The sequence below is a fragment of the Tiliqua scincoides genome, chromosome 1, assembly GCF_035046505.1.
Source record: "Tiliqua scincoides isolate rTilSci1 chromosome 1, rTilSci1.hap2, whole genome shotgun sequence".
NCBI lineage: Eukaryota > Metazoa > Chordata > Lepidosauria > Squamata > Scincidae > Tiliqua > Tiliqua scincoides.
This window is the reverse complement of record NC_089821.1, coordinates 154,599,128-154,671,216: the sequence shown is the minus strand read 5'-3', so window position 1 is coordinate 154,671,216 and position 72,089 is coordinate 154,599,128. Positions and strand designations below refer to the sequence as shown.

Sequence of the window (72,089 nt, the reverse complement as noted above, 5' to 3'; positions counted from 1 at the left end):
TGTAATTTAAGGAGCCGTGTCCCAACTTGTTCTCATTCTCTGGAAGTAAATCAGGAAATTATTCCTTGCACAAAAGCACTGCAGAATCCAAATGCCTTATAATTGTTATGGTCGGTTAAGGTTTTTTTGGGTCTAAAATAAGGTTTAGCATACCCACCTCCCCTTTCATGCCCTCTACAGGGATGCTGCTGAATTTCAGGGTTGATATTTGACAGAACAGGGCTTGAAATTCTAGGTCTGGGATTCATGCCTTCCCCAATGTACGCACGTATGTGAGGAGCTAAGAGCTGCCTCACTTGAGGCAGCCCAATCCTAACTTACTTTCCAGCACCAAAGCAGCCGTGCCAATGGGGCATGAGTCCTGCAGTGGTTGGGCATGGAGGCCTCCCAAGGTAAGGAAACATTTGTTCCCTTGCCTCAGGGCTGCATCAGTCCTGGGAAGCTGGCTGGGATTGGGCTGTAAGTGTTCTAACCTCTGGAGGTTTTAGACAGTAACTTAATATGGTATGGCTGTACAATGCAGCCTTGATGTATTTCATCTGTCCATGTCTCATTAAAGGTAATAGGAAATACCTCAATAGTATTGAGGTAATGGCCCTTACCCATTAAACCTTGATTGTTATCCCTGCCAGCAGTACAAGGGCTTACCCAGATGGCGGTTTTTTCAGATCCTGAGTCTTTGGGGCATAGAAGGTATTCTAGGAGAAGACTGGCACAACGCCCCATATTCAGCATAGGAAGCCAATCAATTAACTGCAGGGCTTCTTCTGGTGTCCAAGCAGGTAGACTGGCAGGTGATGCCCCCAATCATCAGCAATTAGGCTGAAATAGCACTTCTCATCACCTGACTTATAACCTTATATACTGCCTGATGAGTATCCCCCTCCCCTTTTTTCAGCCCATGAACTTGAGTGATCTTTTGCCTATCAGTTGGGAAGCAAAACAAGCCCCATTGTGGTCACTTGCTGCCTACTCCCTAGGTACCCTGAAGCAAGAAAGGGGAGATTTTAAAAATTCAATTAAAAAAATAAATAATAATAATTTTTAAAATTAATTAAAAAAAAAAAAAAGTCTAACAAGGACCTGTGAGCTTCCAGAAAGCTGAAGGCAGTTGAGACCTGGAATGCTATCAGTTGAGCGGGCAATTAAGTGGAGGGAAGGAAGAAGGACAGGGATTGGCCTGATTGAATCCTTATCAGCTTGATGGAAAAAACACTCAACCCGTGTGGAGGAGAGCTCCCCACAGTCAGTATCAACCCACTGCTTATTTACAGCTTCCTCAACAAGGCACTGTATAGTCCTTTCCTGTCCCAGCAGTTGTTCCTTTTGCGCTTAGTTGAGGTGGTTCATAGCCTATAGCAGTGGTTCTCGAACTTTTCCGGCTCACGCCTTCCCTGATCCTTGTGGCCATTGGCCACAGCTCCCCATTGCAACACCTCACCTCAGTTACCCCCAAAATGGGGATGAAGGTGTTATAATTATACACTAGAAACAAAAAAAATAGCTGCCAGCACTCTGAGGTTGCAATCCTAACCACACTTACTTGAGAGTAACTCCCATTGAACAAAATAAGGTTTACTTCTGAGTAGACCTGGTTAGGATTGTGCCCTGCGTTTTTTAGCAGCACACCTGGAGGGTTTGGGAAAGGGAGGGGGGAAGTGATGAATTTGCTGGGGGAGGGGAAGACTTTGTTTTGTGTGTATCTGCTAATTGCAAACTGATGCAAACCAAGACCTAGAGTCTGTTTGGCTGCAATCTAAGCTCACTTTCCTGGGAGTAAGTCCCATTGAACACAATAGGACTTAGTTCTGAGTAGACCTAGCTAGGATTGTGCCTTTTGTCTTACAATAGCAGCCAACAGAGTACCACCCCCCCCCCCAAAAAAAAAAAAGGAGGCAGGAGGAAAAAGGGGAATGGCTAACAAGGAATGGGGATTTTTATTTTTAATCAATTTTTTGGAGTCAAAGCCATCAAGAGTGGCTTTTTCTCTTTTTTGGAAGGGGAGGAAAAGCAGAAAGGTCAGGATCCTGGGTTAAGCTGACACAGACCCCAAGCCTATGTAGGTCTACTCAGAAGTAAGTCCCATTTGAGTCAATGGGGCATATTCCCAGGAAAGTGTGGAAAGGATTGCAACCACACAGAGCAAGATTACAACTCACCCCAAAGTAGATGGGGGCTGCTCACACACATTCACCCAACATGCAGATGCCACCCCCGTTCCCCCCAGGCAAGATGGAGGAATGCAGGCTGGGGCATTTGGACACCCCCCACTAAGAGCAGGTTGGCTCCCTCCTTAGCTGAGCTTACTCTTCTCTCCCAGTTTGAAGCCTGTCAGGAGCGCACCCTGTGCTGATGAGATGCAGCACCTCCGCACTCTTCTCTCCTCTCCTCCAGCCTTGACCAATCCCAGGATGCCCAGGGCGAGGGGCACACTGGGAAATGTAGTCCCTGGGGCGAGGTTGCACATGGAGAGAGCTCCATGATGAAATGCAGCACCTCTGCCGATGCCCAGCCAGCCTTCTCTCCCACCTCCCCCCACCATGTTTCACACGCCCTCCCAGCCTCACGCTACCCCACCCACCTCTTGCACAGTTGAAGAAAAGCAGCAAGTCAGCAGGCAGCAGGTGCAGCTGAGCAGAGCAGAGCTCTGCAGAATCAGCTGCAGCCACCTCTCTCCCCAGATGCCACACGACGCCCCTATTGGCTTGCCACGCCTCCCTAGGGAGGCGGGACGCACAGATTGAATACCTCAGGCCTACAGGAACAATACACCAACTAACGAGTCTCCAGGCACTCTTATTTCACTCACTTCTGTACTCCCACCAGCCCTACCAGCCTTGACCCTAAGCCTAAAGAACAGTACAAAGCAATAAATAATAACAGGCTGAAAATATTATGCCACCAAAACACTTTCTGTTTCATGTAACCACAAGGTGAAACTATGTGACCTGAATGTCTGAATGCTGTCAGAATTCAGGCAAGTCCCATCTGGGGTACCAAGAACTGATGGAAAAATCATTCCCAACCTGGGTTGAGATGACCTCCCCACAGTCAGCATCAAAGAGATTGATGACTCTGCCCGGTGGCAACCCAACAATACCCAGAAAACAAGCCAGGTAGGTTCAGTGGAAGAATTTAGAGAAGAACAATAAAATGTCAATACAATATACTGAGGTAAGTATTAGGATAACAGAAGAGCATATATTACTAAGGATCAATCTCATAAGTCAGGTCACAGCTTGCAGTCACAGAAGGTGAGCTCCTACTCCAGTGGAGTTAAGTGCTATCACTGAAGTGTCCTGCTCTAACTGCTCTAATTGAACTCCCTAACCCCATCCCTTTATGGAATCTTACTGTCTTTCTGGTATGCACAGAAAAATAACATAACTTAACAAACACTCAATCCTAACCCCTTATGTCAGTGCTTTCCAGCACTGACATAAGGACAGTGCAGCTCTGAGGAAAGGGAACAAACATTCCCTTACTTTCAGGAGGCCTCCATGAGTGCCGCCCAACTGCAGGATGCAGCACACGTCCCATTGGCACAGCTATGCCAGAGCTGGAAAGTACTGACATAAAGGGTTAGAATTGTGCCCAAAAACTCTTCCAACAAACTTATAGGCAGGCCTGAGGAATGGGGGGGACAGGGGGACAAAATTCCTTGGACCTGGGCTTCTAGGGAGCCAGTACAAAACAAATTTATTCAGGGTTGCATTTTCACTAGAGCTTTAATCCCCTTTCAATTCACTTCAATTACCTCAATGCATTATGGTGAATTTAAATATGTGATGGCCCTCTATCACTTTGTTTCATAGCACTGGCCCCCATGACATCCCCATCCCCTCTCTGATGGCACATTGGATGCCACCACCTCCGCTCCATCCCCTTCATTTTCTGTCCACTTCCCAGGCTTTATATATTGGAAAGAGGGGAGTAAAAGAAGGACATTGAAAGAGAAGGAGAAGGTGTGCGTGGCAGCTGGAGAGAGATGTGTGGGTGGTGGTGGTGAAGAGAGAACACAGTGGCAAAGAGACATGCTGCTTCAAGCACTTGGTAGTCTCAGGCTGGCACTGAAAACTACTAACGACTGATGATAGCAAAGTGCGTAGCAATTGTCATCGGCTTCTTGTCCAAGCACCTGCTGCTTTGCGTTCATGCCAAGCAATTCCTGTATGAGCTCATGTGGGCGAGCTTTGAATGCTTCTTTCCCCAGAAGCAAAGTGGATCTTCTGCTCACAGCTGTTACAGCAGGTCCCTGTCACTCTGCAATGGAAAGATCAGTCACAACCGTCACTGTGTTGCCATTCGGTTATCGGATGCTTTGTTAAGCACATTTTAGCTACTGTAAGTGTAGGTCTCCCCACTAAATGTACAGATGAGCCAAATATTCTTATTGGAGAAAATTGGCATTTGGGATCAATCTTAAACAGAAGCCTAAGTACCAAATAAACAGAACGCCCTTCTCTCCTTCATGTGCATGTACCTGCCAGAGAGCTGGTTGGTAAATGGGAGGCACACATAGGCTCCCCTATCATGTAGTGGATTGGAGTTCCAAGGGGACCCCAATATTGATACCACCACATATGGCTAGCTGTGTCCATCTTATGTTCCCAGAAAAGCACTTTATAGTGCTATTGGAACACTTAGAGCTGGCAGAACAAGCCATCTGTCAGCTCTAAGTGTTGCAAAAGCACTATAAAGTGCTTTTCTGGGAACACACTCAGCAGCATGCTGCAGGGACGCCACCGGGAAGGCTGGCATCTTCCTGCCTGTGTTGTCCACTCTCCCACTGCCCCCCAGAGCAGTTAAGTCAGAGGAAGGGGTGGGGGAGGGCAGGATGGGGTGGGAAGGGGGTTTAAGGGAGTGGGGAAGCTGCAAGAGGGGGTGGATCCATTGGTGATGGCGTGCACCGGATCCTACCCTCTTTTCCAGCGGCCTCCCCACCCCCTTTGACTTGCACTAGCAAAATCACTAACACGGTTCAAGGAACCCTATTGTGGCATGGGAAACTTTCAGAGGTGTAAATCCCCTTTCACCTGTGAAGCTTCCCGATCCACCCACCCTCTGCTGGATACATCACACCCATTTTTGGCATGGCTGCACCAGCAGGGGGGTAGGGAGAAGCTAGGACTGGGCTCTCAGTTGAGAGCTGACTGTTAGCAGCAGACTGCTGGGGGCAGGCGAAATGCTTTACCAGCCAGCAGACACTGGAATGGTGTGACGTGAGCTTGAGAGAATGGAGCTGCATTTGGTGTTACATATCAAGGGCAGATACCATCCTCTCCTCTGTGAGATCTTCCACCAGCTCCTAATTGTCTTGGCATCTCTAACACTTCAACACAAAGACTGCTAGTATAATCCATCAAAGCCCCATCCAGTTCTCAATCCTGTCTCCAAACATGGCTAGCAGCAGAGGCTTCTGATAAAAGTGTATGAGAGGACAGAAGAACATTGTACCACCTCCTGCTCTCTGATGTCCCGAGTGATCTAAGAGCTTTCAGAAGCTTAATAGGATGTTTTAACTCCCTAAGCCTTCTGCTGAATAATACTGAAGGTGTCAGACTCTTTTTTCTTGTTTACCATTATGCAGCTGGATTTTTGTATAAAATTATATTAGACAATTAGATCTACTATTCAGTAATGCGTGCCACTTGGAAAAAATAAAAGCATTTGGAGGGCAGAAGGGATGTCAGGCGTTGGTCAGTGGCTAAGGCCCCACACCCTTCAGAGGACCCACCTGCTGGCAAGGTTGGTTATTGAACCCACAGTACTAAGCACAGGCACCCAAACTTCCAGCTGCCAGGGCACATCACACAATCTTGCTTTTACAAGGGGGGTCAGATCAATGATAGAAACACATGCATTTTGTACACAACTCGAAGAATGTTCACAGTAGGAGAAAAGTGCTGGCAATATTTAAAGCTGTAGGGCTGTTTTTTCCCCTCTTTTTCCGCCTGCCTTTCAGCAAAAGTGATCCAGCCCAGTAATTGTTTCATCCCGCAAGAGGAGAAAGATTGTGTGGTGGCAGACTGAATCAAAGGAGAAGAGGAGGGGGATGCAGTTATAATGTCATGGGGACCAGGAGGACAGACAAAACGTGTTGTTGAGCTGAATGTGGCCCAGAGGCCGTAATTGGCCTGGGCTGCTGTAGACCATCACTGCCCCTCCCCTCCATACACTTCCTGGAGAACCAGGAAGAGTAAGAAGGAAACAGCAGCAGCGGCTTAGTCGATCTTCACACTGCCTCATGGTAGTTTTGCTGTTTAGAATACATGTAAAGTGCATAGAATTTTTTTAAAAAGAAAAGAGAAAGTATCCTTTAAAAAAGCAGAGCCAATGCCATCAGAACTAGGTTGATTCCATTAAACATATTCTGTTTGGGTCACTGGCAGAGAGGGACTACACGGAGCAGGAATGGATGCCCCCCCACACACCTCCACTAAGCTGTCATGTCCCATTACGTTAGAGAGATAACATTATGTTCATACTCATATTCTTTGTACTGGCCTAGTAGTAATGCATACTGGATTGTATTCTGCATTTTCTTCTGTTCACAGAAGCAGTTCTATTTACACTAGGGGAGAGGGGCAATTTTCACTTATCTTCTCTTCCTTCTGCAGCCTCCTGCAGATATTTGGGGAGCACAGAGTACTGCAGAGGGGAGTCTACTTAAAATCACTCTTCCGTCTTTGTACAAATGAGGCTACTTCCATGAAGGGAAGAAGGATACAAGTCTAAGGGCGCAATCCTAACCAACTTTCCAGCACTGAAATAGCTCTACCAGTGTGGCGTGCACTGCATCCTACAGTGAGGAGGCAGTCATGGGAGCTTCTTCAGGGTAAGGACATGTTTGTTACCTTATCTTGGGCTGCATTGTGGCTAGGCCAGTGCGGGAAAGTTGGTTAGGATTGCGCCCTAAGTGGCTCAACTCAGTGACATCCACCCCTTTTGAAGGAAGGTACCTCTCCCCTACCACACCCACTTCTCGACTCTATGAGCACATCAGAGGGTGCTTCTGCCAACCTCCTGAGCTTGTAAACAAATCAGGAAAACAGGGGAGTGTTAGACAGTGGAGTATGAGAGATAATCTATGTACAGACATTGCAACATCTTCTTGTGCATAGAAAACATGGAAATTATCTAAGACCTAAGTCAACAGAGAAGCTCCAGGGTGGGATTTGTGTTAAGGCTAGGTTTGAAAAGTGTGTTAGAAAATGCCTGTGAACATGTGGGCAGGTAGTATTTTCTAAAAACCAAACCATTCCAAGAATAATAATTTGTTGGGCCAGGGTGATCTAGAGGAGTCTGCTTCACATGGTCAGCCCCACTCTGTTTATGAAGTGTCTGCTTACAAACTTAAATAATAGTTGTGGGTATATATTGCAATACTCAGAGTTAGACAATGTTCATTATCAAGACTTTCGAGTGCAAAACACCGTGTTTGGGTCGCTGTATTCACGGATCTCACAGTCATGGTTCTGCAGCTCTAGGGCATGGCTTCCAGCTTTTCTAAAATTTTTCTCTATCCCTAACTGGTAACACATTTTTTAAAAACACAGCAGCCTCATCCTCATTTGCCTGCTATCATTCTACTGCCCAACCCCATCCCAACATTAGTAGTAAGACATCCTGGCAGCACTCTGCAGTGTGCTGTTGACAAGTCATGTTCTGTGCATTTCAAGAAAGCTTGTGTCACCAATGGCAGCTTCCTAACTAGGGCCACTGTGCAAACTAGGGCCTTGATCTGGACTAGGCCCATGACAAGGACAAAAGGTTTAAATCTCCCATTCCCAGTCCCAAACCAGATCAGGGCCCTTGGTAACTGCTATTTACAATTTTTTTTAAACTAAACAGGTTAGTTGGACTCTTAGCTAAAATAATTTGCTTACCTTGTGTATAACGGAGTTATGCATGAAATTGAATTGCAGGGTTTGCTTTAGCTGCATAGGAACTGAGAACAGAATTTGTTCCAACTACTTATCTATTGTTATAAAGTCAATAATAAAGCTGATGATACAGCCTTTGAATAACCAAATAGGCTGAAAAAGCTAGACTCTGCCCTTTAAGCAGGGGCACCTGTATGCCTAGCTCAGGATAGGATGTGAGGAAGTGGTGGCTTCCGCCATGCCACCACTCACTGACCCTGTCCATCAGCTAGTCTAACAGCCCAATCCTGAGCTGTGCAGTGCCAAAATGGCTGCCACTGCATCCTATATGCGCCTGGCAACCGCTGGCGTCTCCTCAGGGGAAGAGGACATTTGTCCCCTTCCCTTGGGTAAGAGTCCAGGGCCCACAATGGGGCTATATTGCCAGTGCAGAGTTGAGAGGCCCAGTGTTGGGCCAGAAGGCCCAACACGGGGATCTGGATACGACGGAGCAGAGCTCCACTGGTCCTGCCCCCTCCCGCCCCACTTCCTCCCCATCAAGACTTCTCCCTGCCCAGGCATGCTTCCTCCCACCCTGACAAACCTCTCTGCCACCCGGAGCTCTTCCCTTGCTCCAGGCGTTGCGTGGCAGGCTTCTGGCTGCTGCTGGGTTCAGCGTGGACTGGCACTGAGCTGGTGCCAGCACTGATGCAGCGCTGTGTCATGGATGTGCCTTGTGACACATTTGTTACACTCAGCGTTGATGTAAGGCCAGTGCTAGGAGCTCAGGATTGGGTTCTAAGCGGGCAGAGCTTGGCTGGCTGGATCAGGAGATTTCTCCCTTTGGTTCACTCTGGGATCATTAAGGAAGAGTCTAAGCTGGACAGCAACTCACAGCCCAGTTGCATGGGCCTTCTGCATCTTGTGATCAGCTGATGCAAAAGGCCCAGCGACCACAGAAATGTCGCACACTACAGAGCCACTTGCCAAAATAGACACTGGCTCTGCATATGTGCTGGTAAGTTGGTGGGGGGAGGAGGATCAAGGCATTGGGGGAGGAAAGAGGGGACATGGCAGGGGAGAAAAGGGGTGGATCCTGTGGCAGTCACACATGCCAGATCCAGTCCCTGGAATTCTGCCCTGAAATTCCCCGAGTCTCCTTGGATTTAAGCCAGCTCCATTTATAGCTGATGTGGATCTAAGGAGAGCCACAAGTGGCCGGAAGGCTTACGTGGAGGAAAGTAAATGCTTCCGTTGGCTTGGCTGTATGCTATGGGGCAAAGGATATTGGAGTCAGAAGTCAGTGACTGATCTGACTTATTAGCAAGGACATCTAATTTAACCTAATTTTATGGCCTGGTTGATAAAACATTATCTAGTTACCAGCCAGCCAGCTTTGTAGGAATACTGTTTTCTATACATGTCCTTTACCAGCTTTTAGTTGAATTGGAGCATGATCTACATTAGGTGGAGTCTTCCATCACATTTCCCCTTATTATGATCTCTAATCTCTCAAACTGGGTGAATCAGCTCACACATTTCACAATCCTGAATGAATTTAGAGGGGGGGAAAGAAAGAAGCTTCTTCTGCAGCTTCTTCTGCAGGGCAGTGCTGGGTCAAAAAGAAACAAGCAGCAATCAAGAAAACAGAACAGGGAGGAAAACAATGACGCAAAAGAGGCAGAGAAGAAATAGAACATTTTTAATTCATTCAACCTGACTGGCACCAGCCACTGCAGGGTCAATAACTCTTTAGGTCAATGATTCAATTACTAAAAAGGAGTCTGAAGGACCATGTTTATCTCATCACACTTTTACTTAATAAGAGAGGAGGACATAACCTCTTGACATTTCTGGGTAGCTGCATTCAATTCAGATGTCAAGTATGCACTGGTTTTCTATATTCCTGCAAGTTCTGAAGGTGTACTTATTTGTATGTGTGACTGCCAGGTCCAGACATTGAAGCCAAATGAGATATGACTTTAAACATGCCATTTGACACCGTTTGGTTTGGGGGGGGGGGGGGTTCGGTAAACAGCAGTCATGGAGTGCCCTGATCTAGATCACAACTATGGCATGTGGAAGGGCCCTGCCATGCTCCCAGTCTGAATTGGGGATCCCAATGGATGCTATTTGCCCCAGGAGGGAAGGTGTCATTGGTCTTCTGTATCCTTAGAGTTGCACAGCAAAATGCACTGGATCTAATTTTTCCCACACTATGCTATAGCATAATTTACACCCCGCCTTTGCTCCATGACAGAATTCACAGCACCAGGATAATTTGGTTAGTATCCCTAATATTGTCTGAATAGGGCAAGGCCTTGATGTCTGGGCCTGTGTATGTAAGCCCATGTAAGTGCATGTAACTCTCTGTATCCCATGTGACTCGTGAACCCAATGAAATTTGTAAAAGTGCTGAGTCATGATGACTATGCACCTGCAATATAAGTGAATGCAAGAGTGTAACTAGTGCACCATGGGAGCTGATGCAATCAGTCATGAGAGGATGAGGTAATGGGATGAGGTCATCCTAAATGTGATTGGTGCACTGTAGTATATAAGGGAGGAATGCACAGCCTACCTTCATGGGTCGAGTGGGAGTCTGTGTCGGAGCGTTGGTGATCTGTTGCTGTAAATATGTACGCTGTTTTGCTGCTGGAGAGACTGCTTATCTGTACATAGTTTGTAAATACAGCTTGGTGGTAGACATCTGTCTTGTCTGTGTCCTTCTTCCTGGGACTTCTTTGGTGCCCTTGGAGCTAGCACTCTGCTAGCAACTGTCACAACACTATCTACATTCCTGAACACAGCAACATCCTGAAGTCTCCCAATGGCTCTCCCATCCAGGCACTGACCAGAACCAGCCCTGCTTAGTTTCAGCAAGGGTTAAGCACCTGCTGCTTTCAAACCAAATTCCAATGACATCAGCAGAGATATATCTGCCACTAAGGAGGTGACCAAAAGCCCACAGCGAACCCAACACTGCGCTGGTTTTGAGATCTGGAAATTGTTTTGTTATTGCAATGATGGTATTCAGCACATGATGTGCAATTCAACAATAAATTAAAATGTTATTGCAAATAAATTGCCACTTTAATTTTGCAGACATTTGAAGAGTGGTTCTTTCAGAGAAAAGTCAGTAATCAACTGTAATATTCCAATTATCTTCAGATGATAAAATGTGTTAGAATGTAGGCCCATATTTACTTTGAACTATAATCAGTGCCTTGACTGAATAAGGATCTATATTTGTGGTTTATGAAAGGATACTACAGCTACACTGAGACTGATGTGGCTATTAATTATGACATAAAACTTTTTTGTTAGGCTTAGTTGAGGAGGGCAAGTGAAAACTTGTCTGCTCATTTACAATTCAACAAATTGTAGTTTATAAGATTGTCTGAGACTATTAGGTCTTTGTTGTTCAGATATAGTTGAACATCACTCTCCCAAACTTGTTTTGATTAAGTTCAGAACATGATTTATGTCCTAGTTGTATATATGATTGCTGATAAGTAGGTTTCATTAAGACCACTGAGCTGTTGTGAGCCCAGCCCATGAACCACTGCCCATGAACCTCGGAGACTTAAAGATTCACAGTGCAGCAATTGGGAAATGATTATTTTTATTCCTCAGTTCATTTGTAAGATTCAAGATTTATTTCCCAGGTTTATCAGCTAAAGGTTGTGGCAGAAAAAAAAGTACAGCTCATATAATACAAAATAACCCAATTGCAATATGATAAACCAAGAATAATACAAACCAAGTATAACACATAACCCAGCTGTTTTCAAATTCTCTTGGAGAGTTTGAGCCGCTCTAAGTTCTTGCAGGGACGGGGGGCAGTGGGGGCAGGGGGAAGCTCAGGGGGGCTGCAGGGGCTTGGCTGCATGTACCTGAGCCTCCTGTAGCCTCCTAGGGGTGCAGGGAGCCCTGCGTGACCTTCTGCAGGGCTCCCAGTAGCTTCAGAAGTGAAAGTGGAGCGATCACGCTCCACTTCAGCTTTAGCGGAGGAGGGGCGCAATCGCTCCACTTTCAAAACTGTTTTCACTTTCAAACAGATCCTGGGGATTGCGCCGCTGCCTCCTCCCTGCCTCCAGGTTGCCCCCGCCTCTTAAGGTGAAAGCCGCCAGGGCCCACAGGCTGGGGCATCGCAACGCCCTAGTTTGAAAAGCCCTGACATAACCAATTACCGTAGTCAAACTGCATGAAAGGGTGAATGGAAGCCAGTGCAGTCCTAGGCATGCTGACTGTGAAATAAGTCCCACTGAGTTTGGTGGAACATAGTTCCTCCTACTCAGTATGATTTCAGCCATACTAGTGGCAGGGTTAGAACATAACCCAGGTTAAATTTGCAGGCCTGAATAAGGTAGGGCCTAATGTATGCTGAGTCACCAGGACTCAGGTGTAAAGTGAGCTAGCTGATGAGTCATGCATCATGAGACAGGGTGTGGCAGGAGGAGACACCGCCCATCCTGATTCATGCACAGAGCTTTATAAGAGACTGTGAGAGCCCTCATGTGTGGGTTGTTGGTGGTTGTGCGTGTTGTGAATTTGCTGTCTACTCTTTGCTATGCTGCTGCTGTTACTGTAAATTTGTAAATACAGACTGAAGCAGTGATGGATTTCCTCGTGTCCGCATACTCTCTACGTTGTGGGCTATGTCCTTGAAGCTGCATTCTGCTGGACAACCAGATAAGGAGCTACTCCCGCCTCGACAACTAGCATGCCCCATATCCACAGGGGATCTGTTCCAGGAATCCCCTGTTGATACAGAAACCACAGATATGTGGATGCCTGTTTCATAGCACCCCCCCACACACTCATTAATATTCTTTAAAGTCTTACCGGTATTTCTTGCTTTAAATAGAGTGCTATAAGCATTCAAGCTTATAGCATGAGTAACTGGGCAGTCTGAATAACTGATGAAAATAGACCTAAAGCTAAACAGGAAGTTGAAGTTAACCCCAGATCTGCAGATAATTGAAACTGCGGATACCAGATCTGTGAATACAGGGCCCATCTGTACTTTTATTTCATTAGCATTAAACTCAGCTTTTTTTTTGACAGTTTAGCTCTACATTTTGTTGCAGCAGAAGAAAACACTGATATGTTTAAGGCACTCACATTTTCAGTACCTTGCTTTTGGCCATAACCATATTCACTTTTCAATAGAATAACTGATCACAAAACAAACTGAATGTAATGATGGGAAGGCAAATGGAACTTCAATGCAACCATCAAAAGAGCAGAAGTTCAGTAAATTCTACCATGCAAATGGATACCATGGAGATAAAGGCCATATGGTTGTCCTCATCATCATGAAGGCAGTCAGATCACAAGTTATAAAAATAGATTACTTATTTATTCTAGACAACACTGATATCCAGTGTATGATTAAAAAAAAAAAGTTAAATGGTATATATTGTATTGGCAACCTTCAGTCTCGAAAGACTATGGTATCGCGCTCTGAAAGGTGGTTCAAATGGTAACTCAAATATTATTTTAAAGAATCCAATCCTTTATGCTTTTAACTGATTACTATGCGACACAGTAACTGGAGAAAATCCCTGACAGCTGAACGTTTGAACACTCTAGGTAACCAAGTTATTTTAAACTATGAAAATCTGGAACAATGAGATGTCATGTGGAAAAATGCAATGATAAGTAGGTTTGTGGGTAGATGAGCGTGTATTCAAAAGAAGAGAAACAAAGCTCTCAATTTTGGAATAGGAGTTCTTATTAATAGAAGAAGCCAAGAGTATATGAAACCTGAACCTGAATTGTCAGGAAGGCTGATTTGAATCTCAGAGAAATGTAGGGTAGGATTCTATGGTTAGATGAATAGGAAAATCCAACCCTTTTGCTTTGGGATCTAGTGAGAAAAGGAACTCGATGGGAATTCCTAGTTAATATAGGTACAATCAAAAACAATTCTGAAAAAAGGAAAGCATCTCAAAAAGCCAGTATGGCTGTTCGAAAACCTTAGCTGAAGATTGAAAAAAGACATGTATAGGAAACAGGAGATAGTAGAGATCACCAAGTACAGATGAGTAGCCCAGACCTGTAGGGAGAGTGTCAGGAATGTTAAATCTTGGTATATGAGCTGAAGACAACGAGGGACTCGAAGAGCAACAAAAATGTTGTTTTTTTTAAAAGGATGTTCAAAGGAAGAGCATGGCTTGCTGCTTAATAAGGATGGTAAATTGTTGTCTGGTGACAGAGAGAAAGTGGAGCTGCTCAACTCCTACTTTGTTTTGTTAAATTGCTTCACAAGTGTGTTTACTCAAAAAACTTGCCAAAGAGTAGGTCACCACTGTGACATAGCTACACCATTTGCAGATTGCTTTGCAGTCTTACTGCCTTCATGTGCTTCTTGGAATCATTTTCCCATATGTAAATACATATTAAATACATATGTATTTACAAAAGGCCTTTTCGGCCTTTTCAGCCACACTAGACGCTGTTCCAGAACCACCTTTCAGAGCGCGATACCATAGTCTTTCGAGACTGAAGGTTGCCAACAATGTATTTACAAGACTTACTCTTCTTACTACACCTTTGCAATTTAGTAACAATGTCATGTGCTATACTGCATGAAATGGAGACGTCCCCCCAGATTCGCAGGGAATATGTTCCTGGTCCCTTTTGTGGATAACGAAACTGTGGATAAAAGCAAACCCTACACTTCCTGCGGCACTGAGTGTTGTTTCTTATGTCTCTTCCTCTGCAGCCCTCTTTGTTTGCAGCCCTTCTTGTTACAGAATGCTGGAGGAGGAACGTGGAAAGCAAGCAGTCAGAATGCTAGAAGAGGAGCGGACAGCTTCCTGTTATTATTCTGGCTTTCTCCTTCCTCTAGCGTCCTGAGTTGACTGCTTCCTGCGTTCCTCCTCTAGTGTTTTGTAACAGAAAGGTCTGCAAACAAAGAGCGCTGCAAAGGAAATAATGAGTGCATGGGGCAGAGAACAGTGGATAAATAAAACTGTGGATATGGGATCTGCGGATACAGGAGGATGTCTGTATGTCTTTTCTATATTAATGACTTTCCATGTTTGTATGGAGGAAAAAAAGGACACAATAGTTTGGACTAACCAAATTCAACTTACACTGCTCATTTGTTTTTATCATATCATATATAATGCTATGGAATTTGATCCACATAAAGCAGTGGTTCCCAAACTGTGGGTTGGGACCCACCAGTGAGTTGCAACCCAATTTTTGATGGGTTGCAAAATTTACAAGGAAAAGGCATTGAGCGCTATTGAATGTGAAACTGAGCAATACATGAGTGTTTACTCATGAGTAGGTGACTGTGCCTCAGCTCTTAACAAAGGCCAGGTGAAGGGGAATGTTAGGTCTCCATAAATGACCTGATCAGATGAATGTGGAGGTCAACAAATGCTCCAGAAAATGCCCCCCACCATAGTTGAAAGGATAAAAATGAAAGCTTGAATGGTTAGTAAAATGAAACTTTTTTGGTCTCATAAAGCTAGGTGGGTCCCAACAGAGTTCCATTTTGAAAAGCGAGGCCCAGTGCTAAAAAGATTGGGAACCCCTGTTCTAAATCACCTTCTTTTAAAGTGAGTGTCATTTTAAAAGTGAGCCCTGGTGCTAAAAAGTTTGAGAACCACTGACAAAGGTTTGTTATGCATTGCATAGAATAAATATTTAATTTTAGTAGTGTTTAATAATGGCACTTTATTCAAAACAGACTCTGAACCATCATACATTATAAAACACAACTGTTTTAAAGTGCTTTAAATGCTTGTTTCATTCATTTAAGTCTACATTCCAAAAGCAATATTCCTTGGCTTAGCAAATATATGATATGGCTTAAGTTTTCCTTAAGAGAGATTTATGTTGTTGGCCTCAGTTGATAAAAGAGATAAACACAGGATATCGTCATATAAAAAAAGGAGATAAATTGTTAAACACCTGTATATTGCCCAGTTAACTGTGTTTAACTCAATGCTCAAACATAATAGTCTTTCTCTTCCAAACCCCCTCATCAATGGCCTAAGCGCCTATGTCAAGGAGTTGCCATGTTCATACCACACCTTTTAACAGTCTCGTAACATTTTCATGAACACCAACTAAGATAGCTAGGTGGCTTTCAGCAAATGTTGTCCAAGGTATAGTGTGTAGCGCAATCTTGAGCTGCACTTGGGCCTTACCTCTGGCTGAGCCGTTTTGGGCATCTATCCTGAGCTGGATACAGCGCAAGCCTCTTGGCTTGCCTGTTCCAGCGCAGGAAAGGACTGTGCCCTTAATCTCCCAAGATAGTGACATGAGATATGAGGATATTTGCATCTTTATAGAAGCATATACCTTAACACTAAAGATGGAGACATCTCTGTATTAACTGATCAAAAATCAGATGCACACACACACAGGCCAGAATCAAAACACTGTGCAGGGAACTTCTATATATCCTTCTCCCTCTTTACTACACTAAAAATTCCTTTGCAAATTCAGTACAGTGGGCCCTTGGTATCAGCAGATATCCATTCCAGTACTCCCCACAGATGCTGAATTCCATGGATATTGAAATCCACAGGGAGGAGGGGATATACTTTCTGGCAAATCGCAAGTTACTTTTAGAAGCCTCCAGGAGGCCTTCTGAGGTGCAGGGAGGCCATGGGTACAGCCTCCCTGCACCTCAGAAGGCCTCCCAGAGGCTTCGGAAAACACTTCCATTTTTTTTTTTTTTTTTTTTGTAAACTAGAAGTGCCTTTCAGAAGCCTCTGGAAGGTCTGCTTTCAGAACAGGCTGGAACGCACTGCTGGTTGTGTCTGGCCCTCACGTATACTGAAATCTGCTGATGCCGAGCCCATGGATGCAAAGCCGACGGATAAGGAGGGCCCACGGTAGATCTCTGAATGTGGTCTCCAATGCACCACAAGAAACTACAATCAGAAAAAAAGGGCAATGCTCTTCTGCTCATAAAAGAAGGCTCAGACACTGCCACAACTATATTTGGGTTTCAGTCATACTTTAGTTTCTCTGCACCACAATATGTGCAGCAAAAAAGGCTGTAGGATATGCCCAGGAACCATATGACCATAACGGTCATGTGATGGGATGTTTTCCAGCAAGTTCTTTCAAGAACAGGTAAGAGAAAAAAGTAAAATAGTTCCCAGCTAAAAAAAAACCAAACGTTTTATGACAGTTCCACCACAATCCTAGACATGTCTACTCAGAAGTAAGTCCACTGTGTTTAAGAGGGTTTACTCCTAGGAAAGTGTGTATAGGACTGCAGCCCAACTGACCTGTACTGTTTGGGCCTGTTCCCTTTCTTCCTTCTGGTTCTTCTCAGCCAATCAGTTTGCCCAAAGCTCTGCTATGCAGGCATGTCGCAATTGCTCCTAACAAGTACCATCCAACAAAGAACTGTGCAGCACAGTCCTGCTTAATTTTAGCCTTGCTCTTTAAATCTCTTTAAAAAATAAGGCATCATTGATTAAGTGGTAATGGCTCTGTGATAAAAAACACCAGACGGTCATTAATTACCGCTTACAGACTTCCAAGCGGAATGTCTGCTGTGTTTGTCTTAATGAACTAGCAGCAGGCAAATGGCAAGCCAGAACCCTGGATCAAGGCCTGTTCTTCATATACCCAGCGGCTGCTTCTTCCTGAGAAAGGTCCTGAACAATACAGGCTTCAGAAGAGACTTGACTCTTCACTGTTGATGGATTCATTTTCCTGAATGTACTTCAGAATATCCACTTCACCCATGGATTGAACCTTCACCTCTGTCGCCTTTGTTCTTTGGACTGACGATACCGGGAGCTTCGTATCAGTAACTGGCTTCTTTGGTACAGCTGGTTTGGGTGGGAGTTTGGGTTTGGGTTTCGAGCTTGGTTTCCACATTTTGTCAAAATCGTCCACTCTGAGAAAGAAAATAAAATGTGAGGTTAATCAGCCAGTTAAATTTGACAATCAGGGCTTATGGCAGACCTGTGTCTTTCATCACCTGCCTGCCCAACTCATGTGTGAAACAGGATGAATTACCCTTTTGCCTTTTCCCCCTGCTTGATTTTCCCAAGCCAAAATCCAAGATTGGAAGTGATCCTAACTAGAAGAAAAGCAGTTGAGTATGGGGGGGGGGGGAATGGGAGAGGGTTCAGCATCCCTGCCTTCATGCCCTTCCTTCTGCACTTCAAACGATACCTCACTCTTTTTGTGGAATATTCCTTGCTGCTGCAGGGACAGGTCTACAGTTTTGTTGCTCTGAGTTTATTTTTGTGCCAGGGTTGGCACAGTAGCAACTTTTGCAAGGCATTTTCCATCCTGATACAACATAAGAATTTCAAATTTGTAAACAAACCTTTTATGACTTTAATCAACTGAAAAAAATTTTTATTCTAATCCAAAGCCATGATCTTTCATACATATAGTTAAATTTGTGTGATCCTCCAGATCAGCAATTTTCAACCAATTCGTGAGCCGCAAATGCTCCACAGGTGTGCACAGCAGTTTGGGGGGAGGGTCATTTATTAATAGGACCATTGGGGATGAAAGCCCCTTGTCAATAGCATGGTGTGCCTTTTGAATTGTCGAAGACTGATGGTGTGCCTTGACAATTTTAGCATTTTGTCATGTGCCGTGAAATGAAAAAGGCTGAAAATCACTGCTCCAGATTATAGTGTATACATACTGAGACAGCCCAATCCTATGCATGTCTACTCAGAAGTAGGACTTACTGAGTTCAACAGGGCTTACTCCCAGATAAGTGTGTATAGGATTGCAAGCTGCGAGGCATAAATTTAGCTAGGGCTAGGCTCTAAACTCTGTCATCAACGACATTTCAGAATGCAAGTCATGCTGTGGATATGTATATAATACAACTTTAGATGAGGGCAGACGGCCACTCGACCTCAATCTGAAAATCAATCCAGCTGGGGGCAATCCTATTTCAGAGGGCCTCTAAATAAAACACAAGTGACAACACAGCATAACCTGGCTGCCTTCCCACAGGCTGTTTTACAAGGTTGCTTTCTCAGTTGCTAGACAAGGGATCTAGATTTGAATGTCTGCCTGCTAGTTCTTCCCAGCATGATCCCACTAGTGAGATAATTATAAAATAGAGCAACTTATTAAAATAGATGAGACAGTAAAATAGATAAGACCGTGCCACATGTTTTTAAGAACATGCACTTCCCTTTTCATAGCAGAACTACTTAACTGGCAAATTTTCTGGTTTTAATTGCTCCTTTTATAAGTAACATAATTCTCAGAAATGTTTAAGTGCCAGACTAATTCGAGCACAAGTTACCAGTGATGCTAAGAGTGCCAAGTTCTTCTAAAAATCTCACTCATTATGCTTTATAGACATAAGATACGCACGCACACTACAGTTAACGCAGGAAGAGGGGAAAAATGTCAAACTTAGTCTCAGCAGTTGCAGTGTGCTTTTCCTCACCAAACATGGTAAAGGATCATTGGAAGGGGACAGAGGGAAATTCATACACCCTGGTTCTCTTCACAATCCAGCTAAGTGTTTCACCCACCAAAGTGCCCCCCAAAGGGCCTTCAGTGCCAAGGTCACATATAAACACCTAGCCATGTTGAAGTAAAGACTAGCTTTGCCTAGGGCTTTTTGGAAACATTTGGGTGACTTGGGTGAAAAAAAGAGAAAGGGAAGAGACAGAAATTTGCAAGAGCATTTGTCTTGCCTTCCCCTTAAATGCAATGCTGTCACTAAAGAAGGTTTTGTGAAAACCACAAGTCATGACTACTGGTTACGTTCATCTTAAAGCTGGTATTTCTATTATTACTGTATTTGTTCTTTCTTGCTCACATTTTCCAAGCTACATCAATGTCTATCATTTTAGAAGGTAGCATTTGGTAGTTTATGCTTATTCATGGGAGGACCTAAGCCAGCCCAGTTAAGCAAGGGAGCTGCTTGCATGCCACACAGATGTCTGCAAAGACGAATTTCATGGACTGAGCAAATGACGTTGGTTCTTCCCATGTCACACAATATGCAAAGTGAGCGTCAGTATAGCTCCCTGGTAAACTCAGGAAGACTGAAAAAAGTGGCTTTGGACAAGTAATAAAATGCTGGTATAAAACCAAGGTGTCATGTAACGTAGAAACCATTTACTTAGTTTATGAGCCAAGCACCAGAGCATAATTCTGTATATACACAACAGCCACAACGAGTCAGAAGACCTGCAAACATCTGCCTTGTTAAATCTTCTTTCACCCTTAGCATTCAAGTGTTTATTGAATTCTAAAATAGCAGGTGCTCCAAGAGATATACTCTGGTCATGACTGTTAACATAAATAGGTACTGACAGCAATTTCAGTTTGCTCTACAGAAAGGAAAAATGCTATAAAATTTTGAATCTAGGTCCCAGCATTCGTGCACGATATTCTTTCCACACATTGCTTCTCCTGCGAGCACTGGCTGCCATTCTGCTCCATTAAAATCACTGAGAGTTCAGCTATTGACTTCAATAGAAGCAAAACAGCAGCCTTTTCTTTCAGTATTCCCCAAATAGTCACTGGCAAACCAAAGATTATATTGTGGACTGGACAAACAAAGATGTTTTGTGCAATGGGACAATTGCGCAGTTGTGCAATCACAATCAGTAAATAAATTATTACGGAAATCAAACAATTCTGGCTATCTAAGATATGTCCGATATAACAAAACTCTTACCACATACATTTTGAAGGAAAAGTGGCACTAAAATTACTGCCTTTGAGAAAGTGTGTTTGACTTTTTAATTTAAAATAAAGTTAAAAAAAGATAAGTAATGAAGGACATGAAAGAGTTTTATTAAATTACTTATCAAGTAGAGAGAATAGCCAGGGAGAAGAACTGTTCTCTTTCTCACAATACTCAAGGGTTGCCCTATGAAACTGACTAGCAGTACATTGAGGATAGACAAAAGAAAGTTTGCCTTCATATAATACATAGTTGATGGAATTTGCTGCTACAAGATGTGGTAATGATGACTAAGCTAAGTGGCTTCAAAACTGGATGAGACACATTCACAGAGGATAGGTCTAGCAATGGCTATTAGTTATGACCAGTGGTTCCCAAACTGTAACATGGCACCCTTGGTGGCCATGCTGGCTTTCCCAGGCACCACCGCCTTGAATTGTGCAAAATCTGAGATTCAAGATGATTATCCCCTGGAGAGCTGGATGATGGTGCCACCACAACAATGACTACATGGCCCAGTGACCATGGTAAGTTTGTGAACTGCTGAGTTATGATAATTATATGGAACCTCCATCTCCGGGGCTACGTTACCTCTGAAGATCACAGCAACAATGAAGAGAGGGCTAGTTACCTTTGTGCCCTGCACAGGGACTTCCCAAAATAATCTGGCTGGATATGGTGGGAAAATAGGATGCTGGCAAATATGGGTGTCAGCCTGATCCAACAAGGCTCTTTTCATATTCATATGTGGAAATCAAATAGGCTATCAGTAGCCTCTCAGAAGATTCATTTTCTAGGCAGTGGTTCTCAAACTTTTAGGGAGATTTACTCCCTAAGTCAGTCTTTACGGGGGAGGGGCGAGAGCAGCTACACGATCCCCAGGATTGTGTTGCTAAGTGAGGCAAGAGGGGGTACTTTCACTTACTTTAATGAAGGTAGGGCTGCTGGAGGCTCCAGAAGACGTGGGGAACCCTGTGCAGCCCTCTGCAGGGCTCCCCAAGGCTTGGAATGCTGAGAAATAAGTACTTGCAAAGCACTTCCTGGTTGCAGACACAATGAAAGTATTCCCCCTTGCCCCCCTTAGCGATGCGATCCTGGGGATCAAGTCATTGCCCTCGCCCTTTACCCCGTCCCTTAAAGGGACAGGGGACCCTTTACAGGAAGTGGTGGTTCGCAACCCACCAGTTTGACCATCACTGTTCTACAGCCATCCTTCCATCATTGTCTATCAAGCCTTATACCAGCTGTTGTGGTTCTGGGTAGGCCGCAGAAAGTCAGGTTTATCAAGTACAAACTATCACTTATGGGAGAGATTAAGCTCTCTCAGTTCCAGCTTCTTAAAGATACTTGTTACAGTTGATGATCAGAGGTAAGTTCACAAAACTGACTGATTTTCACCCCTCCCCCACCATACACACAACTTTGTGCAGTACAGTCAATGAGAACCAGAGAAGAAAAAATGGAAACAGCCACAACTATTTCCATGACTGAAAACGATGATTTCTAGCTCCTGCAGATCACATGAAAATGGTGTCTCTCACAGTTTACAATCATGCTTTTTCACTTTAGCTGCTTGTTACATACACCTAGAAGAATCATTAATGCCACTGAAGACGATTTGAAACAATTCAGGCCAGTATGGAACCCAGGACTTGCAGTCTGATTTTTAGCAAACAAACGGTACCATTGAAATGCTTAAGTACCATCACATTCTATGAACAGCCAGGTAAACAAATGAAGCTTAACGGGGATCTGAAAATGGGTAAGTGTGTCACCCTCTGGAAACTATAAAAGTAGATAACACTTTGTTCATATGGTTACGGACCACAGAAATCCACATTCCATTTTTCATTTAAACAGTTTCAGTTCAGTTTAAAAAGGAAGCACAGTGTTTACAATTTTTGTCATTATACTGTAATGATTAAACCGCACCGTGTTTTTAAATGGAAAATATTCATGGCTTCTAAAATAGATACTCTAACCAGCAATGAGAGATAGTTGCCATGACAGATCTGAAGTACAAAAAAGTATGGGGCTGCTCAGCAGCACTCAGCCCCAAAGAAAAACATGATTTTATCTATTCTACATAACAAGACACTCCTATTTACTGGAACTCAATGATTATAAGGAAGAAAAAAGTTAGGAATTAAAGCAGAAATTTCCAAAGAAAGGGTCTTTAAAAGAAGAGTAGTAAACAACTACATTTGTGATAACAAAACAATAAAGGGTCACCATGGAGATCGGGAAGCATTATGTGTATTGACCAAACTCTTTTGATTTGAAGATACCTGTGACTCATGAGGAATAGCTCTTAACTAGTTATTTATCCTAATTATACTGGGAATAAAATTGGGAGCTGGCCTTAGTCTCACCAACATTCCACTTCTTCCTTTTCTGCAGAGAAAAATTTGGAGAGCCCTCATGCATTGTTCTGTTGTGCTTTATCACAACTTTACTGTCTCTTATGCTTGATAATATGTGGCTGTTTGTTCTTCCCCTCAGTTTTGGAATTTTGGGACTTCTTTCTGATTCTCCTCTTTCTTTTCTTCCCTATATCTTCTATATTCAGATTCTTGCCAAATCTTATTTTCAATTGATAGAAATCTTCCAGGCACACAAATTTCCATTATATTCAAATTTCTCTGTGGCAGAGGTTCTCAAACCAGGGCATCATGGCATCCCGGCCTGAGACCCCCCACCACTGGCCCTTGCATCTGGTAAGGGGCAGGGGAAGGGGGAAGGCATCACAAAGGGGGAAATTCATTGTGAAAACTAGAAGTGCTCTTTTTTTCCTTTTTTAAGACTTTTGCAAGCACTGGTAGCCCGGTGGAGGGTTTTCTGGACCTCCCAGACATCCCAGGACCGCAGTGCTGGCGGCAAGTAAGTAAAAATCCCCCCTCCCATCCTGGGGATCACACTGCTGCCTTCCTCCCGCCCCCTGCAACAACTTATCTTGGGTCCTAAACTCCTGAAGAGTTCGAGAACCAGGACTCTACATGGTCTCAAACCTTTCCAGCTCCGACCTTCCTTTTTATGTTCCTTTTTATGTTCTTTGCTGAACTCTTCTCTCCATGGAAACCAATATTTTTATTTGGCCTAAGATTTTCCATCTTCCACCTGAATTTTGATTTTCAACTTCTTTTTTTGAAAGAAACATCAAACCATCTCATAGAAACACTTACATACACCCAAACTCAGCATTCTCAGCCTGTGCGTCTGGGACTCACCAGTGGGTCATGACCCATTTTTTGGTGGTTCGTGAAACAGACAGAACAGATTAAACTTTGTGCAACAAGAGTTAAACAAGCTGCTCCTTGGGGGGGGGGGAGTACTGCTGCCCAATCACCATTACAGCAACAGCCTTGGCATTTACAAATCAGGCAGCAGCCTCTAGGGCCTCTAAAAGTTTGAGAACCACCACCTTAACTTATCCTCAATGACTCTTCCTTCCCTTTTATTTTACTTTCCTGTCATTTATAATGTCCTGTATAGTAAGTGTGTGGGCAGAGATTTTGCATTTTGTACATATCTATATAGTGTTTAAAAATATTAAGCAATGAAAACATTCAGGCACAACACTGGGAGCCAAGTAACAAGCATACAGAACCCTTTTTCTCTGATCCTGTCCTTTCTAGCTTAATTTGCAATATTTGGGCTGCATTCTCCAAAGACCACAGGAACATTTATTATGATGCCCAGATACAGCACAGCCAGCCCCCATATTCTCAGATTCCTCTCTAAAGGGACACAGAATGAATGCATTCCTCCAGATGGCTATTCATGCAGTATAGTGCAGAGTCCCAGAACTGTTAACATTACAAAGAAAAGATTTCAGTAGATGTGGGTTTGTTTGTTTTTAACTCTTTTAACACAGCTCCATAGTAAGTGCACCTGCTCAAATCCCCACATCTATGCAATGCTTAAAAGTACAGGAGCTTTGCTTTCTATCACATGTGGCTATCCTTGCTTTCATCCTCTGGTGGATGTCTGAAAATTCAGAGGGACAAAAAAGCTACTGAAAGAACTAGAAACCAAGAGGTTTGTCGGGTTCTAAGTGCAATGCAGTGGGGAAGAGGCCAGAGGTCGGTGGCCAAGCAACTACTCTTGCATGGAGAAGGTCCCAATTCAATTCCTGGCATCTCCAGGTAGAGCTGGACACGCCCCCTGTCTGAAATCCCAGAGAGCTTCTGCCAGTCATCAGAGCCAATACTGAATTGCGCAGTGGTCAGGGTCAGTATAAAGCAGCTGCACGTTTAAGCCACATGGCCAGCTGAGATGAATCAGTGCTCTGACCTGGGTCTGCGCCCAAAGCAATACTGGTCAGCCTGACCAAATCAGTCAATCAATGCCTTCATCCCCAATGTGTGATGAGTGTTTTGCTTAATTTCAAGCAGGGATTGATTTCTGTTTTGTCACACAAATTATGTTGAAACGGTCGTTTCTGCTCCTAGCCTAGCTGTTTTGGAGCATCAGGACACCATGGCAACAAGCAAGGAAGACATTTCACATAGATTTTATGGAGGAGGTCATAATGGAAATAGCTCCTGCCGAGCCTCTGCCTTGGACTCTCATCCTGCTACACAATACAGAAGAAAACAAAACAAGTTGCAGTTCTGGCTCACTTTGGAAAAAACCAAAACCAGTAAGAGAATGTAGAACCGATTTGATTGCCATCACAAAATAAATATCCCCCTCAGGTTTGGAGGGGATACTCAGTTCTTTCTTACAAACTCTAATGGGAAGGGTCATGGTTCAATGGGGGAGCACCAATGCAGCATGCAGAAAGTCCCAGATTCAATCCCTGACATCTCCAGGAAGGGCTGGAAAAAACTCCTATCTTATCGATAACACTGACCCAGATGTACTAATTATCTGATTCAGTGTTAGGCAGTTTCCTGTTACACAGGCCAACACACATTTTGCTTCCTTAAACATTACACCAATTCCTGGGTATATCTGGAGTGCCAATTCCAAAAATGGCATCCATTTTGCCCTATCACGTCTAGCTTTGGAGACACGGCATAACCTCTTTAGTGAATCGTTCGAGCAGCTTCCTCATGAGGAAGTCTACACCATGGCTTCTTCATGAGGAAGCTGCTTGAACTGTTCACTAATGAGGCTATACTATATCTCCAAAACTGGACGTGATAGGGCAAAATGGATGCCATTTTTGGAATCGGCACCCCAAATTCATAGCAAACCGCCATAAAGTTTGGGAAAAACGTTTCTGACCCTCAATTTTGTAGGCCTGTGTTATCTTAAAATAGCACTTCCCAAACTGTGGGTCATGACCCACTGGTGGCCAGATGACCAAATGTGCAATGAGGTCACAATCTCATGCTCAGTCTCAGAGCCTTTCTGGGAGCCACTGGAGGCTGCTATTAGGTCATGCTGGGCCCACAACCCACTCCATTGGCCTCTGCAGCCCCCATAATGCCTCCCAGAAGCAACCAGAAGTCACTTCTGCAAACTGGAAGTCACTTCTGGTAGCTTCCAGGAGACATTCTGGGGCCTACTGAAGTCAATGGAGTGGGACACAGGCCCAACTGTTGGATCTCAGCTTATACCTTGCTTCTGCAAACAGAGGAAGGGCAAGACTGGAACACCCCTCACTCAAGGAGGAACAGTCCTCATTTCTGTCTTACTTCTTGACATCATGGGGAGGGTATCCCCAGAGATCAGGAATGTTCCCCTTCCTCTTTCAGAGAACGTTAATGCAGCCAGTATTCTTTACTCAGCAGCTGACACCCCAAAATCCATCATTCTTATTGACACCCCAGAATCCTCTACTTATTCTTTCAACCTAACACAAGGCACAGCAAACCTGACAGATGCATTTTTAATTGATCAAACATCTAGGATCATTCCTTCAGCCTTTGAGCACGCTGTAATTTATGTATTCTTCAGACTTTAGACCAGGAGTGTCAAATTCATTTCATACAGAGGGCCACATAGCATTCATGATGCCTGCTGAGGGCCAGAAGTGATGTCATTAGGCAAGAAGTGATGTCATTAAACAGGTCATAACCAAAAATAAACACATTTTTCTTACTTAGAAACTCATTAGCTGCAAATAACAAAAGAGAAAATATACAAATCTTGATCATATTTCAAGATATGGGAGAGCCCAATTTTCATGTGGGCTGCCTTTTCAGCAGTAACGCCTCAGCACTACTCAGCAGCTGAAAGCCTGAGGGCCGTAAGCTTCTGTGGGCTGCATCTGGCCCACGGGCCTTATGTTTGACACCCCTGCTTTAGACCCTGACACAGCACTCCTCAGGAATAATTATACTGAGCTCCTTCTAATCTAACACAGTATTTGTCAAAGTAGATGCAACTTAGATGGATAGCCATAAAAGGCTGATCACATTAATATTACAGCAAACTTTGGTATCATGCAGAAGAAATAAATCAGAATTGGAGCAGCTGAAGCCAAGCAATTTTAGTAGCACAAATGTAACCTGGCTTTACTTCCATTATACAGCTGGATTTTCCCATTGAAAGTGGCAATAGATTCCCCCTCAAACACACTCTAATTTCAATGTATCTTGTCTATTATACTGCAGAGCTCCATCTTTCTCATAAACATCTACATTGTATTTACAGTCTGATCCTCTACATGTTTACCCAGAAACAAGTTTAAACGACTTCAATGGTCTTATTTCCAATAAGTAGGTATGTGTAGACCTGCAGACTGTGCAACAACAAACAGGCTACAGTCAAATGCTGGTACCCCTTCATCAGAAACCGCTGGAAAAACAATTCATAATGTAAACATAAAAGAAGAGGCAGATGCCAGTAAAAGAGGAGATCACAAGGAAACCAAGGGAGATGATACTGATACTAATCAGGAGTCCTTTCCCACTTCTCCTTCACCAGATGCTGATGTGGTCACTGGGTCAATTCAGCACTAACGTCTAGACTGCATTCTCATTCTCCTTCCAGTCTGCAATTAGCCATTCATCACATCCCAGGTTCCATGAAAACATGAGGGACAGGTCTTTGAGGTCTCTTTTACTCGACTGAGCAGGAAGAATTACATAACTTGAAATGCATTCTTATGACAGACGTGCATGCCCTCTCCAGTCGTTTGTGAATTCAAAGGCTTCATTAAATTGTGTTTTGTCCATGTGAACAAAATGTCCACATCTGATTACTGGGATAAAGCAGACAAAAGGGGGGGAAAAACACAGCAACATGTAACTGTGTGTGTGTTCCACCATTTGTACAGCTTCACTTCTCCAATAAATTTGAGTTATGCCATAAAGACATCACAGCTTAGAAGACCACATGTGCTGCCAAAAGTATGAAAAGAGACATTTAAGTTTACCTTTCAGTTAATTAAGGTAGACTACCCTGATATGGCTCGTGAATACTAATAGATGTTGTATAAACAATGAAAGCTTCAGAATCGCATGCTCCAAGGGACCTCACACAGAGGAGAGTTTTTCTTCTTCATTAGGAGCTGTTTATTAGGAGTTTATTAAAACTTTAGAAAGTGACTAAAAGCATGACTTCTGGCCTGAGTATCTTACACGTAAGTGCATTCCTCTTGCCAGCAAAACGTGTGTGTGTGTGGGGGTGTGTGTGTGTGTAGAATCTCATACATTTCCAATTAAAATACACAACACTATCAGGCTATCTGAAATCCTGATGTGGGTTACATCTCTGAAATGAAAGGAACTGCTGAGCACAGGCTGCTGCTCTTGTTGGAAAATAAAAGTAACCATTTGCTACAAACAGTAACAGTAAAGTAAGAGATCAATGCTCAGGCTTCCTGTACCAAAAGCATAGGTATTTATCAAGAGCTAGGTCAGATACAATTACAGCATTAAGGATAAGTATCCCAGTCACATCTCAGAACATTTTGGCCTGCTAACTGATCTACTATAAAAGTTGTTGCATGTATGTTGCTTGATAAGGGCCATGAAACTCTGAAACTACTACGAAAACAGAATACACTTGAGATAAATACCTCAATAGTTCCTCAATGTCCTCTTCAAGACCAGTGCTTAACACATGTTCTTTGCTTGCACAAGCTGTTGGCAATAGCAGTGAGTCACCCAGAGTTACAGTTCCACCAAGATCCGGGTCTTCAAATAATTTCACATCTAATGTTTGAGCAAACAATTTAATTAGATTCAAGTAGCATATAGGAGAAACAGCCTTAATGATAAAAGGGGGGGGGGGAGAAAAATTGTGACTCAGTGGGTATAGAAATGATGGCCATGGAGCTGTTGGCATATTGAACCCATTACACAAGCCAGGTCCATGCGGACCCCAACCACATGGAAGAGCAAGAAATCATTGTCAAGTGGGAAAATCTGAATCCACGCTACACTGCAATTGATCAAGCAGAAATCTTTCCTTGGAAAAAAATTAGATTATGGCACTTTGCATCACCTGTTTATACTCAGATCTAGAAGCAAGTTTACATTTTACAAATCTTACACTGCAATTCAGTGTGCGCCTACGTGGGAGCAAATCCTATTGAGAACAGTAGTCATTTCGAGAAAGATATTTTGAAATAGGAATGTTTTATAACTTACACTCATTAACAAAGAGTCTAGAATACAGGAGTTTGAGAACTAAGAGCCGAATCCTATGCTCGGAGGCACGGCTTTGTGCCGCCAAGCACTGTTGCAAACGTGCCATAAGACACGTTTGCAAGCCTCACTGCTGGGCTCCCGCCCGTGCTAGCCCAGCACCGGCTGGTGCTGGGCTAGCGCGGGGCAGTCGCCCAGCCTCCGCAACTCGGCAGTCTCCCGGACCGCTGAGCCATGGCACAGAAAGTGGGGGCAGGGACAGGGGCAGGGAGGAGATGTTCCAGGGAGGGGGGAGTCTGGGAGGGGGTGGAGAGAGAGCGGGGGGAGGCGTGACATGGGGAGGGGGGCGAGCTGGAGGCGTGCCTGGGGAAGGGGAGGCGGGTCCACAGAGCTCCGCTCTGCAGGATTCGAGGTGCTCGTGGAGGGCAGCAACCTTTTGGTCAGCAGTAAAGTGAGTAGCCCCATTACGGGGCTGCTTACCTTACCGGGGGGGGGGGGGAAGGGGATGAAAATCCCCTTCTCCCGAGGCACCTCCCACAGTAGCCCAGGGTGCACAGGATCCGGTGGCAGCCGTTCTCGGAGCCTGGGTGCCCCGGGCAGCTTAGGATTTGGCTGTAACACCGCACTGATCAGGGACAATTCATGGTTTATTCTGTTCAACAATTCTAAAGGTATTTCCAAGCCTAACAATTTACAGCTGTTTTCCATGTGGGGGGGGGGGGAATGTAATGCTAAAATCCTATACAGTTACCTGGGAGTAAATTCCATTGAACTAAATGGAATTTATGTCTGAGTAGACATGTGTAGGATTGTACTGTTAGCTGGCTTGGGACCATGCTGATGGGAGAGGAAAGGCCAGATATAATGATTCTGAACAATAAAAATTATGTTATCTCTCATGTTAGAGTTTACCAACATAGAAGCCGTTTCTTTATAGACATCTGCAGTCAATCCACTTGCAAATAATTCTGTATGACCAACATACAGTGAGGTTGTTTTCTGAAATGTATGTAGCAGAGAAGACACAATGGACCAAATCAACAATCTTGTCCTCACACAATCATGGAGTGTTTTAGGCTATCTTACTCCTTTCTTAATATTTGGTTTACTGAATGTGTACTGAGTTTTGCTTACACAGTCTGCAATCCTATACACACTTACCTAGGAGTAAGTCCCATCGATCTCAATATGACTTACCTAAGTAGGTATGAATAGGATTGCACTGACAGTCAGCTATCAAATAGTAGTAACAGAGATAAGCAAAGGGGTCTTCAGTATCTGGGGGCTCTTTTCCTTGCTTTTATCTGAACTAAACCCTTTGAATTATTACATAGATAAGCAAGTTAAGGAGTTGCCATTTCAGAATGAATGAAGAAAAATCAAACTTAGTATTTCATTATTACATCTGAAAATTTTACATTTCTGTAACATTTGTACACATATTGGGGAATACATATCAAGACTATATTGGAATGCAAATACATTTACTTTCTTTGGCTGTCAATTTCCTCTTGCTGTCAGTGAATGAAAAATCTTTAGCCAAGCCAAACAGTCCATCTGAATCCACTTCTTCATCAAATATGGATAATTTGGGCTTGTCCTCTTTGATTGGAGAGGTCATGGACTTCTTGGTCTTTCTAGATCTAAGAGAATTAACAAACAAAAGGGAAATCCACAAGAAGCACTGTTAGAACAATTAACACAATCCTGTGACATTACAGACTATGATCTTTGGAATTGTCATAGCTCCTCCTTTATAAACATACTTTAATTTTTCCAGGAATAATAGTGGTTAATTTTCAGTTCACTTCAGTAAGAAAGAAAGAAAGAACCTCACATGCAGGCAGATCTTGCTTTCCATGGCAACTGGTTGTGCTCCTTGAGACATCACTAAGGGCATCACCACCAGATAAGAGGGTACAACCAGAGATAGGGTACCACCAGATGCAATGGTAAAGAGTTCCTTTACTTGCAATCTCTATGTAGAAAAGGAAACTTCCTCACCCCTCCACGGACAGCATCATTGTCAAAATGCCCAAGTATACAAGTGCCCTTTCCTCCTTGATGTCGGATCATCTACATGAGCTGCTTGAGAAAAATCAGGAGGATATGGTGAAAGGAACAACCACCAAGATTACCTCTCCTTAGCCTGCTGAATCTTTTTTTTTTTTCAGGAGCAGGAAGGCCTGGACATGGACAAGAGGACCTAAAGACCACATGGTCAAGTACTTGAGAACTCCCAGCTGTGAACCAAGAGTGACTTTCCAACCAAAGTGTTGGCAAACCATCTGTAATGGAAGTTCAGACAATCATCAGGTGGATGATGTGGTGTTGACAGCAATTCCCATGTTTTGACAGCTGTTTGATAGCTCTGGGAAGGGCAGGGCAAGTTCCACAGTTGTAATCAATCAATGCCAATGGAGACTCTGATGGACACCTGAGCTTCATTTGATCTTGATGGGACTTTGTATGGACATGGACTAACAAGGTAGCTCACAGCTGAGCTGCATCTTGGACTTAACAAGGGGCTACAAGGATAAAAGGCAGCTTCAGAAGGACATGAACCAGAACTATGGGACCCGGATGGACCCACACAGACACAAGGGAATTGCCAGAACTCCTGGAGGACACAGAGGAGGGAACTGCCAGGACCCTGCTGGAGGAGACAGAGGAAGGGACCGCCTGAACTCTACTGGAAAAGACACAGAGGAAGAGGACATGGAGATGCTCCAGGACTGTACTGTGCCTTTGAAGCTGGATTGGACTTGGAGTTGGACTGGAGGTTTCAGACCTTCACCCAGTAAGTTAAGTGGAGTTTTGGGGAGGGAAAGCCTCTGGACAAGAGGAATTGCAAGGAATAAGTGTTTGTAGCAATAAATTTTGTTAATTGCTCAAACTGATAAGGAGTGCTGTTTGTTTCCTTTGCACACTGCAGCTGTTGTTCTTGGAAAAGAAGGGTGTTAATTAGCCAAAAAGCAGGCATTGGGCGACGGAGTATTTTTTCAGACGGACAAGACAAAGTGGTGTAGTCAGCAGGATTTGAACCTATTGGACAGAACACCAACCAACTGTGCACTCCAGATATTTTTATGGAGAAAAGAGACTTAATGGGGGGGGGGAGCAAATTATGTTGACAATGTGCTTAGAGTTGGTGGAGAGAACAGTGCTTGCTTGAACGCAAGAAAGAATAACTTTCTTGGCTGCACAGAGTTAGAAAAATAGATAAGCAAGACGCAGGAGAAGGAAAACCGTTGGCAAAAAAATGGGTAACAGTTTTAACCTCCTAATGTCACTCTGGATGGCACAAGGATCTCCATGGAAGGACCTCAGGTGGAGCACAGCAGGAACCCCACCCACACATCAACATTTGGTTTATGGAGAAAAACTTTCAAATTCTCTGGTCAGGGTATTTATAGGTTTAAAAAAAAAAAAACAGGATGGGGAGGAAGAATTACCATCTGAGCCAATAGGAGCTTGTTCCTTTTTTTGTCCCCCTGATACACCCATTTCCAGGTCTTTATCCAATTGACCATTTAACTTAGAGAAAATTGATGAACTAAAGTTGGAGGAACAGTGGATGCCTTCAGTATGTCCAAGGGGGCCTAATGTTCCATTTCAAGAACTTCAGGAGGTAACATTTCATTGTTGAGGAGCGGTGGCTAAGTGGTTAAAGACACTGGACTGTCGGCTGAAAGGTTGGGAGCCCCGAAGTTTGAGACCCTGATAGTGCAGAACAGAACAGTCCTTTTGCTGGCCTAAATGGCCTTGCTCTTCTCTAGTTACAGGACATCTGAATGTTTATACTATGCCCTGCAGGTTCAGATAAGGTAGTCAGACAAAGTGCAGTTACCTTGGCAAAATTGTGATAAGGCTTCTCAAACCAGCGGGAGGGGGCAAAGGAAAAGGATTTTCTTTTTTAAGTTCAACGTGGGTGCCAGTCATTCCTAGCATTAACCCTGTACAAACAGATACAAGTGTGGAGAGCCCTAGTGCAGGTGCATAACTGTCATAGTGAATGTCATTCCATGTTACTGAAGACTTTTCTACCCAATGTTGCATTTACACAACAGGGATCAAATGTGTACACCTGTGGGCTGATCAGAAATGGATTAAAGTCAGTCATTACAAGGCCAGTATATGAGTACAAATAAAGACTATAGGCACCAATACAACTTTTTCAGCAATGGTACTAAAAACAAACTACAGGTAAGCAGTAAGATCAGCAATATCCTGCCCATGTTCAATCCCTGTTAAATAGCTCTGTAAACACAGATCACTGCTAAACAACATGAGAGTTTGTGTGCTTCTAAATGAAACTTACGGTAAATTAGGAAAACAGAGAAAAATGTTTCTGCTGACATTCAATCGCTTAGCAACATGAAACCAAGAAGAGAACTACAGCCCACGTTTCTGCACAGAATTGTGTGTTTAAGAAAAGCATTTTCTGGAAAAGTCCAGATTTGCATGGGAAAAATAGGAATTTCTTACCTGAGAACTCCAGTTCTGGGAAAGGAAGGATGGCATTTCCTACTGCTGGGATGCCCCTCCTCCTGGAAGGTAGGATCGGAACCTCAATGAACGGATACTCCTCCCACGTTGGGGGCGTCCCATGGTGTTCCCCAGTCCGGAGTCAACAAGCAGGAAAAGACCTGATGTCCCCCTGTTCCTCAGCAGTGGCCTGGCCCTTGATTTGTGGCGTGTCCACAGCGAGGGTTGACTATGGCGATACCTAGCCAACTGTAGGAGTAACTACAAAGAACAACCCCAACAACCGTGTAATGAAATCCCACTAGGGTTTTCTGCCCCCCCCCCGGAGGCCTGAGGTAGCAGTGCACCCCTGAGAAGTGGCGGGCAGGATGCCATCCTTCCTTTCCCAGAACTGGAATTCTCAGGTAAGAATAGGCCTGACGAGCATGCTCTGCTCAACCTCCATGCTGTCAGATTGAAGAGGTGTGGCTGAGGATGGGCCCTGGAGCAGGAGGTCCTGCTGTAGCGGGAATGTCCAATGGTTCTGTGTTGACAGGCATAGGAGCTCTGGGAACCACGGACGTCTGGGCCACTTCGAAGCGATCAGAATGACTTTGGCCTGAAGCTGCTTGATTCTGTTGAGGAGACGCTGGAGTAGCGGAACTGGTGGAAAGGCGTACAGAAGACCCTGAGGCCAGGGGCTGCTTAGAGCGTCCATGGCCTCTGCCCCCCTTGTGGGACCCTTGCAAAGAATTTTTGGATTTGCGCGTTCTCTTTTGCGGCAAAGAGTCTTTTGGGACGAGTGCAGTCCCAAATCTCTCTTTCACCAGGCTGAAAACCCACAGGTTTAGCTGCCACTCTGTCTCCAGGATCCGCTGCCTGCTTAGCCAATCCGCTGCGGCATTGTCCACTATGGCCATGTGCTCCACCCGTATGGCTACGAGATCGGCTTTGGCCCAAGTGATGATGGCTGCCGCCTCTTTGTGGAGGGCCGTGGATCGTAGGCCTCCTTTTTTGTTCATGTAAGCCTTGGCAGTTTCGTTGTCTGTCCTCACTAGAACTTGCTGGCCTTGGATCAGGTGGGCGAATTTGCTCAGCACCAGACGGATGGCTTTGAGTTCCAGCAGGTTGATGTGCATGTGGGACTCCTCCCTGGACCAAGCTCTCTGGGTGACCGCCCCCCTTGTGTGGGATCCCCACCCCAGAAGGCTGGCATCCGTGGTGATCACTCTGGGTTGCAGAGTGGGGAACTCTCTGCCAGTTTGGAGCGGCTCCTCCACCATGCCAACTCCTTCTTGACCTTGGGAGGGATGGATGTCTTGGAGTGGATGTTGTTCTCTATCTCTTGCTGAAAGCACAGGAGGAATCACTGGAGCGCCCTGGCATAAAAGTGTGCCCATGGTATAACGTCCTGGCAAGACACCATCATGCCCAACGGCCTGGCTAGCGTCAACACATCCTGTTGCTGTGTTGTGAGCAACGTCTCCAGAAGTTGCCATATCTTCTCGCACCTCTCTGGGGACCGAGAGACCTTGTATTGGGTAGTGTCCAGTAGCAGGCCCAGGTGCAACAACTGGTAGCTCAGTTGCAGGCAGCTCTTCTCCCTTTTGGTCATGAACCCCGCTTTCTCAAGGGTGTCTACAGTGATCTGGATGTCCCTTAGGGCACGAGCCTTGGAGGTGGCTCGGATCAGGATGTCGTCCAGGAAGGGGTACAGGAAAATCCCCTGGTGGTGTAAGTGAGCCACGAGGGCCACAAGGACTTTTGTGAACATGCGTGGGGCTGAGGTTAGGCCGAAAGCAAGAACATGGAACTGTAGATGGCATGATCTGAAGCAGAAGCGCAGGAAGCGGCGATGGTTCGGACATATTGGAATATGCATATAAGCATCGGAGAGGTCCACAGAGCCCAGCGCATCCCCCTTCTCCAGTGCTGCCGCTATGGACCTCCAGGTCTCCATCTTGAAACAGCACTTCCAGAGGTTGCCTGCCACCTCCTTGCCGCTGCCGCTTGGGGGGAGCGGCGACCGACCGGAGCTTCGCCGCCCTAGTGAGCCTCCTGCAGGGCGCTCTGCCGCTGGCTGCCAGGGCCTGAGTCCTTCCCGTGGGGGAGGGGGGAGGGCCCAAGATGGCGCCCGCCACGTGGCTCTGGTGCTCCTGCTGGGAAGGCGCTGCTGCTGCTGGTGTGGGTCTGCCGCCGGCTCCACGAGGGGGAGGGGGATGGAAGCCTCCCATGCTGCCTCAACCCGATGTTCCTACCCACTTGCAGTGAGGGGAGAGGCAGCGCTGAGTCCCACCAGCAGGCAGGCTCTGGGCTGTTCAGAGCCTGGGAAGCGGGGGGGGGGGAGTTCTACCCCCCTGCTCCAGGGAAGGAAAAAAAGAAAAATACTGATGTCGTGCCAGAGCACAACAGAGGTCTGTCCTCATTCCTAGAAGATAGGACGGGAACTGGGGAACACCATGGGATGCCCCCAACATGGGAGGAGTATCCGTTCATTGAGGTTCCGATCCTACCTTCCAGGAGGAGGGGCATCCCAGCAGTAGGAATGCCAGCTCTTCCTTCCCAGAGAACATCGGGGCAATTTTGGTACGCTTTCCTTTGAATTTGGTACACAAAGTGTGACAGCACTTAATATTTCAGCAGAGTGTGACAGCAGAAATATTTCGCCAGAAATAAAAAAATAGGTCACATCCCAAGTTTCTAAAACTTCCTGGCAACTTTCATGGTGCCTGGAATGCAGAGTCTGGAACTGGGTTAACTGTTAACTGGGTGTTATTGTGGCCCCAGTAATATGTAAGGCACTGCCCTCCAGTTGTAATCAAGGATCTCTCCAACAAACTACCTGTCTCCATGTCTGCTAAGGGAGGAAGTACAGGGGCGGATTGCTCATGATCTGGAGTAAAGGATACACGACTAACCTAAAATATTATTTGGAAGCATTGTACAGACCTACTATTCTATTTCAAACAGGGAATCAAAGCTCAACAGCTAAAAGTCATTAAATAACTCAGTCCTACACCACTACCCCACAGCTGGTGGAATGGACATTCTGCTGGTGGAAGGAGGAGGATGTCAGTGAAATGTCACTTCCAGCAGCAAGTGCAGTGAGGCATGCATGTCTAGGCATGTGCAAGTAAGGCATGTCCCCTGGACACCACGTGACCATGGGGTTGCCTCCTTCTCCTGTTCAAGCATCCTCGCAGTCTGACCACTGTTCCTGTTCCTTCTCCTTTGGAGGTTCAACAAGAAGGGAAAGGGTGAGAAGGGAAAGGATGGTTGGATCGCGGGATCACTGCCACCACCAGTGCCTCCTTCTCCTCCTGTATCAGCAGCCCTGTGGTCCAGCTGCTGCTCCATTCCTTCTCCTTAGGATACTCCAAAGAGCAAGTCTGTATAGTTACAGAGCAAGTCCTCTGTATAGTTTAGGCATCTGCCAGTTCAGTAATTACACTTGTCTATTTTTAGATTACCTAATATATGTCACCCACTGAAGTATGGAAAAACTCAGTGTTTGGTGGGTGTGTGTGGAATATTTGTGACTGTCTTTTCACTCACTCCCGTTGTATGGACATCACTCCTGAACTGCTTTATGAACAACATAAATAGCATTAACTGCAGTATAGATTTCCTAAGGTCACTTCAAACCAAGGAAACACCATTCCCACAAATCTGTGTTTAGCTTGTCTTCACAAATCTGTATAAGAATCAATGTCAGTGACACAAAACACAAAAATGTACACCATGTTAAGCACATGCCAACACAACCCTGAAGTCAGCAGCAGTTCAAAGAGGGTTCTGCTCCAAATAAGGGCTATTTAGTCAATATCCAGTAAGTAGGATTTACTGTAGCTGGGGAAGGAAAAGGCACTGAGTGATGAGTGATCAGCAGTGCCACTATCTAGCATGATGTCATCATCAGAAGGAACTAGGAGAGCTTGATGTGCTGCGGAAGCAGACAGAAGCATTTCTAGCCCTGATAGTTCACTCAGACACTGGTTTATTATTAGCACAGTTTGTGACTTCTCCGAAACATCTCTTATTACTATTCATATTTACACTGGGTCTGGAAAGCTTGTCCCAAGGGCTTTGCTGCTAGCAGACTGAATGAGGTCTGAACTACGATATCCCAATATAATTTCTGCCAATAGTGGCACGCTATTCTTTTCTGTAACCAAACACTGCTGGGATTACAGAATCTGTTCAATTACTAAATAATGGGTAGAAATAGTTCTACCGCTTTAGCTCAAATGAAGTTATGTACAAGCCATGCCTCTGTATTTGCGGATTAGGGACTTGCAGTTTTAACTAAACACAGGTTCCGAACCCATGGTTGAGGCCGTACCTGAGCTTTCAGACACGACCAGAGATATTCTCCAGTCGCATGTGGCAACCTTTCTGAGGCCTCCGGAAGTGCCAAAAAGGCACTTTTGGTTTGACTGAAGAATATCTCTGGTCGCCTCTGAAGGTCTTATGGACCAGGACCTGCAGATTTGATTATTCAGGGGTTTTGGTGTCCATGGGGGGTCTAGGAATGCTGCTGCTGATACGGCTCCCTTCCCAGCCCTGATCAGTCCTTTTCCCCACCCCATTCCTCCCACCTCCCTTCCAATCCCTTGTGCTGACTTATTGACACTGGCAGGTGTCTCAGTTCACTGGCACATGGCTCTGGCTACTTCCCACTTGCAACAGGAGCCAGGCCACACAGACTGGCATGTTGCCTTTTGCAACAGCCATAAAGGGCCTTGTGCCACTGGAACAAGCATTCTGCAAGCATAAGGCCCAAATAGTATTAGGCCGGAAGTCAAGTCCTAAGCACACATTTGAAAGTAAATCTACACAAACTCTAAATCACTTACCCTAGATTTAATGGGGTCTGCTTCTCAGTAACTGTACAAAGGATTAGGCAATGAGTGTAGAAAAAATATACCACAATTCTAAGCATGCTTACCAGAAAGTAAGTAAAACTTATTTCTACTCAAGGATGTTTTGAATCATGTTGCTAAGATTCTTTCTAGGTATGTACTCTTGAGGCTTTTTGTTTATCTTAATCTGTTCTAGTCCATGAAGAGTTCTCTCTCCCTCCCTCCCTCCCTCTCTGCCCAGAAATGGAGCAAACAAGCAACCAACGCAACAAACAAAAAACTGGGAATTCACAAGTCCCTTCCTCCCCATCTCCATTCATTACTAGGGACAAACATTATGTACTACTCTAGCCCTCTTTTTAACACAAAAAAGTTGGTCTTTTTAGCACTTCCCTTCCAAACATAGGAGGTGATTTAACAAATGTACAGAGATTCTCTGTACTACCTGAATTATTTTGCAGTGTATCAAGAAGGAATTACAGATACAGCTCATTCTCAGGCTAGGAATTCTAGAAAGAGATTTCTGGCAAGATTTTACATTTTGCTTTTCCCCTAAAATTGTTTCAAAGTGTTCACATGTAAATATTGGGCTAGTGCAAATGAGAACAAAATATAAAGGTAACTTCCTGCATTGCACTGTTTATACATAGGAGTCTGCCAGGACATCTTTGTCAGACTTACAGTGGACAGGCATAGAAATCCTGTTACAGTACAATTAATGAAAAACATGAGATGACTAGGAAAATCTGTACAACTGTACAACTAGTACAGGTGACTTAGAAGAGCCATGGAAATAGCTACTCACCTTAGGTAAGAGCTGCTTCAAGCACTAAGTAGGAAAACTCTGTAAACTACCTTCAAGTCATCAATGTACCACAAATGACTAACAGACAAGTTGGCTGTTAACATTGTGGGTTCGTAACTTGCATAGATTTATTTGCAGAATTTATGTACATGTTGCTCACATGAGTAAAGATCATGCAGAAAAGAGCTCTAGTGGTTCCCAAACTGAGGGTCCAGGATCCACCAGTGAGTCATGAGCTAATTTTTAGTGGTCCGTAAAACTAACAGGGCAGATTAGGCTAAGCTATGTGCATCAAGGGTTAAACAAGCTGCAGCTTGTGGGGGGAGGGGCACTGCTGCCCAATCACCATTATAGCCACACCCATTGGCATTTATAAATCAGGCAGCAGCCTCTAGGGCCTCTAAAAAGTTTGCTCTAGACCAGGGGTGTCTAAAGTTTTTGGCAGGAGGGCCACATCATCTCTCTGACACTGTGTCAGGGGCCGGGGGAAAAAAGAATTAATTTACATTTAAAATCTGAATAAATTTACATAATTTTACATAAATGAATATATTAAAGATGAACTTATGTGAATGAATGAAGGTTTTGCAATAGCTCAAGGCCTATAAAAGGCCTTGCACAAAGCAAGGCTGGCCTTTCCTTTGCTGCCACTGCTGCATCACAGACATGAAAAAGCAAGCAATGGAGGGAGCCCTCATCCCATAGCTCACGCGAGAGGTCAAACAGTCGCCCTCACGCTGAGAGCAGTTGCATCAGGCCAGTGAGGCTTCCAACAAATCTCCAGAGGGCCAGAAGCTCATTGGAGACTGGGGGCTCCTTGAGGGCCACATTGGGAGTCCTCGAGGGCCACAAGTGGCCCCAGGGCCGGGGTTTGGGCACCCCTGCTCTAGACACAGGGAGGGAGCTAAAGGCTCAAATTTCCTGAATTCATTTCCTAACATCATCATCATCATCATCATCAAGTATGAACATTCATGCTAACCTACATTCACTTTTGCTGCCATATGAATAAGCCTTTTCAGAAACGGGTCCAGTTATTCATTTAAACTCATTAAAGGTTCAGAAAAACAAGCAACTGAAATTCACCCTATTAACATTTTCTATTGTCAACACAACAGCTCTGTGAATCAAGTTATTCAACATTTCCTGTTCCTTGTGTGAAAAAGACTTGTTTTGATCAATGAGGTAATGCTAATTTTGAATTCCAACTGAGGAGTTGAGTCATGCAAGGATGATAAAGCCTTTAAAACAAAAGATGTTTAATTCTGCCCAGTTAGATAAGTGCCAAAGCTATACTAGGGAGAAGCTCTGGATTGCATTTAGCTGTACTGAATGTTGTAAATATATACTATATATCAGTGGTTCTTAAACTTTTAGCACCAGGACCCACATTTTAGAATGAGAATCTATCAGGACCCATCAGAAGTGATGTCATGACTGGAAGTGTCATCATCAAGCAGGAAAATTTTTAACAATCCTAGGCTGCAATCCTACCCACACTTACTCAGGAGCAAGTCCCATTTACTTTCACTGTTAACAGGTTACTCTGTATATGATTTTAAAAGTACAGATATGTAACATATCTCCAATGCAGTCACATGCCATAGTAGCTTAAAGTATTTTATTAATTAAAAGTAAAACACTGAAATGAATAGGGATCTACCTGAAATTAGCTTGTGACCCACAGTTTGAGAAACACTGTCCTATATGCTTTTTAGGAGCCATGGCCTACTTCTCAGAAGTGGTAGAAGAGGAAGTAAAGTTGATATGGGATTGTATTACTGCAGGCTACATGATATTGGGTTGATATGGGATTGTATTACTGTAGGCTACATGTGGATTTACATGACCAACAGCCCAATTCTATGTGCTCTGGCCAGCAGTATTGGCGCTCCAGTAGCCTGCAGAAGCAGGTAAGTCACTGTAGGAGGGGAGGGTGGGTGGGGAAGGGGGTGTGGCAGGGCAGGGAGGCTGCAGGAGGGAGTAGATCTGACAGTGATGATGCGTACCACATCTATCCATGTACGCTCCATTTTCTTCCACACTGCAAAAACATGGCTGTGGATCCTAAGCTACTAGTGAGTCCTACAACGGATCTGGCCTATACAAACAGATGAGGTACTAAGTCTATTCTTGGACTGTGCCTATGCTTCAGATGTCAGGGTAAGGTTGTTGAATGGTTGAGTATGCACAATACAAGAATTCCCAGATCATAGAAACAAGAAGAAGATTTCTACATTATATTCATCTTCTAGTTTTCTACATAAAGCAACACTTCAGGAGGAAGAGAAAGAGTGATTAAATATGGGGGAGAGCAGATTAGATACACTTTCAGGGTGCTGCACTAGCACAAAATGTGTGTTAATTGGTGACAAAAGTTGTTTTAAAATGGCAGCTCTGACAAGCAGCTGGGATTGGAAGTGGCACAAACATTTGCATCACTTGGCAGCTGTGATGTCTGAGCATGCTTTAGGGTCTTAGCCAGTAACTCAACAATTGTCAAAAGCAAACCCCAAAGGCTTTGCAGCTGTGTACTTAAGCAAGACTGATTCTTCCAAACAGGTGGCCATAGAAGCTACATGTTTCAAATTATGTATCAGTAGTGAAAATTTTATTTTTATTATTATTATTGGATGTTAATCCAAGGTAAAGGTAGTTAATATTTTTATTCATTTAAAATTTTTAATACCCCTTGCGTCTCCTACTTTCTGAGAACATGTACAAATTAAATTTGTAAATACATTTTTTAGTTTTTAGGGTGTCACAGGAACAAGACTCTACTGTTTAAGATGACAAAAATCGTAGTGATTCATAGTAATTTGTAAACAGTGTTGGCTTTACAATGCCTCTGTTCACAGTGATTGTGAACACAACACTCTCACTTTAAAAATCAATCAATCAAATCTTATTGACCGGTGGAGGAGTGGGGGGGTTAAAGTGCTAAGTTTTGCAGAGCACCTCACTGCAGTGTGCAAGCGCCCCCTTCCCTTCCCCTTTGGAGCCATTCCAGGCCACTAGAGCAAAATGAAGAAGATGCCTCCATTTTGCTGTAGTGGCCCAAAATGGCTCCAAAGGAGGGGAGGGACCACTTGCATGCTGCAGTGAGGCACCATGGAAAACACAGTGCTTTACAACCCCTCTAGTTATGCCACTCATATTGACATCAGAAATCAGCAAAGATACATTTTTCTTAATTTTGCCTGCCTGATGCTTTTCACATTTTAGATTTGGAGTTCCAGAATAACTCCCTCTGATTGTAGTTAGCAGCAGCATAGCTGAAAGAGAGGTGGTTCTCCCTCTACCACTGTTTTTAAATAGTCCACGAACCGTGACTCACATTGCTAGCCGATTTATGTCCACTCAGAAGTAAGTCCCACTGTGTTTAATGGTGCATATTGTTGGAGTTGGTGCAACTCCGTCTGCTGTCCAGAAGGGGTCAAGTTATGGCCCAGTGAACCTGACCTTTCTACCTGTTCTCTCTGTAATCCTTGTGGGGTGTGGCCCTAACCCTTTATCCTTCCCTTCTCCTCTGAGCACCTCCTCTTGTCCTCCGACCCGTTAAGATGGGCACACCAGGGCTCTGATGCCCAGGCCATCTTGAGCACAAGGCATGCAGGGCAAGGCAGCTCCAGGGCCTTGCTATCTCTAAGTGTTAGCTGAACCTCTGATCCTAATCAGATGCTGTAAACATACACTCAATGGAACTGTAAGTAAATAACTTCTTTTTTGCAACTTTAACAAGCCATTGCCTCTTTGTCTTTTTTATTGATTAGCAGTCAGCCAGGTGAGGGAGGTTCCCTGGGGTGATACCCAAAAGGGGGGTCTGCTGCTTAAGCTACTCTGCTCCTCCCCCCAAGAGGAAACAATTTTTAATTTCCTCCAACATATAATCCCAGGCAAGCATGCATAGGATTACAGCTTAACATAGGTATGGATGGACAGGCAAACTAGAAAATATCATCATATTTGCATGCCTGGGGTTTATCACCCCAAATGTATAGCTAAAAAAAGCAAAGATGGTGGTTGATGGAAAACTCTTCCCAGAACAAGAGACTGAATAGTAGACATCCTCCACAGATCCACTTCAGAAACACATTTCAATATAGGGTTAATGCTAATTGTACATTTAAAGACAATCACTAATTATATCCCTGGGAGCTTTCACAAGCTCTCGTAGTTTAAACCTATAATAGCCGTATGTGTCTGCTAATCTCATCCCAGCAGTAGACACATTACTTCCTAAACAGCCAACTGTGAAATTTTACCTTGCAGCTTAATAAATACAGAGATTTCTCTTTTCTTTTTTTAAACAACCTCTTGCTTTCCTATGTGAATAATTTCTTAATTCATTTGAATCAGGATCAAGGGTTAGTTTTGGGGGTTCACTTCTTCCCCCTCCCATGTAACATCCTAGATGGAGAACATAAAAAATTATTTGCAAAGAATTAATCTGATTAATTCTATGATTAACTAATCAAAGAATTAATCTAATCTAGTAATCAAAATTCACTAAAAGTTCCTCCAGCATTCCTGTAATGACTCAAGATCTACTCAGCAATATAAGTCAAAGGCAACTAGAAATTGAAGAATTTAATATGTTTCAACTTCTTGCACATTACAGTGGTGCCTTGCAAGACGAATGCCTCGTGCAACAAAAAACTCGCAAGACGAAAGTGTTTTGTGATTTTTTTGGTGACTCGCAAGGCGAATTTTTCTATGGCCGTGCTTCGCAAGATGAATTTTTTTCCTTTTTTTTTTTTGGTTTGTTTTAAATCGCACTTCGCAAGACGAAAATTTCGCAAAACGAAACGACTCACGGAACGAATTAATTTCGTCTTGCAAAGCACCACTGTATTAGAAATATAAAATGCCCCTTAATTTTTTCTAAAAGATACAAAGCATTGTGTTCAAACAAATATCCCCGTGATAGCAGTAATTAAAACGGTAATTTGTTTCCATCTCAGTCCATAACATGCATCATACATGTTACAGACATGCATGGTGACAAGTAACTTCCAACAGTTAGCTTGAATGCCTGCAAACTAGATACTTACAATGGGATGTGAATATGCTGCAATTCCACAGAAGCACAGAATTTATTGTCTGACTCAAAATTCAGCTTCCTGAAGATTTCAGTTTTCATTTTTAAAAAAATCAAGTTTCTAGATCTTTTGACTGAGAACACATGCTTGACATTTTGCCAGATACTTTCCAGGTTTCTATGGCAGATGCAGCCATGTTACAAATAAATAATTGTGCCTTTTGTGCGACCTATCACATGGTCAGGTGTGGAATTTTCCACTTAAGGCATCATGCGGTGCTCAAAAAAGTTATGGTTTTTAGAATACTTTGGATTTCAGTGCCTCTGCTACAAGTTGGGCATCCCTTATCCGGAGCTCTGAAATTCAAAGTATTCTAAAAACCATGAACTTTTTGGCTTCGACATGATGCCACAAGTGGAAAATTCCACACCTGACCTCATGTGATGGGTCACACAAAAGGCACAAAATTATTTATTTATGATAGATTCTGATATGGTCAATTGCCCTAATGAAGTCTGGAAAATTGAGATACACAGCTGATGTGAACATGTACCACAATGCTCATATTGTCCCTCATGAAGCTGATGGCTACATCCAACAAGGATCACATCCACACCTAGGGCCATCATATAAGTTACAAGACTGGAGCTGCATTGGGGCATTTTTATTTGCCTCCTTTTCTCCGATCACCCAACACTTTTACCAATGCCTTTTTTTTCCCCAGACTGATTTCCAGAAACCAATGGCAGTCAGCAACTTAAAGAGTCCAGTGGTCCACTGGGGGAATCATTCCCTCACATCCTCATTCTAAACATGTTACACGGATTACTGTAAATGCCATAGAAATGGATGGCCTTCTTCCACAAGAAGAGTGTATGGTCAGAGTTCAATACTCAAAGGGGGAAGGAGCCAAAGACTGCTTTTGGTATGCACCCAGCATGATTCCCCAAGTATTTTTTTTTTCAGGCCACATGTTCTCGCACTGCATCTTGAGGACATCCCAAAGTTTACCCAAATTTCAGCAGAGGCCTGTGGAATGAGATGGGGGAGCAGGAGCTTCATGATGGAGGGGCCTGCTGCAGGTATAGACCTCTCCTGTGGGCTTCTGGATCCTGGCCCCAGCCTTGTGACAAAACAGATGGACCAAAAACTGAGAAGCAAGCAATTGCTTGTTTTGGCATTGGGACAAATGTACTACTTAAATCTGATATACTGTAAAATATCCAGGAAAACATGTTACCCACTTCAAAAGATCATTTTCCTACCCAAAAAAGGGCAGTCTCTTTTGTATATACTGACAGCCAAGGACCATTCCATGGAAAAAAAATGCTTTATCCAGTTTCTTGGCATCAGTAATGATGGTTGCTTGCTTTTTTATTTTCTTAAAAGAAAACATTTTGAACTGTAAAATATCCAGAAAAATAGTTCTGATTTTAAGCAATATAGCAAGTTGCTATTTGCAGGACATTCAGAATACACAAAATACCAGAATAAAGAAAAAAGATAAACCACTTAATCTGGAGTCGTCCCTTAAGAGTCAATAGACCTATTCTTCCCAATTAAATACTGCATGGTTTGCCACCATGAGTTCCATCCAATTCTAATTATAGCAATTGTTACCTGGAACCTTAAACTTAAAGGTCATTTAGGCTGCAATTCTAAATGTACACACTATCCTGGGAGTAAGTCCCAATGAACACAATTGGATTTACTTCTGAGCAGACATGCACAGCATTGTGCTGTTAGACCCAGCACTAACACCTATTTGAAAGAGTCACTTATGAAAATAGAATGCTTTGAAAGCCGAAAACCGTTACATATACTATTTCTGAAGTGGATTTAGAGGGGTGGGGGTGAATTACATTGCTGATACTCCCTGCAGCAATCATGAAGTACAAATTATCATTTATGCATTATTTAGTGTTGTCAAAAGTAAAACCACTACTTTTTCCTAATATTTTCTGTTTTGCAATGGAACAAATGAGACAAATGCCTGTCTAAACACACCCCACTGGATATAAGCTTTGGAGTAACAAATTGTCAGTCTGACTGTATAGGAAAATACTGAAGCTTGGAAAAAAACAAACAACACAAGCAGAATCAATACAGAAGAGATTTATAGCCCAATCTCATGAGGGTATTATGCTGCTGGAACTTCTGCTCCAACAGCACAAGGTCCTTTATGGCTGTTGCAAATTGTGAAATGCTGTTTTGCGCTCACAAGTGGTGAGCAGATGCAATGACATGTCAGCGGTCCATCCACATCCCCCCTGGTGTCAGCACAGGGGGTGGGTGAGGGGCAGGGATTGACCAGAACAGAGAGTACATGGGTGCAGGGAGGAGGGTGGACTGAGGCCAGGAAGGAGGTGATATCGGTAGCAATGGCGCCACCAGTATCCTATCCCCCTTCCCAGTCTTGACCCACCTTCCCTGGTCCACTCAGACTTTCAGAAGATAAATCACTGGAACAAGTCTGAGTAGACATCATGCAGACAGTACAGGCTTGGAAGTTTCTTACAGCAGAAGTTTCCCTTACCCAGAGGAGACTGCTGGGACCCCACCCCCGGCAGTATGCAGTGCATGCGCTCTAGTAGCACAGCTGCATTGGAGGGAGTGTATTTGATAGGATTAGGCTGTTGAAGATCCACTGAGTTAGTTTAACTTTTCCACAGAAAGCAACAGTTTTCTGAAATGCTTAACAATGGCTGGAGTCTGTCCTAAATATCTGATCATAATGTTTCATTTGAATGGACAGTTTTCTGCTAAAGCAAAACATGTAGTTCGAATAGCTCAGTATTGTTCATTTTGACTGGCATTGACCCTCCAAGACTGAAATGTCTTTCTCAACCCTTCTACACTACACTACTGTCCTTTCCTTTCTACTGTCTCTGTAGTTGTTTAGTGGGCATCAACATGGCTTCCAGAACTTCAAAATATCATTTGGAAAAAGTGAAATTTGCATTAACATACTATACAAAGAAAATAGCATTTGAAAGTCATACTTGATAACACCGAGTGGATCTACATCATCTTCCTCATCATCTTCCTCTTCTTCTTTCCCTATTCTCACATCTTGATTGTTCAATGGTTTAAACTGGGGAATTGCATCAGATGTCCTTTCTTCTTTGAAGAAATCTAAGACATCATTTTCTTCATCCTCCTCTTCCTTATCAGGAAGGTTTTTACTCTTCAAGTCAATGGCACTCGTGGATCTGGTTCCTGTGAAAAAAACATACAGTGCAAAATACAGTTGCTTTACAGTGCAATCCTATGCATCTGGTTTCAAAGAGATCAGGAAAACAGATCTTTTCTCTGAATAAACACCAAGATAAGCTTTACTTTTTCAGTTCAGACCCACTGATGACAATGTAAACGTCTCAAAATAAACTTTGCAGTGAAGGCTGACATGCAGAAAATTAAGTACCACAGAGTTTCAGCTCTGATGATTAGAGACTTCAGATTCTGACAAGGTAAGCAGATGTCTAGTCCTTGTCTATACAAGGCAAGAAACATAACACACTGCATTTAAATCTTACATACTCAACAAGAGCAGTTGCTCAGATCCAGCACTGGCAATCTCACCATAGCAGCAACTGTGTGTTTCAATGATTGTTAAACTGTGATCCTTGGTATCAGATAAAGAACTCAGCATTCTGACAAAGACAACTTGCTTTTTTTTTTTTTTTTTAAGTACTTAGGTCAGACATTTTCAAGCAGTGCACCATGGCAGTGCCGTGAATGGTCTGCAGGTGTGCCTCAGGAGGTAGGGGGAATGTCAGGTATTAATAGGGCCATTGGGGGATATGTTCCCCCCGCTAGAAGCATGGTGTGCCTTGTCAATTTTCACAAAGCTGAAGGTGTGCCTTGACAATTTTAGTACCTTGTCAGTGTGACATGAGAGGAACAAGATTGAAAATCGGTGACTTAGGTGGTACACCTAAGGGGCACTGATCAGGATTTCCAGAACTTCTAGAAGGGTTTCTATGCTCTGCACTTGGCTAGCCCACTCAGGGCCCAATCCTATCCAGTTTTCCAGTGGCGGTGCAGCTGTGCCAATGGGGTGTGCACTGCATCCTGTGGTGGGGACGCATAAACAGAGGCCTCCTCAACGTATGGGAACATTTGTTCCTTCATCTTGGGGCTGCATTGCTGTTGTACCGGTGCTGGAACATTGGATAGGATTGGGCCCTCAGGCAGCCAACAGTGGCAGTTGCCTCAGGCAGCCAATTAATAGGGGGTTCCTAATTCTGCCCACTTGCCTCCTATGCCTTTCTTCTACCACCCCCTAGATTGTAAAAGAGAAGGAGAGAGAGGAAGTGGAAGTGTGGGGGAAAGGAGAATGGTGGGTTAGAATTTTGAGACATACCAGCCAACTACTCTCCCACACTTCTCTTCTGCTCCATTGCCCTCTTCCTTTTCCAATCCAAGAAGTAGGAGGAGCAGAGAATGGGACATCACAAGATAAGAAAGGGCAGCATTTGGCACGCTGGCACAGGCCCCAGAGGTCTTGGGCCAACCCAGGCTGTGGATAGCATCCTTTTCAATCACACAACTAATAGACTTGGAATAAATTATGCAAATCTATAAAATACATGCATATTTGTTTGAACTGTGCAGAAGGTCACAAAAGTTTGCTCTTCTTGAACCAGAGCCTGGGTTACCTCAGGGGTCACCAAACCCCAGCCGGGGGGCCACATGTGGCCCACAGCAAGCCTCTATCTGGCCTGTGACCAGCCTCTGGTTCCTTGAGGGTCTCTGGCCCAGTTGACTAAACACGACTGGAGCTGTGGGGTGGGGGAATGGGAGTCTTTTAAGGTATGTGCTTTAGTTTTGTGATGTGTGTTGATGCTTGGAGAAATCTGAGAGATTTGAACCCATTCACTCATTCATTTGTTCATCTAAGTTTGATCTCCAACATATTTATTTACATTTTTTGAAAAAAAAATTTTGGCCCTTGACACTCTGCCAGGAGATCCCGGGTTACATTAATGTAGAAGTCTGTATTTTTTTTTAATTCAGATCATCTCTCATATTAATATCTAACAGTTTTTTTTTATCCCTTTTAAAGAACATGGCATATTTCAGTTAAGGGCAATGTTTTACAAGCAAATCTGACCTCTATATCACAGAGTACTACAGATTGCTAGACTCCAATACAGGGTTTGAAGAAGAAAAACAAGTAATGTGTTTTGTCCATCGGGTTTTCAGAGGCACTGGGGCATGGGAATGGAGCTCAAAGAATACAGAAAGAACACTGCTCATTCCGCAAACGGTTTGAGTCATTGGCTTTGGAGAAATTACCCAGAAATTCCAGTAACTCGGGACTTGTTGCTAGATCTGCATCCTTGGAAATGGCTCTCATAATCTCATTGAAGACAGCTCTTCGTTCTCGAATATCACAGTCTCCAACAAACAGCACTTTCCTTGGCAATGGTGGCAGAGATGCTTGTGGATAATGGGCCATTAGTTTTTGATAAAACTCTTCAATCTCACTATACTTTTTGGAGACCTAAGACAACATGGGCAAAATATATTTTTGTATTAAAAGACAGGCATGAGAAAAGCTGTAAAGGAGCAGATAATTCCTTCTGAGTCTGAAGTAAAAGTACTCGGTATTACAAGTATTGCCTTGTCATATTGTCCTGTTTCTCTACACATTACAGATACTCCCAGTGTGGCCCAGAAAATAAAGAGCTAGATCAGGGGTGTCAAACATAAGGCCCACTGTCTGGATGTGGCCCCTAGAAGCTCTTTATCAGCCCCCATGAAGATTGGGTTCTCCCAGCACTGCCATCAGCCCTGAAATGATGCCTTGGCAAAAGTGGCCCTACACTAGGAGAGCCCAATTATCACACAGGCTACCCTTTCAGCAGCGCCACTTCTGCTGAGAAAAGAACATAAGAAGAGCCCTGCTGGATCAGGTCAAAGGCCACACATAATAATTGTGCTCTTAAGTACCACCTTTTCAGTAGCCCCACTTTTGCCAGGATGCTGGGACAGAGAGACAGAAGGAGGTCTCAAAAGGCAAAGACCAGTACTAGGAAAGGAGAAGACCAAGAGGGAGAAGAGAGACACTGCCAAGGTGCTGGGAGAGCCCTATTATCATGCAGTCTACCCTTTCAGCTGTGCCCTTTCTGCTGAGCCATCACTTCACAGAGCATGTCTCGGCTGCTGAACTGTGAAGTGATGTCTCAGCAAAAGCAACACTGCTAAAAGAGCAGCCCACATGATGACTGGGCTCTCCCATATCTTGAAAATATAATCAAGACTTGCAAATTTTCTCTTCTGCCATCTGCAGTTAGTGAATTCCTAGGTGAGAACAAAGTGCTTGTTTCCGCTTAATGACATCACTTCCTGGTGAAAGACATCATTTTTGGCACTCAGTAGGAGCCATGAAAGCTATTTGACCAGCTGTATGAAATTAGTTTGACACCCCTGAGCTAGATTCTTCTGCTTACTCTCCCATTCCAGCATGACAATGCAGCTTGAGAGACTTAACATTCCAATTCAAAATCGCTGCTCAGCTATGAAACATATTGAGTGGCTTTGGACAAGTCATAAGAATTTAAGAAAAGTCTTTCTAGATCCAACCAAAATCCAGAATCCTGTTTCCAAAGGCAACTATCCAGGTGCTTCAGGGAAGCCCACAAATTAAAAATGAATGCAACCAACTTCCCTGTTGATTATCCCAAATATCTGAGACTCAGAAATACACAAGCATGAGAGGGAATAGTCTGAGAAACTAATCCACAATATAATTGAAAGAAAATGATTGCAAATGGTCATCGACATAAAGAAACTTTCTGTGAAGTTACACAGGACAATCGGCCACCTGCTCAAAAGTTGATACAAACACAATGCTATTCCTTGAGTAAACCAAAAAAACAATGCCATAAACCAGTGGTTATCAAACTGGTGGGTCATGACCCACCAGGAGAACCAGAAAAGAGCCATTCCCTTTTTAAGGAGTATGGCCCATAAATCAGCAGCAACGCAATCACCAGGATACTCACAAGAATATTATATTTACAAAATCTTACCTTGTATTAGCGTGCAGCTTCACCAGAAAACAAATACACTCACACATTTTAGTAACCCCACCAGCAGTTAAGAGGTGTCAACCTGGTTCAAATATCCACAAATCTTTATTTTAAATGCTGCATAACATTCAATTTGTACATCACCTTTCACAAAATTCACAGAATGAAAACATTCCTCAATACTGTATTATAGTCTTCTCACATTATGGAATAGATTTATATAACATGTTGAAATCTATTGAATGCTGACAGGAACACACAGTATAATAGGTAATGAGTGCCAACTCTTATGTCTGCAGCACAAAAACATTCCTACGAAACACCTCCATGCCTACACAATATGCCATTTAAATGGTGTTTGAGTGCCCTCTGTTGGAACCATCTAATACGTGCAAGTGAAAACACTGAGAATGTTTTAATTTTCGGAATTTTTCTAAAAACGAGTGCCATGAAATTAAAATGGAAAAACATTTCTAGCTATAGTAACCACTGAGTCCAAATTCATAAGATATTTATGCATCTGATTGACATCTTTCAGATCTAAACATCTAGGCTAGTGTATTCACCTGCAAAATCAGAGCATAGTGATACTGCAGCATAATATGTTGGGACTGTCATCAATGCAATAATTGCCTAAGGCCCCAATCCTATCTGGGATTGGTAGGATTCCAATCCTACCAATCCACTGTAACCAGCACTGAAGCAGCCCCCACCACTGACTTATCAGCAGCAGGGGCTCCAGGCAGCCCCATGCCACGTGGCTGGCGCTGCCTGCCATTCTTGAAAGTGGCCCAGTCACACACTCTATGTATCATGTTTTGTGACATCATAGGTCAGCACGAATGCAGCCTGATCATTTGATTGGGCTGTAAGAATTGGTTTTCTGAGTTTTAGGGTCTTTCAGTACAACTAGAAAAAGCATGCTGGAAGGTATTTTATCTTTTTAGTGGGGGGGAAAAAAATCAATATCTGACTTAACATTTTATCTTCATGTTACAGATACAAAATGACCATCATGTTGCTCTTCACATCCTGCCTGCCCCCTTTTAATGCTGGATGGGTTTCCTCTTTCAGATGCAGCCTTTCAGGTTGCAGAGGCCACTCCAGACAGTTCTCTGATTCCAAGGCTAACTTTTCAGGGAAGCTCAAGGGATTACTGTGGAAAGGGAGTCTGAAAATTCCTGGTACACACATGTAACCCTGAGTCTCCTTACCCACTCCCTACATTCCACTGAAAGCAGGGAGGATTTCTGGAGAAGAGGGCTGGTGACTGCATATGGTTCAGAGCCAAGAGAGGGACAGAAGGACCCGGAGTGCAGGACCCTAAGACTGATTGCCCCAATCAGGTCCCACGCATGAGGGCCCCCCACTAGGGTGGCAAGCGGATTGCCCACTGCCATAGTCGGCACCTTACTTGTCAGCCAACGTTTATAAGGGCAGCACGGCAAGCAAAGCTTCACCGCTGGTTGGCCCTCCCCACCCACTCCTGTGTCCATTTGTCCCCCAATGCCCCCCCGAAGCAGTTGGCAGTGACATGACAACGTCACCGCCACCTGCTTCTGGGTTACATGCTTCATGGCAGGCACCATCAGCTCTGGCACATTTGTTGCTTGCCCAGTAAGTAGGGGAGTCCTGTTGGGGGGGGGGGGTAGGGCCCGTGAAACACTGTTGGCAAAAACACACATGCACGCACCAAGGGAACGAGAGAAGTTGAGTATACACATACACAATGTGTATGTGGGCATGAATGCAAGGAAATGAAAGTGAAAAATATATACTGCAGAAGACAAGGAAGACAGAAGAAAAAACTTCTCTTGAGGCCCAGCCTCTCTTTCTGCTTTGTGATTTCTTTATGGGTCTTCGCTTGTACTTTAATGTTGACACAACCTGAGCTGCCTCAGATTCATTTTGGTCATGTGCTTATTTTCACTGAAAAAAATGGCTTCGTCAGAAAAACAACAGTTTAAGTCAGTGTTATTCAAACTGTGCGGCATGGCTCTTTAGGGCGGCACCAGGAACTCAAAGGGGAGGCGAGGGATGTCCTCTCGCAGCGATACAGTCACACCCCTGGGCAGAATACGAGTCTTCTGCCCCTCATCTGCACTTTTTTTTTTTTAAAGCAGAAGAAACAGGAGTTGCTCCGCTGCAAGAGTGGCTGCTGCTGTCCGCCCTCTTCCAAGCATGCTGGGCTTGCAGTCCTTAACCCTCGCTGATCCTTGTCTGGTTGGTTCCTAGTTCCCAGCCTGGGATCGCTTCTCATCAAAGTGAAATCTCTCTTTTCAACCCCCTCCCTCTTCCACTCCCCCCTTTCGATCTCCAAACCTTCCCGCTTTCCTCCCCCTCCCCTTAAAGTTGTTTCCATGCAGTTGCCAAAGGGGGGGGGGAGAGAGAGAAGCACACACTTTACTTGGCCAGGAGCAGAAAAGGGGTACTGTTTTTAAAGTGATTTATTAATCTCGTTGTTTGACTGAAGAGAAAAGGCTGTATTTTTAAAGTGATGAATCTTGCTATTTGAAGGGAATACTTATCAGCCATTGATGAAGTGATTGCCAGCCCAATCCTATCCACACTTTCCAGGGAGTAAGCCCCATTGACTCTAATGGGACTTACTTCTGAGTAGGCATGCATAGGCTTGAGCTGTATGTCTCCTAGTATAGGAGACAAATCAGCTTCCTAACCAAACCCTTATCAGCTCTGATATATTTTCATGGTCTATTTTTGTTTTCCCCACCAGCCGCTGGAAAAATTTAATTTCATTAAATTAATAAAGGGTTCAATCCTATCCAAGGAAAATGGGAGAAATGACTAGTTGGATTGGGGTCCACAGGGGTGTGTGTGTAATGTTGGTCAGACTGGTTGTTCACAAAGTTCATTTGTAAGCATACCAATAGAATTGTTTTATCAAAGTTTTAAAAAATGAGTCCTCCTAGACCAGACAAAATCTACCTACTCCAGCATCCTGTCACCAACAGTGATCAGCAGCTGATCATTTATAAAGCATGTATATTGCTGTGTATTAATAATATATTTTTAAGATGTTCATTTAATTAATGATATGGTGAATATAATTAATATTAATATAGTTAATATATATTTAATATTATATTATTATAAATATAATATTATATTTAATATAGTTGATATTTCTGGCCACTTCCTGTTTAATGATGTCACTTCCAGCCCTCAGGAACATGATGGGGAGTCATGGCCAACAGCCACAGGGGTCAAGGGAGCCACTGGCTGGAAAAGTTTGAGTACCACTGGTTTAACGTGAAAAAATCAAAAGGGATATTTTGATGGTGCTGTAATAAATGTTTCCAAACAGGGTGGGTGGCCAGTGAGAGGGAGCTGCTCAAACCAGTTTGAAAAAGCCTTGGACAAAACACAGTCAGGGTGCATCTAAACAGGTTTTCACTATAAAACTATTATGTATGTTCTTAAAGAAATAACACATATCTTAGAGAAAAGAGCGGGGGGTGGGAACAATTTGTTTCTTCCTTTACAAAAACCTACAAGAATCTCTCCACCCAAAACTCAGTCATTAAGATTAGTTGCAAGTGGCTGAACTATTTAAGGTATTTGACCATGTCAGTGTTTGGGTGACCCCCAAATACTTCAGTGGATAAAAATACAATTCCAATTGAAAACTGGAATGCTTTCCTTCATATCTCCGTGGAAAGGGGTAAAAGTACAAAGGAACCAGGATATCTAATAAGGAACCAGGACTAACGTCACTGCAATATAGTAAGTAAAGCTTAAAGAGAAAGACAAAAGCTGAAGAATACAACTCAGGCATTACTCAGCAGAAAAACAAGGACAATTCATAACCATAGAAACTATGGCACTAAGTGGTGATTTGCACGCATGCCTGATCCTTCTCGCATTACTGATATCTCACAGATCCTTCTGGCATTACTGATTTCTATAAAAGTTTATGTCCCATCTCTCCTCTTCAACACGATGACATATATCTTAAAACAACCAGTAAAATCAAAGCATATACTATACACAACTAAACTAAACCAAACAGCAAAAACAACAGAGAGAGCATGAACCATTAAACTAAAACACACAGCAGAGACCACTAGAACAATTTTGCTAGGCTCGACAAAACAAAGCAAAAATCAGTGATCTGACAGAGCAAGAAGTGGCTAAGCCTCTTGTGGCAGACAGTTTCACAAGCTGGGTGCCAAAGAAGAAAAGCCCTTATGCATCCCTGCCAACTGAACCTCTGTGACAACACCCACAAGTGGGCCTCTGTCAGTGATCTCAAGGAGTTTAGAGTACATTACATCAAAATATAATGCTTTTCCATAGCATCAGTTCACACAATTAGCTGAGAGTTTTCAAGAGAGGAGAAATCAAAGTTTCTGCCCATACCTGTAAATCAATACTTCTCTACATCTGATGACTGACAGCTGAATGTGTGAATAGACTTCACTTTTACAGAGTTATTTTTGATGCAATATGTAGTTATTGCAAGTTCTGTCCATGGTAGTGTATCTCAAATGGCCTATTCATACATGAAAGTCATCAGGTACTGGAAATGAATACACAAAGTGGTCCACTGAAATAAATTTGCCAATGGAGCTTATGCTTCTCATCACTTGCATACTAGAGGTCCAGAACTTTATATATCTTCTAAAATACAGCCATTTCCATTTTCTATTACAGCAAAAGAACTCTTTCTTCTACAAACAGGAAAACTGTGTGACAGTTTTATATGTACAGCAAGTATCTTCCTTTTTCTGTTCTGTATAAGCACCTTATTTAAGGAGCACACAATATAAATGAACATGTTTTAACAAAATAGTAACAGGAGCCTGGTAAGGGACAAACAATTTTAAGTGCCTAGGATTTTTAGCATGGAAGTTCAATTTAGTTCTAGATGGCAACCATTGCATTGGTCATAGTGAATAACAGACACAAAACACCTAAGGCAGTGATATTCAAGTGGTATGCTACAGCAAACTGGTGTGCCACGAAAGGTCCACAGGTATGCTGCAGGACTTTGGAGCACAGTGGTTGAAAATAGCTGAAAAAAGCCTTCCAAAAAAGGATCTGTTTCTAGTGCAGCAGTCCATAGTAATGAATTGTCAGAGCCGAGGGAGGAATAGGGACAGGCAATGTATTACAACAGACAGTTGCCACAGAACCCAGAAGAATCTTCCAGAAGTGACATCACAACATGTGAAGACCACAGAAATCAGCGTGCCATGAGAAGAAAAATGCTGAAAATTGTTGACCTAAGGTGACTCTTTTTTTAATCAGACCAGTTTCTGTCAGTGAAATGGGATACTGTCCAGCTACCAAGTTACAAAGAACAATCAGAATAGAATCATAATGTCTTCCCAGTCCATAAAAACAATTCGAACTCAGGCCTCATTCTCATTGAGGTAAGGCCTGCAGCTGGACTGTATCACTTCAGCCTGGAAGTGGGGACTCTCACAACTGAATAACTCCTCCATGCCAAGAAATTACCTCCTAACTATCTCCCTGACATGCCAGTTTTCCACGTTGATATCATTGTTTTGGACAGAAAAGCATGCAATTATGTAAGCCTGTATCAGCAGTCTGAAGTGATACTGCACTCCTTAGTGAGAACTACACCACAAGACATAATGCCTTAGAGGCAGGTGCATGCTCACCTACGTGCATGCATTGCACAGATATGGACCAGAATGGAGGTTTTAAAATGCAACATCTGTATAGGCCCTCCAAGCACCTGGAAAGGATTTTTGGGTGGCACTGTAGGCCTGAGTGTAGATATACTTTAGTTCATCTACATCACACCGTGGTCTATACACTGGCCAGCCTGGCCCCTGATTACAGGCCAGAAAACCATGACAACAACATAGATGGCATTATCCCCCCCCCCTCTCTCTGTGTCTCTCTCATGTGCACAACAATTGTTAAAAGATTGATTACCATGAACTGAATGATGTCATCTGGTTTGTGTTTTGCCGATTTGAATGCAGCCAGCTGGGTAACAATGACAATATTATATTCCACATGGCCAGACATCATTTTCCCTCGGATTTCCTGGTACTCTGGAACTGACAGATCAATCCCTGTGTGGACATTTTGAACAGGTCTGCAAATGTAAAATGGAGAGAGTTCAGTTCAAGCCTGGACAGCAATCAGCAGATCATGACCTTGACATCAGCTTGTGACCCACAGGATGCCACATTTGAACCTGTACATTGAAGACCAGATACTGGAATCAAGGAAATAACAACAGGGAGCTGTGCTGAACAAGGCTGGTATGATAATCGAAAATGTTTAGAAATGAAAAATCAGAGATACTTTCACATGGGGGAAATTGGGCTCTGTTTTCCACAGTAATTTAAAACTTTATGATTTCTGCAATTGTGTTAAGGTTGCTTTTCATATGCAAGAGAATGTCATTTTTTCCATGTGTTCATGTACTTGGGAACACAAGGAGAAATGTATTCAGCAACTGAAAATTTTTCCTTGATTGCACCTGCACATCAGGAAAACCATCACCTGGATTACTTCTTTGCATGTAGCTGTCAGAAAACACAAAAGTCATTTAAACATTGACCACCCTAGGGGTCCAATTCTATCCAATTTTCCAGCACGATGCACCCACAATGCAGCTCCAAGGTAAGGGAACAAATGCTTCCTTATGTTGAGAAGGCTTCCATGATTCTTCCCACCCCCCCCCCCCCACAGGATGCAGTGCACACCCTGTGCTAAGTGCTAAGACACCGCTGCATCAATGCTGGAGAGTGGGATAGGATTCAGCCCTTAGTTTTGCAGTACATTTCTTGCCCTTGGGAGTACTTTCCTGCTGCCTGCCCCTCCCATGGGATTTTCTTTTACTTCCTCCTCAACTTCTGCTGCTTCCATCCCTCCCTCAAGCTGGGGGTGCAGCTCATTCTATGCTCCATCTTCCCAGTTTGTGCTATTTCTGATGCTAAAGAGCTGTTAAAGCACTGGTCCCAAACCTGTGGTCCACAAGACCCTGAGAACTGGTCTGCAAGATCTCAGGAAAAAACAATTGCCTTCAGTCATTTCCAGTGTCTCGCCAAGCAAGCACTACCCCACTGACCCGCAGAGAGTGCGGAGAACTGACCACTCACAGCCGCAGCCAGTATTGAAGTGTCAGCTGTGGCTGTGGGGAGTCCATTCTCCACCCTCTCTGGTAGTCTGTGGGGGAGTGCTTGCTCGGGAGACAATTCCCCATGGACTACCAGAGAAGAAGGAGAAGAAAATCATGCATAGCCACAGCTGGCAACAAAAGCAGTAACCCACAAATCTGGACAAATAATAAATCTAATCTCTAATAAATCTCCTCTAATTATCACAAATTTAATTATACTTTTTGTGTGCATGGGAGGGGGGTTCATGTGGTACATGACGATTCCAATTTTTGCTTCAGTGGTCTGAAGGCTCCTAAATGTTGGGAACAACTGTAGTTAAAGACATAGGAGGCCTGCCAGGAAAAGTTGGCAACAGAATGTCAGGCGGACTGGATAAATGCACCTCTCACAATTTGTTTCTTTTGTGTCTCCTGCCATAACACCACATGCAAGGATACTACAACCAACCCATTAGCAAAACTACCAGACTTCTAGCAATTCTATAATGCAGTGGTTCTCATACTTGGGACCAGATCCTCCAGAAGTGATGTCATGATTGGAAGTGACATCATCAAGCAGGAAGAGTTTTAATAATCCTAGGCTGCAGTCCTACCCACACTTACCCCGGAGTAAGTTCCATTGGCTATCATTGTTAAAAGAATATACATAGTAGCCTGTTAAAAGTACAGATCTGTCACATTTCCCCAAATGCAGTCACATACCAGGGTAGCATCAAGTCTAATATATTAAAAATAAAATACTGAAATGAATGGAGACCCACCTGAAATTGGCTTGCAACCTACCTAGTGGGTCCCGACCCACAGTTTGAGAAACACTGCAAATGCTTATTAAAAATTTGCTACAGTGCTATTTAGGAAGTAGCGCATACTGGTCAGACCAACATTGCTAAGAATAGGGTCATCTTTTCAGAGAGGAATGGAGAATTGTGGACAGAGAAATGCAGCATTTTGGGGAAAGGACAGGATGGAAAGGGAAGGGTGGGATGGGGTTGCCAAAGATCAGGGCAATGGGGAAACTGTCCCCACTCCACAGGAGATGCTTGGGGAAGACATAAGTGTCCCTGTTGGGCAGAGAAGACCCACAGAAACACCCCAGACTGAGGTCCCCAGTGGTGAACAGACCACTGTTGCAAAGACCCACAAAAACACCCCAGTGGTGAGCAGAGCTCACAAGGACGCATAGTGACAGTGTCACCTAGTGGTGAAAGCAGCCCCAAGAGAGGCATCCACGGTGAAAGTCGGGAGGAAACAGGAAGCCTCACAGCGGTGGAGGGTCAGGCTGCAGCGGGGAAGTCCTCCCCAGGACGAGGCCCTCCTTTGCAGAGACCCACCAGCTCCCCCAGAGGGGAAGGAAGCGCAACAAACGCCCGGGGAATCCCGCTGCTGAGCGCTAAGCCCGGAGAGGCTCGTGCCAGCTGCGCCACAGTCCCGGGCGAGGCAGCCTCGCAGAGAGAGCAGAGGCGGCCGCTGCGGAGATCGCCTCCTCCATACCTGGTGGTGACCAGCGCTGCAGGCCCCGGGCTGCGCTGCATGCCGCCGAGCCGTCGGTGCAGGGGAAGCGCCCGCTGTGCTGCTCCCAGGAAAGGCGCAGCTACTGTTGCAAGGCCGGGGCGGAGATCCAGGCCGAGTGTCACGAGATCCCGTGCGCCCATCCCCTGTTTGCTTTCTAATTAAAAGTTCGATTTTTAAAAATTTGCCCCGTAGTCGGCAGGATTCGAACCTGCGCGGGGAGACCCCAACGGATTTCTAGTCCATCGCCTTAACCACTCGGCCACGACTACTCCTAGTGGCTGTTGCTGTCTGAGCAAGGCTTTTTGAACTCCTCTTTAGCAGTCTCATGTCTTGCATCATAGTCAGGGTGGTGGGTGTGTGTATTATACAACATCTTGAAGAATTTAAAAGGAAACACTTTTTGCCCAGAAGGGATACAATGTTTCCAGCGAGGTAGCCATGAAATGCAGGTCACATAGTAAGTTGAGGTTGTTTTTAATTTTAAAAAAATTTAAATGTCATTTAGGGCACAATCCTAACCAGGTCTACTTAGAAGTAAGCCCTATTTTGGGGCTTACTCTCAGGAAAGTGTGGTTAGGATTGCAGCCTTATTGCTTTAAATCAGTGCTGACTTTCTGTAATAAACACTATCCTTGATCTTTTTATTATAGAACTAATTTATGCTGTACAACACAATTTATACTTCTACAGTAGATCTGTGTTGGCAACCTTCAGTCTCGAAAGACTATGGTATCACGCTCTGAAAGGTGGTTCTGGAACAGTGTCTAGTGTGGCTGAAAAGGCCAATTCGGGAGTGACATACAGTATACAGTATACAGAGAATACAGTAGATCAGTGTTTCTCAAACTGTGGATCAGGACCTACTAGGTGGGTCACAAGCCAATATCAGGTGGGTCACGAAGCACCTAGATCAGTCGCCATTGAAATTACAGAGCTGAAAATACAGGGTGCAGAGCTGCTGAGCAGGGTGGGCTACCAGTGGGAGAGAGGCATTTGTCCTGAAGATGGGAAGATGTTCTCCAACCAAACAGCCCTTCCCTCTTTCCAGTGTCCCATGGATGTGTTCTGCGTTGACTTCTGAGCTGGAATGTTTGAATTCCAAACTACATAAAATAACAGCACAAGCATGCTTGTAATGGGACCTTTGGCTGATAGCGGCTCAGATTTGAAGCCTAAATTGATGATGTCACTTCCAGGTTAATGACATCACTTCTGGTGGGTCCAACAGATTGTCATTCTAGAAAGTGAGTCCCTGTGCTGAAAGGTTTGCAAACCACCACAGTAGATGCAGGCAGCAATTGTTCTTGGTGTTTGCTATTATTGCACCCTCATCACACTTGTTCTATGAGTACTGTAATGTGCTCATGGGGAAAGGGTCACAAATCCCAAACCTTTTGCAATATTCCAGAGTCTGATCTCTATTCCAAACTTACTTGAAAGAAATGCATGTTTAAGATTGCTCCTTTGGCTGTAATCTGCTCATCCAATTACTTCTGCATAACCCTAATGAACTCCACAGGGTTGCTCCCAAGGAAGTGGTTTGTGGATTGCAGATTGAACGGTGTGGATGTGGCCAGCCACAGAACTCCTGGCCTCTAGTTGCAGCAGCAGCTGAGAGTAGCTGCAATCCTAGGCATGCTTACTTGGCCGCATGTCCCGCTGCGTTGGTACATATTCACTCTCAGATAAGTGTCATAGGGTTGCATTGTTACTTCAGTGGGACTTTTCCCACCAAAAAGAACTGAATCAGACTGCATGATTGTCAGTAGAGTGGGTGTGGGCCCCATTTGGACATAGCAGGCTGGCAGGCAGAGGGTGATGCTCCACCAAGTGACTGGCTGGTGGCATGTGCAACTCCGTTTGCCAGCTGGGTGGAGGAGCACATGTCCCCACTGAGCAGCTGTTTGGCAGGACGTATGACTCACCTAAGCAAGTAGGTGAGTGGGTGACTGTGCCAATCCCCCAGACAAGTATTGCAGAGCTGATATTCTAGCTAGCAAGTAACCTGATGTGTATGATATTCCCAGAGACCCTACCCAGGGTTGCATTACAGGAGGAGAGCCTCCACATAGGGAACATAGGGGCCAAGGCCAAAAAAAGAAGAGGTGAAGTTAACTCAGGGAGGACGGTCAACCCCTCCCCTTTTCTGTTTTGCCTACTATTTGGACCCAAATAAAGGAGGGCAAAGCCTCAACTGTTTCAAGTCTGATATGTTGGTAAACTTCCCAAGCACCCTGAAAGTTGCTCCCCCCCCCCACTCTATAGGAGGAGGAAGTAGAGATGACAGTGGCTTTGTGCTGACCTGATCCAGGGGAGTGGGGGAGGAACTCTGTGCTGGGCAGTGAAAATGTGAGAAGCGCAAAATTCAGCAAATTCAGCAAATCAGCATATCCTTCTTTGACAATCCAAATTTGGACCCTTTTACAAGTTACACCGCCCATGGGTTCTTACTGAAAAAAATTCCAAACTGAGCAGTCCACATTTTGCTCCCATGCAGTACAAACATATGGAGAGCTTACATGTCAGGAAACAAACACTAATGCTTTTGACAGTTGCAAAATAGAAGAATGCTTTAAAAGCCATCTGAGGTTTTTAAGGCTATAGATGTCTTACAGTCCCACTGAGGATTTTAAAAACAATTTCTGAACTATATTTTGCCACAACCATTGTCTGGATTACCAGGGACAGGACACACTCTGTATTCTAGTTCCAGAGTGAACTGGTTTCACCATATTTCATCCATCTTTTACTAATCTTCAGATGGCACAGAACAACATTATGTGAAAACCTGTGGCAATCAGGAAGCCAGCTTGTTAAGAAACCAGTGCACCTCCACCCTCCTCTTTATTCCACAATGTGAGGTGATTCTTCACTTGTTGTATGTGTGAATGAAACAGAGCAGAAGGAAAAGAGAAGGTATGTCTTCCAGCCAATATGATTTACATTTGCATGGCAGAACTTTTTACGCAAAAACATCTAGGACCTTGAACAGTGAAGGCACCATTAAAGGTGTATATCCATGGTTCCCAAACTGGTCGGTCGCAACCTGATTTTTGGTATGTCCCATAAGCAACTGAGAAGAGCCTCCAGTGAAAACACAGGTGATGCAAGAATCAGATAACTACTCGCCTCAAACCCTGAGACTTTCCAAAAATCAGAATTGCTCTGCAAAGAACTCCTGCAGTTTGCAAGTATGTGTAAATACAGGAAGATAAATGTTGGAGCATCTTTTTTCTGGTTATTATTATGTGTAAATAAGTAAAAATATTATTTCTTTCTAGATTTTTTTAAAGTCTTATAAAATCTAGGTGGGTCCTGAAAGAGTATCCTTTTAAAAAGTGGGTTCCAGAACAAAAAGTTTAGGAACTACTGGTGGATATTATTTGTTACTTTTTTTCTTTTTGCCTTGGAGGAACATTCTGTTCTTCCTTCCAGTGGTGAGGGGTCCCATTCAAGAGAAAAGAGATTGGCTGTCACTTGGAATAATACATTCTGGTATCCAAGCAGGGCATGGGGCAGATCCCAAAGCCGGTTTGCAGGAGGGACCCTGCCGTTTCTGGCAAGTCTGAGGTTGAAGCTCATTGCAAAAGCTTTCTGCCTAGGACACTTAATTATTGCTTAATTATTCAATGATGGCTGAAGGCAAACTGGCCCCAAAGTAAGAAAAAAAAAATCTGAACTTCTGCTGAGTTAGGCTATTGATCCATCCAGCTCAGCGTTGCCTACAGTGGCTGGTTTTGCTTCTTGTGAGTTTTAGATGAGGGTTTTGCCTCATCCTACCCACAGAAAGCAGTGGTTGAAGCTGGAGTTTTCTGTGCGCAAAGCAAGGCTTCTGCTCTTCCCCCAAGGGCATTGGCAACTACAAAATGCCAGGCAATGTTTCTATAATGCAAAAATATGCCTTAATGTTGGAACCTGCATTATTACTCAGGTAGCGGGACAGCCTTGTGCAGATGCAGGAAGTAGGAAAGCAAACAAAGCAGCTGTATCAAACACCAGAATGACCCCACTTGCTTGGGAGTAAAATTCTATTTATTTCCAATAATTTTTCTTTCAAGTGGATATGCTTTGGGAGGGTCAAGGTCAAAGTGTCTCTCATGAAAGCTGCCTCTGTCTTGGAAAGGATCTATCATCTACCTCTGGATGACAGTTACCAAACCCAGATGTGAACCTGCGGCAGATTTTTATATCAGACCTTGTTTGCTGAATTGCTGGATTTCAAGTCTGCTGTTTTATAATGTGGTAAGGCTATTGATAGTCTGGCAAGACAGCCTTTTTACCCTACCCACACTTGCTCAGCTCAGGCGATATTTATGGTGGAGAGCTGGGAGAAGTTCCCTGGTGTTCTTCATTATCCCTGATCTGTTCCCTTCCTCCTGGCTCTTTAAACATTTCATTGGTGTGTCATAAGGGACATGTCAAGAACAATCTAGGCAAAGTCCTAACCAATCCCTACTGAAAGATAAACCTGCCACTTGCTTTGCTTGAGGAAAACCTCTTCTGAAGTTATGATGCCTCGATTCTGGCAAGCTTCGGGGGTCTGTGTAAATCACTGACAAAATTTCACAGCATCTAGCAAAGGAGAGAGACTCTCACATTTCGCCATGGGCCACAGTTGAATAGAACATACTGTTCCTATTCTTGCAAAATTGCCTGTATTATTTACACCAGTCATTTCCAAACTGTGGGTCCAGGACCCACCAGTGAATTGCAACCCAATTTTGGATGGTTTGCAAAACTGACAGGGCAAATTAGACTGTGTGCATCAAGGGTTAGCTACTTCTTGAGTGGGGGAGCTCTGCTGCCCGGTCACTATTATAGCCACACCCCTTGTCATTGGTACATTAGTCAACAGCAGCCTTTAGGGCATTGGTCCACATTGAAGGGCAGACCAAGGAGAATGCAGTGCCTCTAGAATGGTCCTCATCTGATGAACACAGGCCCCAACAAACACTTGAGAAGGGAGTCTCCCACTCCAAGCTGACAAGGAAAATGTATTGAGTCCTATGGAAAATGAAACTGAGTCACACGTGCTTTTTTACTCATGAGTTGGCAACCATGCGTCAGCTCTTATAAAAGCCAGGCAAAGGGAGATGCAAGGTTATCAGAATGGTCCTGATCCGATGAACAAGGACCTCAACAAACATTCCAGAAGGTGGTCCCCCACCCATCACCATAGTGAAAAGGATAAAAACAGACCAGTTGGTAAAGTAAAATGCTTTTTTAGTCTCATAAAGCTAGATGGCTCCCAACAGAGTGTCCTTTTAAAAAGTGGATCCCAGTGCTAAAAAGTTTTGAAATCTCTGGTTTACACCATTTGCTAGAAGTGAGCAAAGTTGATGGTAAAGAAAAGGACTCAGACTGAGAGACTTTGAGGCCTTGCTTGTGCAAAGATTCAGTGATACAGATTGTCTTAGACTTATCTGTGTGTGTGAGGGCAGGACCATTCCAAGACTTGCTAGCACCTGAGGTGACACACCAAATACTGCCCCCCTTATCTGATGATGTGCCAGCCTCTGTCCCTGCCATTTCCTGCATTGGAAAGGGAAGAGGGGATAGAACTGAAGAGGAAGAGTGGTGGTCTCTTCTACCTCTGCTCTGCCCCCCCCCTCTTCTAATCCAAGGAGGAGCAGTGGAGATGACTGGGTGGATAAGGAGGTCATGTTACTGGACACACTTTGAACGACATCTAACATGTGCATGGGGAAATTATTTTGGGTGGTGGTGGTGGTGGTGGTGATGATGATGATGATGATGATGATAAACTTTAAGTAGTTACAAGGGCATTTCAGAAGTACAAATCTGTTTACATAACAAATGTAGATTCTTTGTGTCAGAGAAACATCTAACACATGGCTGTTCCTCTTCACTCTGATTTTGATAGGAGAATCAAAGTCTGGCAGCATACTGGTGAAAAGATTGAAGAAGAAGCACTAGAAGGTCAAAACTTCTGTAGAGGAAGACAGAAAGCTAGTGTAGAAATGCAAGGAAGGAAACGTATCACAAATATTTTCTTTTGTGCATATCTTATCATAAACATTTGTTAAGGGTTCTTCTTTCCTTTCCTCTCTTGGTTCCTTCCCTCCATCTAGTGCAGAGGTGCCCAAACCCCGGCCCTGGGGCCACTTGCGGCCCTCGAGGCCTCTCAATGCGGCCCTCAGGGAGCCACCAGTCTCCAATGAGCCTCTGACCCTCCGGAGATTTGTTGGAGCCCACACTGGCCCGACGCAACTGCTCTCAGCTTGAGGGAGACTGTTTGACGTCTCGTGTGTGCTGGGGGATGAGAGCTCCCTCCACTGCTTGTTGTTTCACGTCTGTGATGCAGTAGCGGCAGCAAAGGAAAGGCCAGTCTTGCTTTGTGCCAGGCCTTTTATAGGCCTTGAGCTATTGCAAGACCTTCATTCATTCATATAAGTTCATCTTTAATCTATTCATTTATGTAAACTTATGTAAATTTATTCAAATTTTAAATAGAAATTAATTCTTTTTTCCCTGGCCCCCGACACAGTGTCAGAGAGACAATGTGGCCCTCCTGCCAAAAATTTTGGACACCCCTGATCTAGTGCCTTGTGTGCAGCAAATCTGAGATTGCAAATTCCTTAAAGCATGGAACTGTCTTTTTGTTTTTATTCTCTGAAGGACCATGCGTATCAATGGTCCAGCACCTTGATGATGATGATATTGCACCATTAATCTGTATGGTACCTGCCCTGAGGAGGTTACAATCTCAGATTCTTCAGTGAATCATAATACATTTTTCTTGCTAATTGGCTCCTTCAAGGAATTGTAGAACAAATGTGGCACCCATGTGTTTCTGTACACATACATTTATAATTGGAGATGGAAATTGTTCACACTTATGAGTATCTGTGTGTGTGTAAGCCACACACACACACACACACACACACACACACACACACACACACAGATTCCAGAGACGAACCAAGTGCAAGATGTTATTTTAGACAATTGGAAAAATTAACTTGCACAGAAATGCAAATTAGTCCTTAAGGTCAAAGATGCAGCTTTTGCTCTGGCAAACAGAATTGAAATACTTTGGACAAAAATCCTACCAGCTGGAAAAATGAGACAATTCTTGAAGAAACACTTTCCACTACAATGGGGGGGGGGGGTAGATAGATTGGATCAAATTCTCTCGCCCTCAACTTGCAGCGGCATATTAATGTGTTCTGGTATTCAAACAGCACAATCAGGACATCAGCCTGAGGTCAGAATCATCCCAAATTCACCATGCTTCTTATGTAACAGTGTAAGGATGACAGTTGTTCCTGATAACCAAATATATAGTAAATATAAACAGGAAGATCTCAAACGATATTCCCGTACTTGGTTGGCTGATCTGTTGTTGCTGGGACTGCAACCGTTTCTACTTCCACAATGGTTGTATATTTATAATATAGATCCTTGGGGATCCTTCATGAATTTTACGTAGACAGAGCTGAGCATATCACAAGCCACCAGATGGCGGTGTTTTCCTTCAAACAAAGTACAGCAATGGTTTCTGGCTATTCTTGTCTATTCTAATGCTTCCAATCCTTGGTGCAGTTGTCTGAAAAAGTTGAAGAAGAGATCACCCAAGATGGGCAGTTTTCTCTGTTTCAGACATTTTTTTTCTTTTACACTTTGCTAATGAAAAATTTGTCCACTCTCCCGGCCAGGACAGAAATGTTCTGTTTGGTTCTTCTGAATCTACTGCCATTGGGTTTCACTGGACAATGCTGAGTTGTCATTCATAATTTCACAAATTCATTCAATTTTAAATATTTTAATTGATAAAATGTATGAAGCCATAATTTCATGTCCAATCAAATGTGCCACTCCAATGGCACTCAATATCATGACCAAGGGAACTGTTGCTTAGTACAGTATAACCCTGATCACTTGGCAGATTACATTCTAGAGACCTTGCTGCTTTTTCAATCACATTTCTAATAATTCCTAATATGGAATTTGTCATTTTTCACTGTTTGATGTTTCCAGTTAGCTTTCTGCTTGAAACTCAAGGCCTTTGTTGCAGCCACATTCTCAACTAATTTGTGGAAATGAGGACGTTACACACTTAGGGTGAAAGCAAAAGTCTAGGCAGATGTTATCATTGGCTGAGAATTCCAATAGGGAGAGTGCGAGTGGGCTAGCTAGCCTTGACCCCATGCCAATGCACTGACATGCCATTGGTCAGACACCCCAGGTATCCTCTTCTTTAGCACTTGCATCTGCAGAAAAGTGATGAATGAGGAGGTACCTGTTGGCCTGGCCAGTAGCATGTCAGCACCAAGTGGAGCAGTTAGTTGGGATGCTCCCCTTTCCCATGTATTGGCTGTCCATGCAGACAAGAACATCTGCATGGGGATAGACATACCATAAAAAGTGGTCAAAGTGAACTCTTCACATATTGGGTGAGGCTCCATTTCCATCTTAGTTTTCAGTCTGTGAGACAGATGTACAGCAAATCAAGTGCTGGACCAGGCTGCCCAAAGGCCATCACTGTTCTTGAAACAATGATAGAAGTTACCTCCATAGCATTGGTTAGACCAACTTTGAGGAAAACCCTTGATTTTCCCCTATTTTTTGCCTAGGGTTCCACCTATTTGGACCTTTCTTTCCACTCAGAGGCTTCTGTGATGCCTCAGCATCCTGGAAAGACTGTTGAGTCATTCAGAAAAAGTAGCCTGTGTTACCCCCTTGTTGTTGCTGTTCATTGTTTCGGCATCTTCTTCTTCTCCAGCTGCTAGGGAAACCTGGAACATGGCTTTGAAACAACTTATTGGACCATCAAGTTCACCTGATTCCCAGGACCAGGAAATTATGTGACTCAGGAAACCCAAAATAACCAGGGATGGGGACTCCTGACTCAAACTCACAAAAACACATCTTCTCATTTCATATCTCCCCGTTTCTCATCTAAATATGTATAATTGAATGTACTTCTACACTTCTTTGCAGGCTATACTTGTGAATCCCAGGCAGCCCAAACCTGAAGCTGGAACCAAAGGGGAGAAGGGAGACAGGTGAAAAAGCCCCTCCCAACTCCCAAACTCTGAGGCCTCATTGTTGGACCAGTAATAGCCAGCACAGTGGAGGAAGCATCAGATGTTGATGAGTCCTCACTATCACCCAGCCCCATCAACTTCAAGATAAGATTGGAGTTCATAAAGTTCATAGAGTGTAAAGTGAAGAGGGTTCCCTGGAACCTAACCCCGTTTTTCCCATAGGCTCAGTGATTCAGTATCCACTAATTTGGTATCCACTAGATTTTCCAGGAACCTAACCCTAGCAGATAATGAGAACTGACTGTATTATTGGGTTATCCCAGCAGGTATACAATGCAATGGGTGAAGCGTGTGGAAATTGCTGGTGATCAGCATAAGCATGATGAAATGATGGTGACATCATATACAATCCATAATATCTGCTTGACAGAAGGTTCTGTACACCATGTTAAACCCCCGCCCCCCCCACTAGGAAGGTCCTTCGTTCTTCTGACTGACTCAAAAACAAGAGGAATCATTTATAACCCATTCTTGAGTTTCCTTTGGATGAAATATTTGTACAAAGGGAAGGAGATGGGTACAGACTTTTGGCAGCCAATGAGACCATGGAGAGTGAAGTTAGCCTAGACATGATTAAGGGCAGGTGTAGGGGATTAAGGCTAAGACTGGCAAGGACCCTAGAGGGGAGAGATGTCATCCTTAACTGGAAGAAGGCTCTGTTTGCTAGCAGGTTCAAATGAGTATTCAAAAGAAAAGAAAGACCATACTTGGTTACATGTTTTTTATTCTATGTAAACTTACTAATTGAGTTGTACAATCAAACCTGCAGTTTTTCCTCTCCGATTTCTGCTGTGGGCCATCTGCTAATTAGCTTTCAAAAGGCAGTAGGTTCAAGGAAGTGGTTTGCCAGCGCACAACAGTGTGCAGGCATGCGCCTGCAAAGAAAAACAAATGTTTGCATTATGACCAAAGGAAAAAAATAGACAAATCTGTCCAAGGAGGGGACAGGAGGGGAGGGGAGAGGAAGGGAAGGCTACACTTCAAGAACTTCTGAGCCACTTCAGCATTGGAAGGTCCTGCAGCTGGCCTAGACTGGGCAGGGTGGATGGAAATTCAAGAAAACCCAAAAGGGTTTTTGACGAAGCTGCAATGCAGAACAGATGGGGAAACAGTGCACTTCTGTTTTTCAATGAACACTGTGGGACGACAAGGACAGAATGTTCAATTACCATGTGCGTCCCGGAGAACGGAGAAGCTCAGGATGGAAGAGGGTGGTGGTGGTTGGCTGTCCATGCAAATCAGAAGGGATTCCACTGAAGTCTATGGATGTGCACTGCTAAACAACTGACAACATTAGGAATCAAGTCACGCATCCCAGACACATCTGCAAGGACAACGTGCTTCCTGAATAATCCGCTGAAGAGGGTCCAAACCTCAGTGGTTGAGCGCGTGCTTTGCGTGTAGGAGTTCCAAGGTTCATTTCTTGGCATCTCCAGTTCTACAGGGTCCAGTGGCGTCACTAGTGTTTGCATCACCGGGTAAGGGAGGCCATCACGTAACCCCCATGATGGACCTCCTCCCATCTAATGGGTGAGCAATGCCCCCGGCAGTGAGTGTGGTGATGCGCCATTGCCCCACCCCCGCTGAATTTTGGCTATAACTTTTGATAGAATAGAGATATTTCAACATGGTTTGTTTCATTGCATTTCGCATGAAATCACACATTGAATGATATATAACATGATGCTATTATTAATAGAAAATACCAAGATTTTAAAAATTTTGGCCAATAATGGTATCACCCCCTGTGAGCATCACCTGGTGTGACCTGCACCCTCCCCACCTCCAGTGACACCACTGACAGAGTCTCTGAGAACAGGGCTAGGTAAAACCTCTGCTTGAGCTTTCACAGAGCTATCAATCTTTAAAAATCCCGAATGAAAAGTAAGGGGCACATGTCCTCTCTGCCCTCATAATTTGAGCACTGGAGCCACTGTCAGTATGGGCAGATAATACTGGACTCATTGATCCAATGATGTGACTATAAGGTGGTTTTTCTATGTGCGTGTGACGGGCAGGAGGTCTGGTCCAGAGGGTAGAGCCTCCGTCTGCCTGAAGATAACATCCACAAGGTCGCCAGTTCGTGTGGCACCGTGCGACCTTGAAGCAGCTGACAAGCTGAAGCCGAGCAATTCCATCTGCTCTGTGCGTGGGAGGATGGAGGCCAGAATGTGAAGCCAGATCGGATTGAAACACCTGAATGTAGTGGTTCTTGAAAGAGAGAACCTTCTTTCAATTGTAAAAATCCCTACGGGGATTTAATCAGCCTGCCTATGTAAACCGCCTTGAATAAAGTCTTGAATAAAGACCAAGAAAGGCGGTATATAAATACCTGTTGTTATTATTATTTATTATAAACATGCATTGAAATGGCATGTTCACTAAATAGGAATGTTTAGGAGTAGTCAGCAGGGCTCTGTTCAGTGTGCAAGTCCTAATTTGCAGCTCAGCCTTAGCCAATATGCAATACCACCAGGTAATAAATCCACCTAAGTCTGCTTTCAGTTCTCTAAGTGTCTGGTGGCCTAATGAAGGATGAGTGATTGTTGAACATGGTCTGACACAAGCTTGCTGTGTCTAGTTTCTGTGTTCATGTGTATGCTGAAACCATGTACTAGAGCAGTGTTTCTCAAACTATGGGTCAGAACTCACTAGGTGGCTCATGAGAAAATTTCAGGTGGGTCTCCATTCATTTCAATATTTTATTTTTAATATATTAGACTTGATGGTGTGTGACTGCATTTGGGGAAATGTTACAGACCTGTACTTTTAACAAGCTCCTCCTTATATTCTTTTAACCTTGATAGTAAATGGAACTTACTCCTGGGTAAGTGTGGGTAGGATTGCAGCCTAGGATAGTTAAATATTGTCCTGATGATGATGTCTCTTCCGGTCATGATATCACTTCTGGTGGGTCCTGACAGATTCTCATGCTAAAAAGTGGGTCCCTGTGCTAAATGTGTGAGAACCGCTGTGCTAGAGGTTTCTGGGCTGCATCTCCCATCATTGGCTACCATATTAGTTGATGTTGCTGAGGACCAAGGGGGACAGCTTCATGTTCTTAATAGGCTCTGGGT

At 43.9% G+C, this 72,089-nt stretch overlaps 2 protein-coding genes and 1 non-coding gene across 3 annotated transcripts in view; 1 reads left to right on the top strand and 2 right to left on the bottom strand.

Annotated features, from left to right (window-relative positions):
* Nucleotides 1-16,548: 16,548 nt before the first annotated feature.
* On the bottom strand, nt 16,549-60,044 carry HS1BP3 (HCLS1 binding protein 3). Its single transcript, XM_066611718.1, has 7 exons — nt 59,921-60,044; nt 57,232-57,397; nt 49,565-49,772; nt 47,266-47,482; nt 30,576-30,730; nt 28,517-28,652; nt 16,549-17,754 (listed from the first exon to the last, which is right to left on the bottom strand). The coding sequence occupies exons 1-7, from the start codon at nt 59,959-59,961 to the stop codon at nt 17,526-17,528; spliced, it is 1,152 nt and encodes a 383-aa protein (XP_066467815.1). The 5' UTR covers nt 59,962-60,044; the 3' UTR covers nt 16,549-17,525.
* Nucleotides 60,045-60,128: 84 nt separating this feature from the next.
* Nucleotides 60,129-60,210, bottom strand: TRNAS-AGA (transfer RNA serine (anticodon AGA)). The gene has a single exon. It is a non-coding gene; the product is annotated as a tRNA-Ser (tRNA).
* A 10,339-nt stretch (nt 60,211-70,549) lies between these two features.
* The window catches only part of GDF7 (growth differentiation factor 7), an 18,439-nt gene continuing 16,899 nt past the window's right edge, over nt 70,550-72,089 (top strand). The window contains exon 1 of the mRNA XM_066622566.1: nt 70,550-70,561. Coding sequence (XP_066478663.1) covers nt 70,550-70,561 — 12 coding nt within the window. The remainder of the gene's footprint in view (nt 70,562-72,089) is intronic.

Excerpts from the sequence above, each read along its gene's own strand:
- HS1BP3 (XM_066611718.1), bottom strand. The coding sequence starts at position 59,961 with ATGCAGCGCAGCCCGGGGCCTGCAGCGCTGGTCACCACCAG. Across the intron at positions 49,773-57,231 it reads ATGACATCATTCAGTTCATG|GTCTCCAAAAAGTATAGTGA; the intron begins GTAATCAATCTT and ends ATGTTGTCTTAG. Across the intron at positions 17,755-28,516 it reads GACATTGAGGAACTATTGAG|AGTGGACGATTTTGACAAAA; the intron begins GTATTTATCTCA and ends TTTCTTTCTCAG.